The 72,089-nt window shown below is 40.3% G+C and overlaps 1 protein-coding gene across 1 annotated transcript; it reads left to right on the plus strand.

The window, feature by feature from the left end:
- The first annotated feature begins 15,547 nt into the window (after nucleotides 1–15,547).
- Nucleotides 15,548–57,939, plus strand: pde6a (phosphodiesterase 6A, cGMP-specific, rod, alpha). The gene is made up of 22 exons (XM_055643021.1): nucleotides 15,548–16,321; nucleotides 19,702–19,854; nucleotides 23,931–24,020; nucleotides 25,369–25,509; nucleotides 25,622–25,696; nucleotides 25,936–26,000; nucleotides 31,643–31,709; nucleotides 31,850–31,897; nucleotides 32,037–32,186; nucleotides 32,267–32,410; nucleotides 32,530–32,595; nucleotides 32,990–33,136; nucleotides 35,229–35,336; nucleotides 37,999–38,108; nucleotides 38,197–38,284; nucleotides 46,125–46,225; nucleotides 46,365–46,472; nucleotides 47,487–47,550; nucleotides 47,731–47,805; nucleotides 48,056–48,139; nucleotides 56,251–56,407; nucleotides 57,644–57,939. Exons 1-22 carry the CDS (start codon nucleotides 15,854–15,856, stop codon nucleotides 57,700–57,702), a joined length of 2,568 nt encoding a protein of 855 aa, XP_055498996.1. The 5' UTR covers nucleotides 15,548–15,853; the 3' UTR covers nucleotides 57,703–57,939.
- The last annotated feature ends 14,150 nt before the right edge of the window (nucleotides 57,940–72,089 follow it).

Raw genomic sequence — 72,089 nt, forward strand, 5'->3', positions numbered from 1 at the left:
TTCTTAAACACTGCTTACTTGGGCTCTTTAGATGGATTCTGAACTTAACGTTAATCTTGGTTCACTAGTGTCTGTAGTCTCTGTGTCACAGCATATATGAATAATCAGGCCTCTATAAACTATTGTCACGGGTGCTGTTATAAGCATGCACTAGCTGGCTTATGTGTTGGCTCCATTTGGGCTTTAGAGCTGGATCAAGGGTGCCAAGCATGGACAGGAGAGTACGATTGAATCTCTCAGGTTGGGGGTCTCCCTGAGGGTGGTACGGAGAGGTTCTCGACTTGCGAATGCCCAGCATGGTCAGGAGCTCTTTGATAATTTTGCTCTCAAAGTCGTGACCCTGATCTGAGTGGATGCGGGCTGGCAGTCTGTAGTGAACAAAGAACTTTTCAAAGAGGACTTTAGCCACGGTGAGGGCCTTTTGATCTTTTGTCGGGAATGCCTGAGCATACCTTGTGTAATGACCTGTGATGACCAGCACATTGGCAATGCCTTTGGAGTCGGGCTCAATAGAAAGGAAATCCATGCAGACCAAGTCCAACGGTCCATTACTCGTGATCTGTTGCATAGGGGCAGCTCTGTGTGGAAGGGACTTCCGGGCCACACATCTCCCACAGTTCTGGATGTAGGTTGCAATCTCAGAGGCCATTTTGGGCCAGTAAAATCGGTTTCTGACAAGCTCTGTGGTTCATTCAATGCCGAGGTGACCAATGTCGGCGTGCATGGACTTCAGAACCATTGGTTTGTACTGAGCAGGTAAGATAAGCTGACTCATCTCTCTTCCAGAGGGTCTCTTAATAACTCTGTACAGGAGGTCACACTTTATCCGAAGCTTGGAACTTTCTCGCTGCAGCAAGGCGCCATCGGCATTTGGATGTTTAGGAGCTGGGTCACATTTGCCTAGCTTCACTTGAGACATTACCACACTGATGACAAGGTCTAATCTCTGGGCCTCTATCAGTTCTTTACAGCTCAACTGCTCAAGCTCATTTCCCTCCACTTGAGTGAGGTAGGAATAAACAGCAGGAATAGCATCGGGGGAAGCACCTAGTTGGTCGACACATCTAGTGGTGCTTTCGCCGGGACCACATGCAGCGATTCTTCGGCAGAGAGCTTTCATCCCAGAAGTAGGAACATCCACCCATCCATCCTCTGTCTCCTGATGATTTCTGGAAAGCAAGTCCGCATCAATGTTTTCAGGACCAGGCTTAGACTGAACGTTGAAGTCATAGGTGGAGAGGGCAGCTAGCCACCTGTGGCCTGTGGCGTTAAGCCTGACAGTGGTTAAGACATACGTGAGCGGATTATTATCCGTTCTCACAGTGAATTTGGTGCCATACAAATAGTCATGGAACTTATCGACTAACGCCCACTTCAAAGCTAGAAATTCTAGCTGGTGGATGGGATAGTTCCGCTCTGACTGGCTGAGCTTGCGACTGGCGAAAGCAACTGGACGGAGTCCTTCAGGATGCTCTTGATTCAATACAGCTCCCAGGCCATTCAAGCTTGCGTCTACATGCAATATGCAGGGCCTTGTCGGGTCCGCGAAAGCCAACACAGGAGCATGCGTGAGCTTGTGGATGATGGTGTAAAAGGCGTCATCACAAGCTGAGGTCCAACGGTTGCTGAACGGCTCTGAGACTTTAAAGTAGTCTTTCTTGTCCTTGAAGGTGGCTTTGTTTTTGCGTTGAGCTGGAGGGTACCCTTTAGTTAGGTCTGTGAGAGGGCGGACAGTGGCAGAGTAGTTCTCAATGAACCGCCGATAGTACCCACAAAATCCTAGAAACGACCTCAGGGACTTTAGGTCAATGGGTTTCTTCCAATTGGTGACGGCACTAACTTTCTCCCGGTCGGTTGCGACGCCGGCGGCGGAGACAATGTGCCCCAGAAATTTCACTTTCGGTAGACAGAATTGGCATTTGTCAATGGAGATCTTGAGTCCACATTCCTCCAGCCGATCCAAAACTTTGAGGAGATGTTCTTCGTGTTCCTCTAGTGTTTTTCCAAACACTATGATATCATCAAGATACACAAGAACTTGGATCAGGTTCATGTCTCCTACAGCCTTCTCCATCAATCTTTGAAAGGTTGCAGGAGCACCTGTGATGCCTTGGGGCATCCGCTCAAACTGGAAAAAACCAAGAGGGCAAATAAAGGCTGTCTTTTCTTTGACTGCCTCAGACATTTCCACTTGGTAATATCCGCTTCTCAAATCCAGCACAGAGAACCATTTACTGCCAGTCAGACAATCAAGTGCATCATCTATGCGCGGCATGGTGTACTGGTCTGGGATGGTTCTGGAGTTTAGCAGACGATAGTCAATGCACATTCTCACTTTGCCATTCCTCTTCCTCACTATGACAATGGGAGAGGCATACGAACTTCGGGATTCTTTGATTATTCCGGCTGAATGTCTGTCTTCTACTTTTGGTTTTCTGTAGCTTTGGTATTGGCTTGGTCTGACTTGTACTTGTCTTACTGTTGTAGTTAATTTTCGTCGAGCTGTCTCATATTCCTCCTCTTCATGAATCTCATTTAGGAGCTTTAAGAAGGTAGGAGGTTTCTCTTTTCTTTCTCTCAATCTCAACTGTAACAGCATCATATCAGAGTCAGTAGCACCTCTAATGAGTTGGTGAATTTGAGCATGATCGGCTCTGTGGCTGAGAAGGCCTCCTTTCTGCACTACTTTGATCAACGAGCGTTCCAGCCTCCTTAAAAAGTCAGAGAGCTTTTCACCAGACTGTTGGTGAAGGCTCCTGAAGGCAAAATATAAATCTTCTCCTGACACAGGCGTGCCAAAGGCACTTTCCAAGGCCTTTACATAGCAGTCAGGGCCAGCATCTGGGTCGTTTAGTCGTACAGCCTGAATTATTTCCAGGGCCGGCCCCTTTAAGCTCTCGACTATTCTCTTTCGTTTCTCACATTCAGAGCAGTCACATTCTTCAATCATTAGATAGGCTTGTTCGAGCCAATGGTCAAGGCTCTCCTCTCCTGGCGGTGTGGGAAGGTTTCCAGAGAACATCCGCAGACGTCGAAATGCATTGTTCTCACTGGTAGGTCTCATCGTTTTTCCCAACAGGTCTCCCACTGCTCGGATGATGGACTCTGGGGAGCTTCCTTGTGGAGTCTCTGTAGTCAGCATGGCTTGAACATCATTTACTGATTTTCCTTCATCAGTCATTAGTTTGTTTAGCTTAGCTAAAAAATCTTCAGCTGGGCTCACAGGTTCATTGAAGAGGAAAATGTTCCATTCTGAGCCTCCCTTCACTGGCTGCAGTTGAGGGGGAATGTGATCTGGCTGTACAACTACACGGCATTCACAGAGTACCAGGTTGCTGCCAGTCTGAATGTCACTTTGGACGTCCTGTACCTTTACTCTCCCAAGTGCCTTTACTGTCTGAACAGTCTCTTGAATGTCTGCTTGGTCAGTATTAGTCGGCATGTCAATTAGGACAAAAGCATGGTTTGGGTCTAAGCTTGCTTCACTACACCAGCTATGAAGCTTAGCTGCTAACTGAGAGTCTGTTTGAGTAGCCATTATACTACAACTGCTATAGGCACTTTAATACAAAAGTCGGGAAACAAAAACACTTCTTAAAGGCAAAAACTAACAGTAAATGAAATGGGAATTAATCCCAGCGGTGCCTCCATTTTGTGTAGCGTTTCTTTGCCCTCTACACGTGCTGCGCCCCAGGTTCATAAACTTTAATTCCCTTATAGGTGTTTTACTGGTGTTTCTCACAAAGATATTCAAAAAAAACAACACTCAATAAATCAATCTTTTATAGTACCTTTAAGTATTAATTACTTTGTGGGCCCACACACTCACTCACACAAGCCGGCAACATTAAAAACAAAACAAGAATAATCCCACGTTGCAGGCCTGGTCGAAGCTGGAGAGCGTCACGACCAAATACAGTGGAAGCCGACAAGTGCACAGTGCAGAAGCTCACAAGATGGCAGGGAGTTGGCTGACCAGAGAGGACCCCATGTGGCAGAAATCTTCCTTCTCCCTCGTTGTCTCCAGGGCTCAGCTAACCGCTGCTCTCACTCTCCTCATAATCACAAAGTCCAAACAGCGACAGTCTTTAACCCACACCTCCGAGCTGAAGGGGTAGCAGTTAGCCTAGGCTTCTTCTGTCTTCTTCTGGACTTCTTCTCTCTCTCTCCTGGACTTCGATTACACACAATTCCCAGCTCCCACCCCCAAACCAATCACCGCACAGGAAAAATTATCTAACTCATTAACAACAAATCAAAATGCAGAACACATATTCACAGCAAAACTTATATAAATTCCTTAATAAGAAAAACTAATATGAAGTTACACAGGGCTACACTCACATCAGTTTGAAGAAGGGCTTCAACCTGAAACATTGCCTATTTCCTTCGCTCCCTAGATGCTGCCTCACCCGCTGAGTTTCTCCAGCATTTTTGTCTACCTTTGATTTTCCAGCATCTGCAGTTCCTTCTTAAACAAACTGTTTATAAAAATGCCTTGTTGTGTACAATCAGCAAAAGAGTATGTGGACCACATTTGCAAGGAGAATAGACTTCACTCTCCCTCTCCTCCTCGTGAAAGACAGATCGAAGGTATACGTTTCCATATGATCTCAGAACATACCAGTAAAAGTGATTATCCTGTTCAACTCTGCACGTTGGCAGTTGTTTTTCCTTCCTCGACTGATCGTGAAGTTTCATATTAGTGAACACCATGGGAGTATCTTCATCAGCAATTCATAAAATGATGGTTCTCAGTAGCTGTTGGACTTGCAATACACTTTGGCTAGTATGTCAGTGACAGCCCTATCCTTAAAATGAATCAAAGTGATGTATTTTGTGCTGGCTTGCTCCGTGCCAGTAAACTATAAATTAGATAGTTTGTGCAATGGTTCATTTTGGCCATAGGCACTCCATTTAAAGACATTTTGAAAAATGAAGCATTTGTTTTCCAGCTTATCATGAGTAAGAGGAAATGTATCATTTTGGCCCAGAACTGACTGAACAGGAAAAGTACTGTGATTCAAGAGTCTTACTTCAGCATGTGAATGTGTTGCCTTTTCACAGTTAGAACAGGAGATTATTCATCTAAATTACAATACACTTCATTCTTTTAAAAACTTGTGAGTTTGGTAAACACCTTAAACATAGTAGGTTCTCTGTAGAAGTTTAAATTTGGCTTGGAAAGTAAATTGGGTGATAGATGCATGCTTTATTCGTGTTTCACATGCTAGAACTGTAAATGAAGAATACTTACAGTACGTAACTCCAAGTAGAAGTGGACATTCATATAATATTGTTTTTGTAGCCAACACAAGATGAAGTTTAAAATGAATTAGAACAGACTGCAAATATATTGTACTCAGTGCTGTGAGATACACATGTAATGGCAGCATATTTTTCCTCACTGCAACTTGGCAGTGTTGGTAGTTTCTAAGTCATGTCTAACCAGTACTTCTTCTGTGACTGCATTGATTCAGCTGGTGGACTCTTGCTGAGAGTCATTTAGAAAAAAAGCACCATTAAAATAGAAAGTTAACTTTTAAGAAAACTTAAGGTTTTAAAAGTTGAAATCATTAAACCTTTAATGTTCATGTTCTTTTTTTACAATCGCAAGTCTGCTTCAACTCTCTGTTCGTACTTGTATAAGGAAATTATGTGGTTTAATTCCTGTCTTGAAGTCTGATGAGCCACAGATTGTAAGGGATGAATCCCAAGTAACATTAGTTTAACCAAAGATAGACACAAAATGCTGGAGTAACTCAACGGGACAGGCAGCATCTCTGGAGAGAAGGAATGAATCAACGTTTGAAAACGAACCTCACATTAAGCATGGATCTGCCTTACAAACAAATCATTATGGTTTTAACACAACAGTTTTTTTGTGCTGTTTTAAAATGATATATTTCAAGATTAGTTACTTTCCATTTCTAGATTTACATTAGAGCTCAGAAGCAATAATTTTTCTGACGAGTCCATAGCATGAGTAAGTGATGGCAGCTGTGAATAGCCTGTGTGATTCCTGCCAAAGCCTCATAGGATCTGTTCATGAAGGGAACGTTCTGTCTGAGCCAAACATTTTGCAAAAGTCACCCGTGTTTATCCAAAGTCTGGTAAGGAGTGGGCTGGAGTCCACCAGCTGAATCAACGCAGTCACAGAAGAAGTAGTGGTTAGTTATGACTTAAAGCTACTAGCATTGCCTAGCTGCAGTTATAATGGCAGCATATATAAAAATATGCTGTCATTACATGTGTATCCAAAGCAGGAAAATAATCTGGGCCTGAAAATTGTTAGTTTTCCTCAAGCGTGCAAAAATAGCACGAAGAGGCGAAAAAATGATTTGTGCTGGTTGAGCAGCGGTTGATTATGTTCACATCACAAGGCTTAGAGGAACCTTTACTGTTCACTGCCACTGCAAACACATGAAGTGAATCTTAACAGTAGAACTGATAGCTGTTTTCAATGGAATAAATTCACAACAGGGGAGGACAAGGCCTCACAAGACACCACTAAAGATCTCCAATTCTCCTTTAGACACAGACTTGTATTTTTCTGTATTTTGTTTGTCCATTCAGCACGGAGCCGCTAACAGATGAATGACAGAATATAAGCCTTCAAAAGCATCATGGCCCCTTCTGGATCGGAGGAGAATAATTATATATTTCTACAAAAGTTATATATGGTCCTACAATGACGTGAATGTTTGTTTACCCAGGAAATCACCCCAGGTTATCCAGAAAGTAACTGCAATTCAGGAATAATTTGCACTTTGCAGTGCTGTTCTGCAATGTGATATCATACATGCTCATACAAGCTCATACATGCATTTTTAGGATCACTCATGATAAAGGACACACACTGACCCGCACCCATCAACTCCTCCATGTTCTACTTCGGTCAGGATCTGACCCTGTGCACCATTGGCCTCTTCTCCAACACTTCAGTTGGCTCAGCTCTTGAATTCTTCCCGAGCCCACTGATCTCTCCAATTTCCCACCCCCCATCTTAGCCCTGCTGAAACCCTGGAACTCCCAACCAAACACAAGAAAAATATGAGCAGGAATAGGCAGCCACATTCAACATGACCCTGACTAACCAGGGCCTCAACTCTTCCTGAGTGCCGGATCCCCAAAGCTCTCAATCCCCCCCACCCTCTTTTAAAACTGCATCTATGTCCATTTTAAATGTAGCACTGAGTCAGCACCTTCATCAGAAGGGCAGCAGCAGTCTTAAAAGATGGCTCACAACAATAAGGTGGAACAGTGGAGCAACTATTAGAGTGGCTGTCTCTTAGCTCCAGTGACCATGGTTCAATTCTGATCTCATGTGGTGTCTGCCGGGTCTGTATGTTCTCCCAGAATGTAGGTTTCCTCTGGTTGAGACCACCAGGAGTAGAGCAGGAGTAGACTACCAGGCCTCTCAAGACTGACCCACCACACAACATGATCATGGATGATCTTTGCTGGCCTCAATTTCTGTGCTGGTTTCCCAATAGCCTTGAATTTAATATGTTTAAAATGGGTTGGGATAGGTGAACTACCCACGATAAATTCCTCAGCATGTAGACAAGTAATCAAACCTATGGGAATTATTGGGAATATGGGGAGAGAAAACATAGAATTAGTGTGACGTGGTGCAATATGGGTGTTTGATGCTTGGGGTTGACTTGGTGTTCCTCAAATATTTATCCTAAATTTTTGTTAGTTGCCATTCGAATCCTTGTTAGAAATCATTATCTCACACCCTAACCAATCACACGATTGTCAACCCAATTCAAGAGTTTTGAGAGACACTAAACGGAAACGGGTCCTTCGGCTCACCAAGTCCACCCCGACCATCGATCACCCATTCACACTGGTTCTATGTTATTCCCACTTTCGCATCCAATTCCTGACCTGAATTGGGTGTATATCTGCTAGCCCTCTCTCCTATGGGGCTTCTCCTGTATCAAGCCTTAATCTTGGGCAAAATGTTTTTGGCCTGAAAGAGTACCGCTTTGAAAATGCCTGGACCTTGTGCATCTGATATACAGGTATTTGCAATGATATGCCCATAACTGAAATGTGTGTTGTTGCAACAAATATCCAGCGTGTCTATTCGATCGTGTGAACGTTTAGATTCATGATGCCAATAGAAAGTGAGCCCTCCATGATTCGTGCACTTGCCTTGAAATTTGTCTCTTTCCCCACGTTCAATTCCAAACTAACCAGAAAAGATAATCACTATTTATTTGCCAAGTCATCACGCATGTGACTTAGACCAGTCCATGTTTTTGACTCTTAAACGCCCTCCGAAATTGCCTAACAAAACATTTGGGTGCATAATTACCACTTTCAGGGATGGGCAGTAAATACTGGTCTTGCTAGCGACATCCTGATCTCAAGAATGAATGCAATGGGTAAACAGTACAGTTGTCTTGCTGTACATGACAATTATAACAAATATACGAAGAGATAATAACTGAAATATTTCAAGAATTTTTAGCTCATGCCAACTAATTTAGGCATCTTTGTTGCCACAACACATCTAGCCATTCGACAACTCAATCCAGGCGGAATGGAGAAAGGAGCAGTGGCTCCAGGAGTTGGCAATGAGAAATGGATTGCATTCTTTACAATTTGTTTTAAAACTAGATTACGATGGATATTAGATAGGTATCATGGTTTTAGTACAAAGTATCGATTACAAGTGTGATCAATAATCAATTCTGTTCTCAGCTAATCTTAGTTTAGCTTAAAGCAAAGGTACACACAAAATGCTGGAGTAACTCAGTGGGACAGGCAGCATCTCTGAAGAGAAGGAATGGGTGACGTTTTGGGTCAAGACCATTCTTCAGACTGACACACTTCTTTCCTACACAGTTTAGTTTAGTTTAGAGATAACAGCGCGGACATAGGCCTATAGGTCCACTGACTCCACGCCGACCATTGATCGCCTGTTCGCTCTCTTCCCTTCCACCTACATTCCTTCTTCTGGCTTCACAATGCGCAACTCTTCAATCCTTTTGTCTCACACCTCTGGCCTTTGTCCGCCATCTGCCTAACACCCCCTCCCCCCCCCCCTCCCCACACCTATTACCTGCCAGGCTTTGCCCTGCCCTGCATCCCCGCCAGCTTTCCTCCCCCACACTCCACCACTACAATCAGTCTGAAAAAGTGTCCCAAACCAAAATGTGACCATTTACATGTTCTCTACAGATGCTGCCTGTTTAGTTACTCCAACACTTTGTGTCTTTTCTTGTAAACCAGCACCCGATGTTGGTGTCTGTGAGAGGCAGTGGCACTACCATCTGCGCCACTGTGGCAACCTAATCTGACTGACAGCAGTATAAAAGAAAAAGCAATTCAGGAGGTGCAGCCTGAATAAAAGCTTTTTGAGGTTGTAATTATAATGGATTTAGTCACATTTACAAATTGCGAGTCATCTAGGCTTAATGATTGTCAATTTGAAATTGATTCAGTCAACAGCGGCATTGAAAATGGTCTATCTATACCATGTGTGTGTGTGCACAAGTGCATCCTTATCATTGTCGTAAGACAGCTGCCATTAAAGAATATACAGTGAACCATCAAACATCACATTATTTTTTGGAAAACTGGATAATCATTTCAGAACACTTCAAACTGAGAGCAATTTATGTTGTTTCCCTGCAGAGGTTTGTACATGCAGATCACCGAAAAAGTTGTGGCGTGTTGTGGCATGATGTAGAGTGATGTGGAATGATGCGGTAGTTGCTGCTAGATTTTGAAATATTTTAAATTGTTCGGTGACCATGATACATCAGTCAATGACACGGCAGTCACCGAAAAAATCAGCAAGTGGGTCAGGCCCTTTAATTCTTAAACTGTGATCTCTGGTTCTGGATTCCCCTAACATCGGGAACAGTTTTCCTGCATCTAGCGTGTCCTATACTTTAAGAATTTTATATGTCTATAAGATCCCCTTTCACCCTCCTAAATTCCAGTGAATAAAAGCCCAGTCAACCCATTCTTTCATCATATGTCAGTCCCGCCAATCCGGGAATTAACCTGGGGAACCTACGCTGCACTCCATCAATAGCACTAATGTCCTTCCTCAAATTAGGAGATCAAAATTGCGCACAATACACCAGTTGTGGCCTCACCAGGACCCTGTACAACTGCAGTTGGGCCTCCTTGCTCTTTAACTCAAATCCTCTCGTAATGAAGGCCAACATGCCATTAGCTTTGTTCCTTGCCTGCTGAACCTGCCTGCTTACTTTCAGTGACTAATGTACAAGCACACCCAGGTCTCATTGCACCTCCCATTTTCCTAATCCCACACCATTAAGATAATAATCTGCCTTCCTTTTCTTGCATGCAAAGTGGATAACCTCACATTTATCCACTTTATCCTGCATCTGCCATGCATCTGCCCACTCACCAACCTATCAAAGTCATCCTGCAGCCTTATAGCATCTTCATCGCAGCTCTGCCATCCAGCTTTATGTCATCTACAAACTTGGAGATGTCACGTTTAATTCCCTCGTTTAAATCGTTAATATATGTTGTAAATAACTGGATTCCCAGCACCAAGCCTTGCGGCACCCCACTAGTCACTGCCTGCCATTTTGAAAAGGACCCGTTAATTCCTACTCTTTGCTTCCTGTCTGCCAACTAGTTTTCTACCCTACCCCTAATACCATGTGCTCTAAGTTTGCACACTAATCTAATCTCTTGTGTGGGACCTTGTTTATGAAAGTCCAGATACACCAGATCCACTAACCCACCCTTATCCATTCTACTTGGTACATCCTCAAAAAATTCCAAAACATTAGTCATGCATGATTTCTCCTTCATAAATCCATGCTGACTGACCGATCCAAATGCACTGCTGTAACATCTTTATAACAATCAACTCATGCATCGTCCCCACTACTATGATTCCCCGTTTTCTCTTTCTTAAAAAGTGGGGTTACATTGGCTACCCTCCAGTCCACAGGAACTGATCCAGGATCACGAGAACATTGGAAAATGATCACCAATGCATCCACGATTTCTAGGGCCACTTCCTTGAATACTCTGGTTTGCAGATCATCAGGCCCTGGGAATTTATCTGCCTTCAGTCGCAAAGTGTACCTAACACTATTTCCTGACTAATGTGGATTCCCTTCAGTTCCTCCCTCACATTTGATCCTCGGTCCCCAAGTATTTCTGGGAGATTGTTTGTGTCTTCCTTGGTGAAGACAGAACCAAAGTCCTCGTTTAACTATTATGCCATTTCCTTGCTTCCCTTTACAAATTCACCTGTCTCTGATTGTAAAGGACCTACATTTGTCTTCACTAACCTTTTCCTTTTTACATATCTAAAGAAGCTTTTAGAGTCTGATTTTATGTTCCCCGCAAGCCAAACATAGACACAAAATGATGGAGTAACTAAATGGGGCAGGCAGCATCTCTGGAATGAAGGAATAGGTGACGTTTTGGGTCGAGATCCTTTTTCAGACTTGCATCAGGGGGGAGGGAGATACATAGATAAAGAAGTGTGAATGTGTGAAAAGAAGGCAAAGATCATGGAAAATGGAGTATGGAGTATGGAAAATGTAGAAAATGTAGCTTTCTCTCTGACAAGAGATTAAAGCCATTGAATTTAATCAGTAAAGTTAGAGGACCAGTCTTAGTTATATCCATGATGTCCAGTTCTGTGCAAACATTGTGACAGTGCTCAACAATCAAGATAAATGTTGTTTTACTACAATAAATAGCCAGTAGATGAATATGCCATTGGCAGAAACACAATTATAATTATCATGTATTTTGTAACTTTATTGCAGTTTAATCCCTGCACCTTGGACCTAATCAAATCCAATTTAATCTCTGCTTTGAAGTTTGATGTCTTTATCCTTACATTACTTAATTTTAACACAGTATTGGAAGATTTTCTTTACTCAAGCAAAAAATGTCATTGGAAGCAAACTGCATTTCTCGTTATCTGGTAATGTCATGCATAACCCTCAATACAATAGTTACACTTTATTATTTTTGCAACAATGTAGGCCTTAGGATGAAGAGAGATATTAACCGTTATCTAAACTTGGGGAATTCAATGCTCATACCGTTCATTGTACATGCACATACTAATGGTATGAATATTGAATTTTAGGTAACTTCTAACAAACTCCCTCCCTTTTTCCTCCGCAATCCCTTTATTCCTCCTTCCCCCATGATCCACTTGGACTCACATCTTTTACTTCCCTCTCCTGCCCCCTCTACCACATTCCTTCCCCTGGCTTCACAATTCACAAGTCTTCAGTACTTTTGCCTCATGCCTTCTATTTTTACATCTCTAGCCTTTTTCCAGCCACCTTGCCGATCAACCCCACCTCCCCCCTCCCCCCACCCCCCGCTTCACCCGTAACCACTTATTATCTGCCATGTATTTGTCCTGCCCTCCTCTCCCAGCTTTCTTCCTACACCTTTCCCCACGAATAACAGTCTGAAGAATGGTCCCAACCTGAAACACCACCTATCCACATTCTCCAGTCTGACCTACTGTTATTCCAGCACTTTGTATCAGAGCACTGAGTATAGAAGTTGGGATGTAATGTTAAAATTGTACAAGGCATTGGTGAGGCCAATTCTGGAGTATGGTGTACAATTTTGGTCGCCTAATTATAGGAAGGATGTCAACAAAATAGAGAGAGTACAGAGGAGATTTACTAGAATGTTGCCTGGGTTTCAGCAACTAAGTTACAGAGAAAGGTTGAACAAGTTAGGGCTTTATTCTTTGGAGCGCAGAAGGTTAAGGGGGGACTTGATAGAGGTTTTTAAAATGATGAGAGGGATAGACATAGTTGACGTGGATAAGCTTTTCCCACTGAGAGTAGGGAAGATTCAAACAAGGGGACATGACTTGAGAATTAAGGGACTGAAGTTTAGGGGTAACATGAGGGGGAACTTCTTTACTCAGAGAGTGGTAGCTGTGTGGAATGAGCTTCCAGTGAAGGTGGTGGAGGCAGGTTCGTTTTTATCATTTAAAAATAAATTGGATCGTTATATGGATGGGAAGGGAATGGAGGGTTATGGTCTGAGCGCAGGTATATGGGACTAGGGGAGATTATGTGTTCGGCACGGACTAGAAGGGTCGAGATGGCCTGTTTCCATGCTGTAATTGTTATATGGTTATATGGTTATATGTTTTTTATGGAAACCACCATCAGCAGTTCCTTGTTTCTACAGGCTTTGATTAGTTGGACTCCTGTCTTACTTTCTGCTGTAAACTCACCCCAATTACAACCTTGGATTGACCCTGTAAATAATTAGAGGGTCATAGAACCATACTGCAGTAGAAAGTGATGGAAAATCAGAATTATATGGGATCTGAAAATTATTAAATTTGAACCTGCTATAACCATATATTCTGCTAATTCCATTCCTGGCTTAGCATTGTTTTCTGGTTTTCTGCTATATCTTTACTGTGTAGTTTCACACTTGGTATAGAAATGGCATCACAAATATTGGACAAGGGAAGTACCCACGACAGAGATAACTAATTTATTCTGTTTTGCCAGTAACCTCGACATCAGGGCCACCATTGGGCAGCTTGGCGATAAAGAGTATTGTGATTATTGCCATTGTTATTATCCTGTATCCCTTTATCACCCTTCATTCCTCTGGGACTTTATTCTTAGACACAGTTCCCTTTCTCTTGAAAACAGCTCAGAGGAGGATATTTTCATTTGAGTAATGGCTTAAATATGAAAGCCATATTTTTTGTCTGAAATTTATTTTATAACCTCATCCTTCTTATCTCTGAGACCTTCTTAAAACTTACAAAATTCTACACTGGAGAACCTACACTGCACTCCCTTAATAGCAATAATGTCCTTCCTTAAATTAGGAGACAAAAATTACACACAATACTCCAGGTGCAGTCTCTCACCAGCCTTGTACAATTGCAGTCGGACCTCCTTGCTCCCAAACTCAAATCCTCTCGCAATGAAGGCCAACATGCCATTAGCTTTATTCACTGCCTGCTGTACCTGCATGTTACTTTCAGTGATTGATGTACAAGCGCACCAAGGTCTCATTGCACCTCCCCTTTACCTAATCTAACACCATTCAGATAGCAATCTGCCTTTCTGTTCTTGCCACCAAAGTGGATAACCACACATTTATCCATATTATACTGCATCTGTCATGCATCTGCCCACCCAACCTATCCAAGTCACCCTGCAGCCTCATAGCATCCTCATCGCGGCTCACACTGCCACCCACTTTGTGTCATCTGCAAACATGGAGATGTCACATTTAGTTCCCTTGTCTAAATCGTTAATATATATTGTAAATAACTGGAGTCCCAGCACCGAGCCTTGCGGCACCCCACTAGTCACAGCTAAGTGTGGAGTTCCCACTGACATCATTACACACATCCAGTGGCTTCTATGTATTCTTACATTATTTACATAGACGCCCAGGAATTTATAGAGTGATCCAAAAGACACTTGGACAGATACATGGATAGGAAAGTTTAGATAGGGTGTACTGGTCTGCATGGGCAAATTGGGCTGAAGGGCCTGTTTCCGTATTCTATGACTCTATGGGATCTGTGCACAAAAGACAACTGCGTACAGTGGCAGAGTCATAGACCTATGCAGCATGGAAACAAGTCCTTCAGCCCACATTGCCTATGCCCACTAAATTGGCATTATGGGCTCGTCCCATTGCCTGCATTTGGCCCCATATCTATTTTAATCGTTGCTATCTGAATATCTGTTCCAATGACTTTTTAAAGTCATAATTGTATCCATTCTGTAGCTTTCACTGCCAGCTCACTTTAGATACATATTACCCTCGGAGTGAAAATGTTCTCCCAAGATCCCTCTCGCCTTGGAGAAAAGACTATGAGTGTTCACTTTATCCATGCCCCTCATAATTATGCACACTTCAGCGGTTAGTTCTCCAGATGCTGCCTCACCCGCTGAGTTTCTCCAGCATTTGTGTCCACCTTCGATTTTTCCAGCATCTGCAGTTCTTTCTTAAACAGTTCTCAGGTTAAATTACTTTGCCTTAAGCACAGACATCCTCCAGGCCATGGGACTTCAAGATTTTGTATTTGTGTCTCAAATTAGTCCTAGCTTTGTCAATTAGCTCAGGCACATTTATAAATGATATGTAAGTAAGCACAGACTGGAGTTTTACACCGTCACAATTACGAGAATAACCTTGTGTCTTTAAGGGCCATCCCTCACAAGTAATCCTCAGATAAAAACATCTTTATCCTACTTAAATCAACAAGGACGACAGGAGGATTAGCAATCCAAACCTATTTTAAAAATCCTGCTGGTCTTTGTTTGATAGATGATGGAACACATTTTAATTCAAATAGAGTACAAGCAGAACTTGAAAATATATCCAATCTGGAATTGCTGTATAAACTGCTAACCTGGCTCCAACTTAAATGGAGATCATGACAATGTTATCACATGCTGGAGGAGCTTATTGTTTCTCCATGGAATAGGTTTTACAGTTTTTGTATTAGATATTTCAAATTTGTTTCAATAGTGTAGAATAACTTGTGGATAGCACTTACAATTTGATTTATGTAGTAACTCGTCTCTTGATTTGAAATATAACTCTGATACTTTCAATTAGTTCTTGGCTTAATCACTGTCATCATAATCCTACTTTCACCTTCAGCATCACTGAGCAGATGCAATTGAAGGTGGCACACAGAGTCTCAGTCCTGAGCAGGGTTATTAAGCCGAGTGTTTCCATGAAAACTTCTTCCTCCGCAATCTCTGAAATTGAAGGAACGATCATACAACGTTAAATTACTTCCAGAAGTTTCTTCGCGTCCGTGCATGGAACAGGTGAAGACTCACATTATTTTAAAATGAGCATGGCCAAGGAAGATGTGGAGAAGTTCCTGGATAGTAATCCAACCTTCGCCAAGGAATACTTCGACTCAAAACTACGCCCTTTACACATTGCTAACTTGCTAGGAGCTCAAGAAACAAATGCAGACTTTAGCACCTTCCGAGACCTGAACAATGTGGAGGAAAGTGAGATCATTTTTGAACTCATCCGTGACCTGCAGGACATTAATATGGAAAAGGTTGTGTTTAATACACTAAGGAGGATTGGCTTTCTCATCCGAGCAGATTGCCTGAGTTTGTTCATGTACAGATCCAGGAATGGCACTCCTGAACTTGCCACAAGACTGTTCAATGTTCATAACGATTCTATTTTTGAAGATTGTTTGGTTCCACCCGAATGTGAAATTGTTTTTCCTCTTGACACTGGGATCATTGGGCATGTGGCACAAACAAAGAAAACAATAAACATCCATGATAAAGCTAAGGTACTGTGAGTATTTGTTTTAATTTTATAAGACATAAGAGCAGAAATAGGCCATTCGGCTGCTCTGCCATTCAATTATGGCTGATTTACCTTTCCCTCTCAACCCCATTCTCCTACCTACTCCCCACAACCTTTGACACCCTTAATAATCAAGAATTTCGAGAATAGTCTAGCATAGTGGAGAGCATTTAAAAAAAGAGAAACCATGCATCATTGTGCATCATAGTTTAGGAATTTAAAATAAACCCTGCTGTCAATTGAAGGCCATGAAATTCCCTATACATTTATTTTTCAAAGTGTTCATTTCTTTGAGAACATCCACTGTCAATTACCTGCTGAAAATAAAGCATGTACATTAAGTCACAATAAGTGACAGGAAACATGATGAAGACTAGAAAAGCAGAGATTGATAAGAAAGAAAGAGGAAATATAAGGTATATACAAGAGAGTCCATGAAATTGTTGACACACAAATGCATGTGAGGTCGAGAAAATGAGTAAGTTGAAGTGGAAAGTGATAAGAAAAGCAGATAAAGCAGTGAGAAAGAATTATGGATTGGGAGTGAAATGCAGACAATCACAGGAAATATAAAATATGTCTAAACTATATCATAGGGATACTGAGAGATAATGGGAGATATTTGTAAAATAAGATTTTGAGATAACGATTAGATAAAATTCTATATCATTGCTTTTGTACAATTTTACTATCAGAAATTAGTAGGTATAGATTATGTATAATTCCAATCAATGGATATGATATGGCTGCAGTGATTATTTCTATAATTCCAACTGCAGATGCATGCACGAAAAATACAGTTGTTGTGTTAGCAATATAATTGGAAAAGGTACAAAGAAAATGTGACCAACATTTGTTAATTGAGATATTTTGGAATTATTTTTATCTATTCTCTTGTTCATGCTTTAGTGGGGAGAGATGTTTGGATTTATCATTACTTCAATGTTTTATCTTTCCTTTCTCATATTATAGTGCAGATGTTAAATGCAAGTGATAGATAAAATATTAGTTTGAACAATAATTGCAGAAATTAATTATATATTTCTACAACAAAAGCATACTATAGTTAAGGCACATCATAACAGTAACATAAGGGGATTTATTTTAGAAAATAGTTTGCACCATTAATTTGAATTTCACTTGGTGGTGATTTAAATTTCCACTATTGGGATGTAACAGGTTTTCATTAGAAAAAAAAAAGTGTCTGCAGAATCTGTGATTAATGGCAGCAGTGGTGAAGATTAAACTACTCAATTAGAAACAAACCGATTATCTATGGAATGAACATTGTTGGAAACACCCTCAGCAACTCTGAAAAGATATGGAAAATAAATGGAAATGCTTCCCTGGAGGAATTATATGTTAGGAGGCATACCCTTTTTTAATTAGATTACAATGCTATATCGTTTTGATAGTTGTTAACAGAAAGAATTTAAATACTAACAGGAAATTATCGTACAAACTAATCCAGTCACATGTGCAGCTACATGGATTGATTTTTAGATCATCCTCTTAGGCAGATGTAATTAAGTTACTTTGGCCATTATTGGTCATTGGCATGATTTGGGTTTTTTTTTTAAATCACATATGTAATTTAAGTATAAAGTCAATTGAAATTCTCATGCATTTTATCTTTAGGCCAAGATTCTTAGATTGAATTGATGTGAGAATTAAAACAAAAACAATCATTATGCATTTTCAGACCGAGTAAATTGGAAGTGTCACATATATATTGGAAACAGGCTTTATTTGGTATACTGAATATCAGTTGTTGAAAGCAAACATGTGTTTTTATTAAAAATCGCAAGTGGCTTAGCCAGATCTCAAGTTGCACCTGAACAGCACCAGCCAGTCATGATATTTCTGTGCTTTGGTGAATGCAATTAGAGGGTAGTTTTCAATGTATTCATTTCAATAGAAACCATCAGAAGTAAGAAAACAATAGTCAATACCCACTTCAGATTTTGCTTTCAAATGGATGTAGTGCAGACAGCCTCTAAATGTAAACCTTTCTTCTTAAATGTTTTTTATCATTATCATTAACACTTAGGTTTGTTAATTAAGAGATCAGAATTGTTTATTGAACCATTGTTCATTACTGGAAAGCATAGAACAATTTATTTGTTTAACAAGTGTGATGAACTAGTTCATCAAACAAAGCAATTTCCTGCAATTTAAAGCGCTGTGATCAGTCCCATTTTCTGCACGCCTCTAATTTTATTCTCTTTCACATGCCTAAACATTCCCCTTAACTCTTTTACCACTTACTACAGCAGAAGCCATTTACAGGAGACAACTTAATTACCAACATATCTTTGGAAGTGAAAGGAAATAGAAAAAGCACACAGTGAGAATATGCAATCTCCAGACATACAGTACTCGAGGTCAGAATCAATCCTGGTCCCTGGTGCTTTGAATCAGCAACGATAACTGCTGAGCCATTGTACCATGCTAAATATGGAAATACTTGTCTAACGATTATATAATATTTTGTTTGGCCATGCTTAAAGTTGCAGTGACATCTTGCTTGAGACTGTAGGTGACATCTTGCACTGTAGGTGACAATGATGCTCTCCTCTGAGGAGGAAAGTTTACCCTGTGACCACCTTGGTTTTCGCCTTGTGTTCCGGTTTCCCCCCACATTCCAAAGATGTGCATGTTTGTAGGTTTATTGACCTGAAAATCGTCCGTAGTGTGTAGGATAAAACTAGTGTACAGATGATCACTGGTTGGTGGAGACTCAGTGTGCTGATTGGCCTGTTTCCACTCTGTATCTCTAAACTTAAAGTAAACCAAAGGAAAGGAATTATTTGAAAATTTTTAAAAATCCAATAAATGCTTGGAACTTAAGGATTTTCTTCATCTATTTTTCTGATTTCTGATTTTCAAATAAAGTGTATTCACGCCCCTCAAAACGATGGAGATTATTAAATTCAAGGAAAACAATTTCTAGGCTGGGAGTATGATTAATTTCTGGCGCATTTCCTTTGGCCTGACATAGAGTAATACAGTGTATTGTGATGGCCTTGCATTGGCCCAGTGTGTGGCAAATAAGAATGCACAAGTGGTGATATATATATTCACACTAGAATTGTGTGTAACTTGCAGAACTTTGGAGGTGTTCCCATGGTCTTGTTGACCTTGTTCTTAGTGGGAATGGTATTTTAATCTGTTGGCATGGGAGATTCTGTTAGGATCTGACACACCAACTGAATTTTCTGGCAGTTCAGTTACAAACAAGATAAGAGTTTCCAAATCAGCACGTCTTCATTGTTTGCCATGATTAGATTTAAGATTTATTGGTACTGTGGATTATCATCCTTGAAATGTTATATTGACTACTTACTGCTTCTATTTTTTCAGGATGATCATTTCAGTAGTTTTGTGGACGCTGTTGCACAGTATGAAACCAAGAATGTTCTGGCAACTCCAGTAATGAATGGCAAGGATGTTGTTGCTGTTGTAATGGCTGTAAACAAAATAGATGGGCCACATTTCACCACGAAAGATGAAGAAGTAAGAGTTTACCAATTTCTATTTAAACACAATGTCTATTTTAGATTTTAAAGCCTTGAAATTCTTCATCTCTTGCAGTGGTATTGTTAGCACTACAATGACAGTTATTATCTAGATTGCCGAAAAAATAGGGTGATTAAAAATCCTTCTCACATTCCGCCGCCATAATGACTTAAATCCAGTTTATGTTGCTCTTGGAGCCTCCAGTGGTGCATGCACCAATCCTGCTGGAAGATTTTTATGATGTATCTCGTTGAGGAAAGTACTGGATCTGTTTTCCCCGACTCTGGCAATGTTTCACAATACAATCATAGGGTTACTTCTCTGTTTGGGATGAAATATCTTTCTGTTATGCACACTTGGTTGCAGAAGGATGATACAACTGAATACATCGTTGAAGGATTAGGTCTTGCAGCACTAATGCATGAATTGTACGGTGCTCTTGAGGATCAGAGTCAATTGCTGAGACACAGCAGTTTTATAATGGTGTATATAATACTCTGATCTAGCTTTAACTACAGAACCTGAAAGCCCAATGATGTTATCTACATCTGGGCCTCAATATAGGAATGGCAGCATGCATGTTGCTGTTTAATCCACACCCTCACAACTGGCACTAGAACAGCAGTACGTGCTTCCTCAGAGATGCAGGAACAGGCCCGTTCTTGAAAGCTTTGCAGGTGAAGATATAGTGGAAGTCATTGCTGCTGCTGCTACATTGTGTCATTGGTTCCTACAATGAGGAGAGAGTTTTTAGAGTGTCTCCATATGCGATGGACACTGCCATGGTTAACCAATCATGTGGTAAACTATTTATAGAGAGGAGGGAGTTACCCCTAAACCCATAATTCCAACAGCCTACCACTGTGCATTCCCGGGGAAGTCTGTACTTCATCACGTCCCTACTCCCTAAGCTCCCTTACGTTCTGTGAATCATATGACATCACATTCTTGATTACTCACAAGTTCTCAAGTTATAGGAGTACAATTAGGCCATTTGGCCCCTCAAGTCTACTCTGCCATTTAATCATGGCTGATCTCTGCCTCCTAATCCCATTTCCCTGCCTTTTCCCCATAACCCTTGATACCCGTCAAAATCAAGAATTTGTTTATCTCTGCCCTAAAAATATCCTCTGACTTGGCCTACACAGCCCTCTGTGGCAATGGATTCTACAGATTAACTACCCTCTGATTAAAGAAGTTCCTCCTCATCTCCTTTCTAAAAGAGTGCCCTTTAATTCTGAGACTATGACTCATTTTAATTCTGTCCCAGGAGAAGGGCTCAGAATCAATGCATGGAAATACAAAAGGAAATAAAGGAATAGCTAAAGGAAAGATATTGAGGCCTCTAGACTATAAGATGTATTTGTACTCTCATTCTAATTGCCACCTTGGTCTACCAGAGAGAGTTGCTGTCCCCATTTGATCTGCTCCTCTGGGGGATGAAGCTTCTTAGGGCTGAATTTCCATTTTGGGATTTTTACCTTTTCATTTTGTGCATATTGCATTTGTCACACGTTTAAAAGGTTTAAGTGAAAATCAAAGGATAAATTCCAGGCATAATCATTTAACCAACGTAAGAGCAGCATTGGTTTCACCCTGTTCAAGTGTTGTAAGGAGTAATGACTTCCCTTAACCACACTGTAATGTGAAAGTCAATTGTACAGCCTTTCATTTTAGAGGAAGAATAGCATCTTGGTGCTCATTGTGCCCAAAGAAGGAAAATAAAATAAACCAATCTGTACAATGATTTTCCTCCATGAGATCAAATTTCAGCAATGATGTACTCTAAGAGAAATTGAAATGGCATTCAACGCACCATCCCTCTCCATGTTTCTCCAGAAGGTTTCTTCAAATGAGCACTGTACGTGCCCTTTTTTGTGGCACCTAGTGAGATAAAACAAGATCATTCTGTTCATTAACCTCAATCGGGATATTCACTTTGATGATAACTGAGCTGTATTGCCACTTAGACACAGGAACTGCAGATGCTGGTTTACAGAAAAAAATACAAAGTGTTGTAATAACATACTGGGTCAGCCAGCATCTTTGGAAGACCTGGATAGGTTGGGGCCCTTCTTCAGATGTTCTTACACTAAAAGTAACCATAAACCATGTAGATTAGTGTCACTCATACTGTGTGCCCAGCATTTATTGTTAAAGACAGACCCGAGTCACAGTGCCTGTAGCGGATCAGGCATTAGTCCCTCACATGATCCCACTTCTGAAACCATGTTGAATGACAAAATGAGCAGACCGCTGTCACCACTAACCGAGGGGCAGGTGGTTTGTTTGCAAACCGACAAAGATCATGACCGTATTGGTGTGATTTCTGGAACTGCCTCTGAGCCACGATCACATTTGGTCAATGCTGAAGGCGGCACCTACAGACATAATAGGCAACATATTCTGCCTGTGAATGAGCCAGCTCCACCTTCGTATTATCCTGATCGCACAAGTGTACTTCCATCCACGTCCAGTGGCTTCAGTCCACCTGCACCAGCACAACAACCTGTTTCTGAAACGGTTACTTTGCCAATGGCGATGCCACCTCTGCCTGTACCAAAGTCTCCTGTTTCGTCACCGGGAATGCTGTTTCAATCTCCGACACCAATGATACCACCGATTGTGTCTCCGGTGGTGAAGAATGGAAACGGTCTATATTGCACACGTGCTGGTCGTGTTTGTAAGCACCCTTAAAGTGCCTGGGCTAAGTTTGACTTTCCTCCAGCATTATCATTTACTATGTATGCTTTATTTAGTCAGTAGTTTTGTATTTACATTTAACTCTTTAAGAGGGAGGATGGAGATTAGTGTTACTCATACTATGAGTCATACTGTGGTTCCTCCCACAGGTTTTATAGAAATCTCTTTTCCCTTTCTCTCTTAGTCTTGAGCTGCATGTTGAAACAAAGTTACCTATGCTTAATTTGCTAATAAAATACTTTGGATCCTATTAACTTTGTGTGAGATTTCAATTCAACAAACCTCAGTCTCAAAAATATCAATTGATCAAGTAGGTCAACTTTTTAGGAAAGAGACAATGATTTCCATCATGCATCATTTCCCCACAACCTCAATATACCCAATTCCCTTAATAATCTGAAATATATCACTCAGTTTTAAATAAAGTCCATCATTGAGCCTCCGCAGTTCACTTGGATAGAGACATCCAAATATTCATCACCCTGTTGATGAAGACATATCTGCTCCTCTTTCTCCTAGACCCATGGGAATTGTGGATGTAAATTTATGTAGCCTGGACTCAAATTTTAACCTGCTGAGCCTTGCTATCATTCTGGTGTATCAGAATATTGTCTGGAAATATCTGATGGTCAAAGTCAAACATATTAGATTATTTTTATCTTCTTCAAATTTCTACTCACTTCTTTTGTTGATGTTAATCTGCAGGGATTTGAATCATAAAATTAGCAGTAAAGCAAGTAATTGTGTGAAATATTTCACATCTTAATTCCCAGCTCTTGTTGGTTATTAAACAAATACAAACCTAATTCCACAATGTTTAAGCCAGCTTTCCCAAACACTTCTAGCAATCCCCCATGTTTACATTTTACCCTTGTGTTGAGCAGCTTCAATTGTGCGATTAACCTGATCGAACATGTTACAAAATCTCTAGCTTTTAGTGTCTATCTTCGGTTTAAACCAGCATCTGCAGTTCCTTCCTATACGAACATGTTACAACCTGGAGAAACTCAGCGGGTGAGGCAGCATCTATGGAGAGAAGGAATTGGCGAGGTTTCAGACTCAAGTGCGAAGGAGTGCCTCCGAAACATCGGAGGCCCTAAACATCGCCAAACATCTCAAAACATCGCCAATTCCTTCTCTCTATAGATGCTGCCTCACTCGCTGGGTTTCTCCAGCATTATGTATCTACCTGTGATTTTACCAGCATCTGCAGTTCTTTCTTATACATGTTTCAACTGGCTCAGTCCCAGTTTACATTAGTGGATGGAAAATTAGACTCAGCAGCTCAACATATAGCCAAACTGCTATTTTGGTAAGTAATTTTCTGATTTGTCTGCTATATTAATACTCATTTGTTTTTTTAATTACAGATTTTGTTAAAGTATCTCAATTTTATTAACTTAACACTCAAGATCTATCATCTGAATTATCTCCATAACTGTGAAACCAGGAAAGGGCAGGTAAAGTTAAACAATGCTCCCTTAATAAAGAATGCCTCTTAGAGAATTCAAGTTTTAATGTTATCTAACTATATTTTATCAATTCATCTGCTGTAACTGTGTTGTAGCATAATAGTCCAGCAACCAGAGTTCTGGACCACTGATCTAACATACATGTCAACTCTCAGAGCATTCTCATTCTCCCACTTCTTTCCCTGTGGCCAATTCTGGCACAAATGTCCATTGACATCTTCCTGATTTTCCAATCACCTACCTACATTGAGTGCAATTAACCCAACACACAATACATTTGGGAATATAGAAGGTAACTGGAAGCATCTGGGGGAGAATGTGCAAACTCCATGCCAAAGGTCAAAGCAAGAATTTCATTGTCCCATCTGGGACACATGACAATAAAACTCTCTTGACTCTTGACTTGACTTGAATCGAACCAAGGTCTTTGGAGTTGTGAGACAAATACACTACCTGCTGTATCAATATACTGCTCTTTAGTGATCTGGAGGAAGATTTTAAGCTTATTTAGCAGGTGCTTGGACTGAAAAAGGTTACAGTGAATGCAAAGGAAAGGTTTGTAAAGTGATTTGGCAAAGCTAGTTGCAAATGAACAAGAAGTATTTTGAGTTTAAATTCTTTGACCCAGAGTAGAGGAATCAAAAATCATAACGTAGATTTAAGATAGACAAAAAATGCTGGAGAAACTCAGTGGGTGAGGCAGCATCTATGGAGAGGATGAATTGGCAATTGGCGAAGTTTTATAGGGACCTGAGGGACAACCTTTTTTTTTACACAAAGGGTGGTAGGTAAAGTACTATCACAACTTTTTAAAAACATTTGGACAGGTACATGGATAGGATAGGTTTAGAGGGACATGGGCCAAATGCAGGCATGTTGGTCAGCATGGGAAAGTTTGGCCGATGGGCCTGTTTGCATGCTGTATGACTCTTTTTGACATGGATTTCAAAAAAGTGTGTTATAATGTGCCACCATAATAGGCGTCATCAAATTTGAAGGCCATGGGATGAAAGGTGCAAGATGGATAGACAATTGTCTAATCACCAGGATACAGAGGGAAGTGGGAGAAAGGTTGTTCATCAGACCAGAAGGAAGAGAACAACGGGATCCCCAGGGACTGCTGCAGGGAACATCATACACAGTAATAATAAAAGCACAGCGATGTTATTGTTAAGGAGGCCAAGAAATATAATTTGATTGGAAAACTTGGCAGCGGACAGGTGTTTAATGGTAGTATCTGACATATCATTGGGGCTTCAATGGTTCTTCAGTCATCAATGACTGGATATACATGACAGCAACCTTACCATGACATCTATTTGTTTTTATTTTACAGGTACTTTTGTGGTCTGCAAGCAAAGTATTTGAAGAACTTACTGATATTGAACGACAGTTTCACAAAGCCCTTTACACTGTGCGAGGCTTTTTGAACTGTGACAGATACTCAGTGGCGCTCCTAGACATGACGAAAGAAAAGGTTTTGTGTTCTCTACATCAAACTCTATATTGTGTACTGCAAATATTATTATTCACATTAAGATTACATGTACAAATATTTGGCTTTAAAATGTGGCTTTATTTAACTGCAGGAATTTTTTGATCTCTGGCCAATACAAATGGGTGAAGTACCAGAGTATGATGGACCAAAAACACCCGATGGAAGGGTATGCATTACTACCAGTTACATTCAAATGTTATAGCTTGCACAAAATGTTGTATCTTTAACCTTTATGTGCGCACTGTGGAAAGCCTGATTGTAATTATGTATAGTCTTTACTTTGACTGGAATGCGCACAAACAAAAGTTTTTCACTGTATCTCAGTATAGGTGACAATAATAAACTAAACTAAACTAAAACAAAACTTCGACAATTTTGACTGTTTCATTTTGTTTTTTCCCATAGGAAATAATTTTTTACAAAATAATCGATTACATCCTTCATGGAAAAGAAGAAATTAAAGTCATCCCGTAAGTCTGTGAGAGAAATAGGTTTAGAGAAAGTTATGCTGCCCTACAATTATGCAATCACTTCACAGTGATCGAAAAAGAAAGGAAGAAATTAATTGGGAAATTAAAGTAATTTGGTTGATGAGATATTTAGAACAGAATCTTTTTTTTTAATTTTCTTCCATCGGGGTGCATAGAGTATTGGAAAACCCGCAAGGAAGCATGTGTCCAATGTGTAGGAGCATCCAGCAAAGAGCTCCATGTAGGATGGGAAGACATTCCTTCCAGCAGCGAAGTGGCAGCTACTTCCACTTCAATGCTTGTGGAACACCATCTGCCATTCAGGATCCAGCTACTCAACATCCATGGCATGGACTGAAGCCATTCAATGTCTCAATGCAGCAGTGAAAGCTGAACTTCCAGCATGCCATGTTAGTGTGCAATCATGCCAGCAATATGTGTGTGTGCATGTGTATATATATCTATATTACTAAAAGTCTGTTCTTGACCGGTTTTGGCCATCTGTGCTGCGATTTCCGAGAGAGCACCGCCACCTACGGCCATCATTTTTGGCCACCTTGCTCAGAGCCCCCCTCTGCCACATGTGTGCTGAGGATTTTCCCCGTCGATTAAAAATGACAGAGATATTAATGTTTTTACAAAATTCCCCATTTTCTCTGCTGCCCCCACTGGCGACAGGGGGGAGGGACTATAAAACCAGGAAGTGGTGTGCCACACAGTCTCTTCAAGATGGAGGAAGGCAGAGGGTCACATTTCTCTGAGCTGTGAATAACACTGACACATGTCTACTCAAATGTAAGTGCCCTTAGTGGTTCTAAAATGCTTGCAGAATGTGTCTATTGGTTCTAAAGCTTGCAAAAAGTGTCTCTATTGGTTCTAAAGCTTGCAAAAAATGTCTATTGGTTCTAAAGCTTGCAAAAAATGTCTATTGGTTCTAAAGCTTGCAAAAAAATGTCTCTATTGGTTCTAAAGCTTGCAAAAAAATGTCTATTGGTTCTAAAGCTTGCAAAAAAAATGTCTATTGGTTCTAAAGCATTGCAAAACATGTCTATTGGTTCTAAAGCTTGCAAAAAAATCTCTATTGGTTCTAAAGCTTGCAAAAAGTTTCTCTATTGGTTCTAAAGCTTGCAAAAAAAATGTCTATTGGTTCTAAAGCTTGCAAAAAAATGTCTATTGGTTCTAAAGCTTGCAAAAATGTCTATTGGTTCTAAAGCTTGCAAAAAATGTCTATTGGTTCTAAAGCTTGCAAAAAGTGTCTCTATTGGTTCTAAAGCTTGCAAAAAATGTCTATTGGTTCTAAAGCTTGCAAAAAATGTCTATTGGTTCTAAAGCTTGCAAAAGCTTGCAAAAAAAATCTCTATTGGTTCTAATGCTTGCAAAAAATGTCTCCATTGGTTCTAAAGCTTGCAAAAAGTGTCTATTGTCTATTGGTTCTAAAGCTTGCAAAACAATGTATATTGGTTCTAAAGCTTGCAAAACAATGTCTATTGGTTCTAAAGCTTGCAAAACAATGTCTATTGGTTCTAAAGCTTGCAAAAAAATGTCTATTGGTTCTAAAGCTTGCAAAAAAAAATCTATTGGTTCTAAAGCTTGCAAAAAAATGTCTATTGGTTCTAAAGCTTGCAAAAAATGTCTATTGGTTCTAAAGCTTGCAAAAAGTGTCTCTATTAACCATATAACCATATAACAATTACAGCACGGAAACAGGCCATCTCGGCCCTACAAGTCCGTGCCGAACAACTTTTTTTCCCCACTAGTCCCACAAATGCCTGCACTTGGTAACCCTCCATTGGCTTGAATCCATATGCCTATCCAATTATTTTAAATGATACCAATGGGTGCCTGGCTCCACTGGAAGCTGTTCCACACCGACCACTTGAAAGGTTCCCCCAATATATTACCCCTAAATCTCTGCCCTTAATGAAGTCATGTCCTCTTGTTTGAATCTTCCCTTTCTCAAAGGAAAGCTTGTCCACATCAACTCTGTCTATCCCTCTCATCATTTTAAAGACTCTATCAAGTCCCCCCTTGCGCTCCAGAGAATAAAGACCTAACTTATTCAACCTATCTCTGTAACTTAGTTGTTGAAACCCAGGCAACATTCTAGTAAATCTCCTCTGTACGCTCTCTATTTTGTTGACATCCTTCCTATAATTGGGCAACCAAAATTGTACACCATACTCCAGGTTTGGTCTCACCAATGCCTTGTACAATTTTAACATTACATCCCAGCTTCTATACTCAATGCTCTGATTTATAAAGGCTAGCATACCAAAAGCTTTCCTTACCACCCTATCTATATGAGATTCCACCTTCAAGGAACTATGCACGGTTATACCCAGATCCCTCTGTTCAACTGTACTCTTCAATTCCCTACCATTTACCATGTACGTCCTATTTTGATTTGTCCTGCCAAGGTGTAGCACCTCACATTTATCAGCATTAAACTCCATCTGCCATCTTTCAGCCCATTTTTCCAAATGGCCTATATCACTCTGTAGACTTTGGAAATCCTCTTCATTATCCACAACACCTCCTATCTTGGTATCATCTGCATACTTACTAATCCAATTTACCACACCTTCATCCAGATCATTGATGTACATGACAAACAACAAAGGACCCAACACAGATCCCTGAGGCACCCCACTAGTCACCTGCCTCTAACCCGATAAACAGCCATCCACCATTACCCTCTGGCTTCTCCCATTCAGCCACTGTTGAATCCATCTTGCTATTCCTGCATTTATACCCAACAGTTGAACCTTCTTAACCAACCTTCCATGAGGAACCTTGTCAAAGGCCTTACTAAAGTCCATATAGACAACATCCACTGCTTTACCCTCGGCAATTTCCCTAGTAACCTCTTCAAAAAATTCAAGAAGATTAGTCAAACATGACCTTCCAGGCACAAATCCATGTTGACTGTTCCTAATCAGACCCTGTTTATCTAGATGCTTATATATATTATCTCTAAGTATCTTTTCCATTAATGTGCCCACCACTGAAGTCAAACTAACAGGTCTATAATTGCTAGGTTTTATTATTGGTTTCCGGCTAATATTGGTTCTAAAGCTTGCAAAAAAAATGTCTATTGGTTCTAAAATGGTTCATACTAGAGCTCCATAAAGCGCCCCCCCCCCCCCCCCCCCCCCTTACGGCTGTGATTTTTGTCCATCTTACTCAGTCCCCCTCCGCTGAGCAGGTGCAGAGAATTCTTCCCATCGATGAAAAATAAAAGTGTTATTAGTTTTTTTTTAAATGTTGAGAATCTCTCTCCTGTCAATCACTCCATGAAAGCCACACCTTTTCCGGTGGGGGGGTTATAAAACCCGGAAATGTGGGTGTGGCTAAGTCTCTGCAAGCTGGAGGAGGGAGAGGTCACGATTCGCTGTCTATATGGTTTTGCGCCCTACTTCAAATGGTATGAAACTGCACTTGAAGTTGGTGGCCTTGCACCCTGCTAGAAGTGGTAAGAAACTGCACTGAATTTGGTGGCCTTATACCCTGCTTGAAATAGAATTTCAAGGATTAGCCGTGAGTCAACTACCAGCCCACCAGCCATGAGTGAGTGAGTGAGTTGCCAGCACAACAGGCTTGATTGACTGAGACGCCAGCCCAAGAATCCATTTGACGCACAATTTGCATACTAGCCCTCTGGAAACCAGTCCCTTCAGCCCACAACACCCATACTAGCGCTCCAGAAAGCCCCCCCAACTAGCCACCAATATTAGAATTGGTGGAGAGGTGGAATATTGCGTTGGATGACCAGCCCTCCTGTGTGATGCTGGGACCCAACGGGTCCCACTTAGTGCATCAAGTGATATGACTTTCATTGCATTGAAATACCAGTCACTGCTGTATTTGGGAACTGGCCGCCTTTACTAAAAGATACATGTTGGTAGTTTCTATCTATCAAAATGCTCATGCTATTTTTTTAAGGGTGCAGGAGCGTTTCTCCTTCACCTTTGACATCAGTGACCGTTCATTCCTCCAATCTAGGAAATCAAAGTGATGATCATTTTGACATACTACCTGTGATCCTGTTAATGACTGCAGCATGTAACAATACTCTGCCAGCTGGTAGAGTTACTGCCTCACAGCACCAGACAACCGGATTTGGGTGTTGTGTGTGGGGAGTTTGAATTATCCCCCTGTGATCATGTGGGTGTGTGCTCTAGGTGCCCCAGTTTTCTCCCACATCCCAAGGATGTGCGGGTTTGTAGGTTAATTTGTGTAGGGAGTGAATGAGAAAGTGGAATAACATAGAACTAGTGTGAACGGGTGATCGATGGTTGCCGTGAACTTGGTATTTAGGTTAGTTTCTGGTAGAGATACAGCGCAGAAACAGGACCTTCGGCCCACCGAGTCTGCGATCCCTGCACATTAACACTACTCTACACATACTCGGAACAATTTTACTTTTACACCAAGTCAATTAGGCTACAAACCTGCACATGTTTGGATTGTGGGAGGAAACTGAAGATCTCGGAGATGTCATACAAACTCCATACAGACAGCACCCGTAGTCAAGATTGAACCCAGTTTCTGGCGCTCTAAGGCAGTAGCTCTACCGCCTGGCATAGGTGGGCCAAAGGGCCTGTTTCCTCTGCTGTATCTCCAAAACTAAAATATGCGAATTGACGATCTCTTTGAAAAGTATAGATTGATGCCAATGGCTTTGTGCTTTGTGTGAGTGAGATCAACATATGGCAACAGCTACATCATTAAATTCAAGTCTAGCAATTGCAATGCTTAAATTTTGATATTGCAAGCCATTTGGGGTATTACATACTTAAAAGATCATAAAACTGCTGTGACACAGAGGGATGCCATTTGGCCCATCAAATCTTTGTCAGCCCCTGGTTGAATAATCACATCTATCCCATTCAGCGTTCTTTCCCAATAGTTCTATAAACTATATTTTACAATCCTCTCCAAAGGGTTAGGACATTTTCTCTGTATATGCAGTAACTTTGAGATAACCAAAAATACAATATGGATATAAAAAAGCAGAATACATCCTAGTTGTATCCTTTTTCTCTGATTTTAATTATTTGGCCCCTGGTCAAAATATGGCACTGGAGAGAGGTGACATTTTGCAAGCAGCATGCAGGTTTACAACTACATACATACAGTATGTCTTGACCTTTTAAAACGGAAATCCTCAGTCATAACTACAGCGATAAGTGGTGGGTTTGAGCTATTTAAATACATTAGTGATCTTATGATTACCTGATAGACCTGTTAGACTCAGTGAACCTGATTCTCTGGAACCCAGGTAAAGCTCCTAGGAGCATGGGGACCTTTTAGAGCTGAAACCAGCAGCCGTAACTACAGCAGTAAGTGACGGAATTGAGCATTAGAGTGCAGTAGTAAAACATTTTAACCATGATGCGCCAAATGATTTGCTATAATTCTATTATCCAAGGAAATGTGCACAGTTATGCTGAGCTCAGCATACAATATCTTACAAAATCCAAGTCAATGAATTACTACACACTATGATTTTGGATCTTTTTTTCAGATTTCCACATGTTATTTTCATTTCCTCGTTAAACAGTTTTGGGTTTAGTATTTTTAGGCAGTATCTTACAAATTGATCTATCCTCGAGCTAATTTGTAGTTTTCCTTTTCTTTAGGAGTCCTCCTGCAGATCACTGGGCTCTGGTCAGTGGACTGCCATCATATGTTGCGGAAACTAGTCTTGTAAGTACGATGACCTTTGTCTGCATATAACATTGCTTGATGCCATATATAAAAAAAAACAATTTGTTATTGCAAAACAAGTTATTTACCAATGAAATTAGATTATGGGAAAAACTTTCCACATTTCTTACATCTTCCAGATATGCAATGTTTTGAATGCAGGTGCAGATGAATTCTTTCATTTTCAGGTAGGGAACTGCAAAATATAATGTTTCTTTTCAATGCTTTTCTGAGTGAAAATAGCTGGTTGAAATAGTTAAACATGTTTCATTAACTGCAAAGAACGGCCAAAGAATCTATTAATCAAATTCCATATGATGCTTACAGAAAGAACCACTCGATGCCTTGGGATGGACTATAAAGAATGTGCTCTCAATGCCAATAGTAAACAAGAAAGAGGAAATTGTGGGTGTTGCTACATTTTATAACAGAAAGGACGGAAAGCCCTTTGATGACATGGATGAAACTCTGATGGAAGTAAGGTTCAAGGAGGTACATTTTTGTAGCGTGATTAAGCAGTGTAAAGCTACTGATTAACAGTTCTTGATCTTTTTCAGGCCTTGACACAGTTCCTCGGGTGGTCTGTTTTGAACACTGATACATATGACAGAATGAACAAATTAGAAAACCGAAAAGACATTGCCCAAGACATGGTTAACTACCACATTAAATGCTCTAAAGATGAAATACAAGACATATTGGTATGTCAAATCAATTAATGACAACCTTTTTTTAGAAATGTGTCTAATATTGAAATTATCTTTCCTTTGGGTTGTGATTTTGAAAGTAAGTTACTAACAACATATTCCCACCTTATTAGAAAACTAGAGAATTATATGAGAGGGAACCAAATGAATGTGATGAAGAAGAACTTCAAGAATTACTGGTGAGTAGATGGTTGCAAGTAAGATTGCTCAGTCTTTTGTATTATTGTTTATTTTTTATGAATATTTACATAGCATGTAAAATCAGCTGAACGAAAATGTATTTTTAAGAGCCATTTTTAGGATTATTCAAAATAAAGGGCTACATTAATTATCCATTGGCCATCTATTTTACATGAAAATACATTTCTGCCATCCCTGTGAGAATTCACCCAGTTTCCACCTATCATTAAACTTGGCCTCATACTGTAATGTTGTGAGAAAATCAACAGTCACTGTAAGAAAAATCCAAATTGTTTCTGCAATTTCTCCAAGCCTTCAGCAAAAGTAGATTGAGGTGAGTTCTCTGGAAATTTCCCCTGCAGTCTACAATTACTTACCTCTTCATTTTTTAAGTATGAAGAACTTCCAGATGCCGATCAAGCAGAAATCTACGAATTTCACTTCTGTGATTTTGAATGGTCTCCACTGGATCTTGTGAAGTGTGGAATACAGATGTATTATGAGCTTGGTGTGGTTGATAAGTTCCACGTACCTCAAGAGGTAAGCCCATTCATTGTCCTATACCAACTAAAGTGTCAGCCTTACTATAATTTATTCAATAAGTTACAGTAACCATTATTTAATTAACCATTACAAAATTACCGTATTGGAAAATTTCATCACTTTCCTGGTTGTTCTTTAAATTCCAAATTCACTTGAAAAATTATTTGACGAACTTGATTAAACTTTTAACCGTTCCACCAGGAAGTTGTGAAAATGTTAAAAGAAGAATAGATTTACTTGGATTTATAATTAGAATGAAATATAAAAGTAAATAGGAGGAAATTTTAAAGAAAGGAGATTGTGCCAGAATATAATGTCACCGAGTATTGCAGACAACTGTGTACTACACTTAAGACAAACCATAAGACAATTAGAAACACATGGAGCAACTGACAGAGTTAGAAATGGCCTAACTGTGGTTTTCAGCACAATGAGAAGTTTGGATAGGGTCATCAAGAAAAAATATTCTCCTTAACTGTGTGCCCATACAATACTTCTACGAATGGAGGCCAAGTCATTAAGCATTTTTAAGGTGGAGATTGACAGATTCTTGATTAGTTAGGGTGTTGAGGGTTATGGGGAGGAGGCAGGAGAATGAGGTTGAGAGGGAAAGATAGTTCAGCCATGATTGAACGGCAGAGTGGACTCGATGGGCCAAATGGTCTACCTCTGCTCCTATGACCAAAACAAATCTGAAAGTAGTGTGTGGATATTTTGTTTTCATCGAAGAGTTGCAGGGCCCTGGAATGTTCTACTCATCAGGTTGGGTTAAAAAATATTCAATAAATAAGTTTAAAGTGACAGACAATGAGTATGAGGAACTTTTGAGGTTCTGAATATTAAACATGGCAATGCTAATGATTCAATAAGGTCAGTTATAAAAGTAGCATAAGTACGATAGGCCACATAGCATGATATGCTCTTCTATACCGTTAGTTTGAATGTTAATAATAATAGATCTTAAAATTCACCCATGAAGTATATGTTGTTTTGATACTGCTGGTGCTAATTTTGTTATAATAGGGTGTCCGTTGCCTATGGATTGATTGTGATAGCACAAGAGCTGTCACCATATTGGCAACCAGCAACGGGGGAAGTTTTTGTCTGCAAGGTAGACATTGTATAGTGTAAATTTCATCTAACCCTAGGATCCTTTCAAGGGCTGAGGTACAGTTAGGCAGCAAGTCATTCCAAGATCCTATAATTAATACTTAAAGATATTTCAAAATATCAGTACATCTGAAATTATTTAGCAATCAATGAAATCCTTTTAACTCCCAATCAATGTTTAATGGAATCTCGTGCTTAGTCCCCACCATCAATGTTCTGCAGATGCCACTGACCAGAAGCTCAATCTGACAAGCCGCTGAAATACTGGGTTAAATTAGTAGTTCAGAGCCTGGATATACCCCAGTGACTCACTTCCTGACATCCCAAAGTGTTTCCCCCATTTACAAGGCACGAGTCAGAAATGTGACTTATCTGGCTAAGTGTAGCTCTAGCAACATTCAAGAAACCCCGACCCATGCGGGACAAAGCAAACTGTTTATAGGTATCCCATCCACCACTCAAAGCATTCATTGCTCCCATCACTTGGAGCACAGTGTACCATCTACAAAATGCATTCTTAAACCTTAACTAGGCTGCTGAAAGAACACCTCCCATACTCACAGCCTCAACCACCAAGGACAAATGCAGCAAGCACACCGGAATACTACCAGACGGATGTTCCTCCCCAAGCCGAATGTTATATTCACATGAGAATATATCACCAATTTTTAATCATCGCTGGATCTCAAACCTGGGAGTCCATGCCCAACAGCAGTAGTGAAGTGCCTTCATCAGGATGACTGTAATAGTACAAGAAGATGGGTCTAGACCATCTACTCAAGCTCAATTAAGGATGGACAGTAAATATTGGTTTCATCAGCAAAGTCCAGATCCCCAAAAAATGAGTGGATTACAAAAAAATGTAGTCTGGCGAGTTAGAAAATAATCATAAATAATGACAAGCATAAACAGCTGTGATGAGTTTGAATGTTAACCGATAACAAAATTGTTGTATATTATGAATCTTGCCATACTGCAGGTATTAGTTCGTTTCATGTATTCACTGAGTAAAGGATACAGAAAGATCACCTATCACAACTGGCGGCATGGGTTCAATGTTGGACACACCATGTTTACACTGCTCACTGTAAGTATTTACCTTGTTGGTTTCCCATTCAAAAATCTTTTTTTTTTAATAATTCATCCAACATGAATTACACCAGTGAGTAGAAATGGGCACTCTTGTGGTGCTATGAATTATATACTGTTCTATTGAACCTGATGGAGCTCTTTTCAGTAGATGAGTATAACCTTCCAGATACTGATGACAAATCACACCCTGAGAAATGAAAGATAAAACCCTTTTTCAGGGGATGGGAGCCTTGACGTGCATAGCAAATCTTTTTCACCAGGTTTGTGAGCGGGGCTTGTTCTAACCCACTCACATGACTGGGTTACAGCATGCAAAATCCTTTCATCATAACAGAATGGACCCTGGATGTCTTTATGCAGTAGGTTTATCTTTTTGGACAAGTATCATGTAAGTGCATGCATTTTGTGGTGCGTGTGCAGGATGGTAAGGTGCTATCAGCAAGCTTTAGATCATTAAGTGAGGCAAAAATCTGCTTTGACTATATCCAACCTTTTAATAACATTGATGGTTTGGCCAACATCTTCTTGAAACAGTCTGAATCTTTATTTGATTAATTGGATTGGACTGCAGAAATCTTTAATAGTTTTGTGCATGTGTGCAGACATGCATAAAGCTTATGTCACATTTAGATGCACGATTGACAGTTTTAGCAGAAGGAACGGGTAAAAGATAAAGCAATGATTTGGGGGCTATTCAGAACTAGTTGTTATTTGTTTCCTTATTTTTAACCCAGATCAACAATTCTACCATCACATCAGCATTTGACTGCTCAAGTCAAGTCAAGAGAGTTTATTGTCATGTGTCCCAGATAGGACAATCAAATTCTTGCTTGCTGCAGCACAACAGAATATTGTAAGCGAAAATACAGAACAGTTCAGTTCAATATACACATAAATAAGCAGATAAAGTGCAATAGGCTGTTACAGTTCAGAGTCTGTTTGTTGGCGAGTTTAATAGCCTGATGGCTGTGGGGAAGTAGCTGTTCCTGAACCTGGATGTAATAGATCTCAGGCACCTGTACCATCTGCCTGATGGTAGTGGACAGATGAGTGCATGGCCAGGATGGTGTGGGTCCTTAATGATGTTGGCTGCCTTTTTGAGGCAGCGACATCGATAGATCCCTTCGATGGTGGGAGGTCAGAGCCGATGATGGACTGGGCAGTGGTCACAATATGCTCCACATATTGGCTCTTCTGCTGCTGAAATCATTATCTCCATGCTTGTTCCTGTTTATCTCTCTGATCTAGTTAAACACATTTACCAAGGCTTTGCACCACTTGTGGGCCAGTTCATATCAGGGATTTATCTTTGTAGAAACATAGAAACAAAGAAAATAGGTGCAGGAGTAAACCATTCAGCCCTTCAAGCCAGCACCGCCATTCAATATGATCACGGCTGAACATCCAGTACCCCATTCCTGCTTTCTCCCCATACCCCTTGATTCCGTTAGCCCTAAGAGCTATATCCAACTCTCTTGAATACATCAATAAATCTGTATCACAAAACAGATGTGTATATATATATATTTAAATACAGGTGACCCTCTGTAATATGGCTGCTTGGATAATAAATAATTCCATCAGCAATGCAATAACCAATGAATTCAGAAGAGCATTAAATAAAGCATTATTAACGTTGTTATTATTTCTGCTGTTTCAATGTGATGTAAAAAAAATTTTCACCATTATTTGATTGGTAAAGAATCAAAATATATATTTTGTTGTATTGACCAATTTTGCTGGGAAAATAAGGTTTAATGAGCACACAAGGTGCTGTGTAGATCATTAAGTAATCTATGGTGTGGAACAGGTGCCCTGGGAATATTGAATCATCACACATTTAATTAACAATTTCTTCCACTTTGCTATTAGTTGGAAAATAAAACATCCTCAATGTCCCCTTAAATTCCACAATATTGCTAGATGTGCACATTAGATTGCAATAGATTTGCAATAGAAAGGTAGAGTCGCAGCTTTACTCAAGTAGAACTCTTTTCACATTAAAGTTAACATTCCTATAGTTCCTCAACTTCTCTGTAACGGAATCAAAGCTATTAAACCTGGACAATAATTTATCAATGTAATAAGTTATTCATATTTTATATTTTTAACTATGACATGTTAAATCTTTTCTTTCTTTTTCCTTGTTTCTGTCTTTGGCCCATCTTTCACTTTATGTTTTTCTACACTTAAATTGTGACTCCCATCATCATACCAATAGGTTTTCGTCTCTTCTTCATCAAAGTTTCAACTACCCATAATTTATTTCTGTGCTGTTTTCAGTTAGCATTTCCACAGTTGCAATGTCTACAATTTCAGGATGATTTAATTTATTATTTATCGTCCCATGTACCGAGGTACAGTGAAAAGCTTTTGTTGCATGCTATGCAGTCAGTGGAAAGACTATATATGATTACAATCGAGCCATCCACAGTGTACAGATACATGACAAAAGGAATAACGCTTAATGCAAGATAAAGTCCAGTAAAGTCTGATTAAAGGTAGTCATGAGTCTCCAATGATATAGATAGTAGCTCAGGACGCTCTCTAGTTGATGATCGAATGGTTCAATTGCCTGATAGGGTCTGATGAGGGACTTGAAGAGATTCCCTACTGCACAAATTCTGCACTGTTGACTTTGCTCTTGATCTTTTTAGACTGGAAATCTAAAAAGCTACTATACAGATCTGGAGGCATTTGCCATGGTGACAGCTGCATTTTGTCATGATATTGATCACAGAGGAACAAACAACCTCTATCAATTGAAGTGAGTAACCACTACCAAAGGCATATCATGAGGTATTGGCTTATTTTTTTAAGGAGCACCCATTAATTCCATTCCATTAATGCAATAGGTCGCAGGATCCATTGGCAAGACTTCATGGTACATCGATTATGGAGCGCCATCACTTGGAGTTAAGTAAGACCCTGCTCCAAGATGAGGTATGTCTTAAGTGGTGTAGTTCACACCCTCCGAGGAAACTCAGTAAGCAGTTGAAGGAGGAGTAGTTTCGTAGAAGTGGTAGCAAGTGAATTGAACAAGTTGATTTACCAATTTAAAGCATTTCATTTATATTAACTTTTATTAAATAGAAAATATTAAAAAAATCAAAGTAATTAAATTAATTAATAATAATTAAACTTTTTCTGTTTAATAATTCCTGTTGTATGACATCATCACATTTGTTTCCCTTTTTAAGCTCAGGTAGTACATTCCACACCCTGATTTCTCACAGTGATCCTTATGTCACATTTAGCTTATTTTGTCAATCACCTTCATTCTTTGATTCCTGCATCGTGACCCATCAGAATCTCTATCTGAGCTGTGTATATCCTTCATAATTTCACTTAATTCTGAGAGTCCTTACATCCATTTCTGATCCAAAGAAAACCACTCTTGCTTCTGCAAACTATGCACATAACTAAAGACCTTCACTCTCGAAACTATAATAATAATAATAATAATAAATTTTATTTGTTGGGCGCCTTTCAGACATCTCAAGGACACCTTACATAGATTAACAGGAATATAAACATATAATCAGAGTAAAATAAATAATAAAGACATCACAGAGACACAAACTAAAAACAGAATTCAGTCCAAAAACAGAGAATCAAAAACACAATGTGAAGAGAAAGCAGCAGCAGCCAAAGCGCGCCAGCGTTCACTCTCCCCTCGCGGCAGCCATCTTGGACAAAGACTAACAGGATTATGTAGAGACAGAAAATCATCCCCCCACAATTTTTACCACTGTGGGGGAAGGCACAATGTCAAGTCCCCAGCCCCAAGTTCACCCAAAGTCAGGCCTGCCACCGCAGTTGCCTCTATGGAGGCCCGATGTTCCTGGCCGTTCTCACCGGTTGGTCTTGCCCCAGCATCGGGAGAGTCCTCTCAGCGGCTGGGCCACCTGGAATGGCCGCTTCCAAGCTGTAGACCGCGGCTTCCGGAGCCGACAAGGCTGCGCCGGTTTGGAGCTCCCAGGCTCCCGATGTTGAAATCGGCGCCGCCCGCTCCGCTCCACAGACCCGCAGCCCGGAGGTGTTGCTCTCAGCGGTCCAGCTCACCGGAGCTCCAGCGCGTCGATCCAGCGCGGCGACCCAGGCAAGGCATTGCCCGCTCCGCTCCACGATAGTGCTCCAGCGCTGTGCCGCCACCGAGGCCGAGGTGCTGGGCGGTCCCCGCCAGGAAACGGTGCTCCACGCCCGCTGGTAGGCCGCGAGGATGGGTCAACGGGCAGCCCGGAGAAAAAGCTGCCTCACTGACCAGGTAGGGATCTAGAAATAAAATTGCCCCCTACCCCCCACATTAAAAAGTCAATTTCTCCAAACGGACGAGACAGGACTAACTAAAAAACGTTTTAAAAAAGCTAGTTTAACAGACGGCTGCTGGTTAGCAGCCGTTCCTCCAAGATAGCTCCTCCTCTGTAATTATATTCCATATATTTCCTGAAGTAAGGTATCTAGAACTTCAGAACCAGATGCAATATTCCAGTTGTGGTTGAAGGACTGCTTTATAAAGGTTCATCATGACTTCCTTAATCTCATTCCCTAGACCTCAGTTTTTGATTGTATTTCAGATTCAGATTCAGATTCAACTTTAATTGTCATTGTCAGTGTACAGTACCGAGGCAACGAAATGCAAATGTATTTGCTTTCTCAACCACGTTTGTAAGTCAATGAAATGACTGCTCTGTAAGTCAACAAATTCTGCACTAGACCTCGCCCATATCTGTCAGTTCTTGTACTATTTTTAGATTGTGCCCTATTGTTCATATGTACTCTTCCAATTCTTGCTGCCAAAATGTGACATTTCAGGTTTCCCAGAATTAGATTTAATTTGCCACCAATTCATACATTCCTGTAGCCTGTCATTGGGATCTGTTATTATCCTTCTCACCATTCACCAAACCTCCAAGGTTTATATTATCTGCCAGTTTTGGAAATTTGTCTTGTCCGGGTTATTAATATTTAATAAAATAGATGTGGAAGCAAGAGTAGGCCAACTGGCTGCTTTGGAAGTTTTGAAACTTTGATATTGAACTCTGAAAATTGAAATTATTCAGTGCATTTTATTTTTCATTGAGATTGAATTGCAGACAAAAAGATCATATTATGCAGGCTAATTTCTAGATTTATGACTTTTGCTAGGCTAAGGTTGCTATTCTGGATAGTAAAATAGCCTGAGAGAAAGTAATAGAATGATTCATGCCAGAAATGAAAATAGCAAATAACTACAGATGCCCAATAGGTGACCGCCTAATTGATTTGCTGCCTATTTTACATCTTCCCACTTTTACTTTCCTCAATAGAAAATTACCTACTGCATATTGTAAGAGGGTCTGCTACCTAAATCCTGAGCAGTAGATACATTTGTGTGTAGTGTGTGATAGAATTTTACCTGGAATCCAAATTCTAACTGCAATGCGCAGTGCTGTGTATGCAGGGAGTGCTTTGGTAAATGACATGGGTTCCTTGGCGCTTATAACACTCTTTGCCAATGGTGAGGGTCATAGCTGCAGGAACAGCTCCTCAGCTGGATGCTTCTTGTGAAATTCGCTGTAAATTGGCAGCTTGGTTCACCCTGTACTGAATTAGTTGCACCTGTGTTAGGCGCCCCTCTGTATGTAATATTCTATCTGCCATCAGAGGCATTTGGTCCCCATCCCTGTTACTGAGCCACTGCTGCGAGTCATAAGGTCATATAGCATGGAAACATAAAAATACACAAAATGCTGGAGTACTCAGCAGATCAGGCTGTGGCTGTGGAGAACATGGATGGATGATGTTTTTCAGGTTGGATCCCTTCAGACTGAAGACGGGTCCTGACCTGAATGTCACCTATCCTTTCTCTCGATAAATATTGCCTGACCCGCTGAATTACTCCAGCACTTTGTATCTTTTTTGAAAACTAGCATCTGCATTTCCTTGTGTCTACGTCACGGAAACAACTTCGGTCTAGCTCATCCATGTCAACCAAAGTACCCATTGAGGGCAAATTTGTGGTGGATACCAATTCTGTAAGGGCTCATGCATGGTTCATCTAATAATATTCTTCTTGCTAGATGTTGATGTTAATGCTTATGTTATTCGCGATTATATACATAAATTCTATGATTCATCATTCTAACATGAATGGTTGTTGCATATCTTATGCATTATAATAGACTGACACAAAGAATGATGACATTATACGTCAAGTGTTGCATAACTTCATTTAACTAATGTTGGGAGAGGAAGCCTTATTTCACCAACCCAACACTCTGGTTTATTACATTCCACAGATAACATTGGTTTTATTACATGCCCACTGCCTATATACAATACAATACAATTTATTTGTCATTTGAACCCCATTGAGGTTCATATGCACATCGTCCACACCAGAATCATGAGTCATGTGGTCAGCATGTAGCCCTGGTGTCCTCTCTTTGTCGAAGTGACTCTATGCAGATGCCCAATGGAGTGGCACAGAATGAAAGCATTTTGGCACACTGTCAGACAATCAACTTCATAGCAAAATGATTTGAGTGTAGGAGCAGGGAGGTTCTACTGCAGTTGTACAGGGTCTTGGTGAGAACACAACTGGAGTATTGCATACAGTTTTGGTCTCCTAATCTGAGGAAAGACATTCTTGCCATAGAGGGAGTACAGAGAAGGTTCACCAGACTGATTCCTGGGATGTCAGGACTTTCATATGAAGAAAGACTGGATAGACTCGGCTTGTACATATCCTTATACGCAGATGATGTACTACTTTATATCACAAAACCCCAAATCAGTATACCAAACATATTAAATCTAATTGAGGACTTTGGATCGTTCTCATGATACAGAATAAACTGGAACAAAAGTGAAATTATGTCGATAAAACCGAAAGACTCAACACATCTTTTGAAATTCCCCTTTAAAATAGCCACAGAAAAATTCAAATATTTAAGAATTGAAATCACTAGAAATTACCACGGTATGTTTAATGCCAATTATAGCCCCTTACTTAAGAAATTAAATAATCTAATTAAATTCTGGAAAACGCTTCCGATGTCTTTAATAGGTCAAATAAATGCTATAAAAATTATCTTTTTACCACAAATCCTATATTTATTTCAATCAATTCCAATATAACTTCCAAAAAAGTTTTTCAAAAAATTAGACTCAGACATTAGAAACTTTATATGGGATTATAAATCCTACAGAATACAAAGAGCACACCTTAGTAAACCAAAAGAGATGGGTGGTCTAGCGGTCCCTAACTTCATGTACTATAATTGGGCAGTAAATATTAAAAATATGATTCACCTGCTGGACAACTCTGCCCAGCGGGTGGATTGGATTGTAATGGAGAGAGAAGACTGCGCTCCGTGTAATACAGGAGCAACTCTCCTCTCACCAATGAATTTGATTAACAAAAATTATAATAAAAATCCAATGATACATAGTACAATTAGAACTTTGAAACAAATAAAACAGAACTTAAAACTAAGAAATCTATCTCTTTTAATGCCAATAGTCAATAACCCTTTGTTTAAACCCTCAATTATAGATAAATCATTTACACAATGGGAAAGAACGGGAATCAAAACGCTCGGAGACTTGTATGAATTAGGGAAATTATTATCATTTCAACAATTACAACTGAAATATAATTTGAAAAATAATCAATATTTCAAATATCTTCAAATCCGTGATTATCTGAAAAAATACACAAAAGACTATTATAATATGCCCCCAGATTTATTAGATGAAGCCATGAAGATAAAGGCTGAATCAGCAAATCTAATATCATACTTATATAATATTATTTTGAATATACAAATACCTACAACCGATAGTATTAGAAGAGACTGGGAACAAGAACTAGCTATAAAAATTTCAAAAGAGAGCTGGGATAAACACTTACTATATGTGCATAAATGTTCGATCAATGTACGACATACTCTAATCCAATATAAAACATTACATAGACTATATTATTCAAAAACTAAAATAAATAAACTTTTCCCCAATGATTCACCCATTTGTGATAAATGTCAGTCACAAGAAGCTAACATAGCGCACTCTTTTGTTTCTGGTATAAAAATTCAAAAATTCTGGAACAAAATATTTGAAATCTTCACAAAATTATTTAAAATAAAACTGGTACCAAAAGCAGAATGGATCATTTTTGGAATATCGGAAGGTAACCCCGAATTAAATATGTTTCAAAAGAACTTACTTAATTATGGGCTAATAATAGGAAAAAAGCTTATACTCAAATTTTGGAAAAATGCTCCAATACCAACAATAAAAATGTGGATTTCAAACATGTTCGAAACACTACACTTGGAAGAGATGAGACTCCTCCTAGCAGGCAAAGCAGATCACTTCCAAAAGACGTGGTCTGCATTTACAGAACTATTACAAGCATAAGGAGCAATAGTAAGTTAAAATATAAAGGGTACCAGGATCTGGTAACGGGGGGTATAAAATAAATTTTTAATAAAAACACGGTTGGTATATCCTTTTTTGCGGAGTTTTTTGTTACAATAGAGCGATTGTTTTTCCTTTCTTCTTTTTTTTTCTTTTCCTTCTAGGGTCTTATTTCCTTTCTTTACTTCCTTCTCTAATTCCTTCCCTAAGGGGCTTTCTTCTCCCAACACTTTCCTGCACCTTCACAATTTCTTGCTTACTTTCCTTACTTCTTTCATTTCTATCTCTTTTATAGCTCAAAAAATGAAGTGGTACAACATAATGTAATACGATATATGTGATGTGTATTAATGTAAGTTACTGTACTGCTAATAAAAATAAAATGAAAAACAATTAAAATAAAATAAAAAGACTCGGCTTGTACTCGCTAGAATTTACAAGATTGAGGGGGGATCTTATAGAAACTTACAAAATTATTAAGGGGTTGGACAGGCTAAATGCAGGAAGATTGTTCCCGATGTTGGGGAAGTCCATAAATAGAGGTCACAGTTTACGGATAAGGGGGAAATCTTTTAGGACCGAGATGAGGAAAACATTTTTCACACAATGGTGAATCTCTGGAATTCTCTGCCACAAAAGGTAGTTGAGGCCAGTTCATTGGCTATATTTAAGAGGGAGTTAGATGTGGCCCTTGTGGCTAAAGGGATCAGGGGGTATGGAGAGAAAGCAGGTACAGGATACTGAGTTGGGTGATCAGCCATGATCATATTGAATGGCGGTGCAGGCTCAAAGGGCTGAATGGCCTACTCCTGCACCTATTTTCTCTGTTTCTATGTTTATATGTTTCATGATGATCCATTTATAGATAAACATCAACTGGACCTTGTAGTCGGTGATTCCTTCTCAGTTTTAGTACATTTCAGAGTTGACAAGTGGTGCCTGCAAGTCAATGTGCCTGCAACCAGTGACACCCTGTATTGTGCATGAGACAGCGATCATCAAGAGGTTGTGCTCCCTTTATAACTACTGTTCTCAAGCAAGAGAAAATGAAATTCAACTCATCTTTTATTTAAATTCATGGTATTTGTCGTATTCCTCTGCAAATTGATATCAAACTTTGAAATGTTGAACATTTTGTCAGCTCCCAGAAAGGAGCTTAACATTTATACCTTGACATCTGCTTGCAATGCAATGATCATCTTGCTCTGATGATGAATAGGTTTTGAAGCAGATGGCATATATCGGAGAAAACTACTTCGTCAAGCACAAATGCATTACAATCTGTTCTTTGAATCTTCGGGGTTGACAGAATTTCCTGTCATAACCCAAGTGTCTCTCCTCATCCTTTTTTGAGCAAGCACATCCTCTGCATGCTGTCTACTCAATCCCTTAATCATGCTTTGTTCTGTGGGGAATTTTCTGAAGCCAAACATGTCTCGAAGCAATTGATTTGTGCAGAATCCTTAATACCAGAAAGTAGTCCTTCAGCATCCTCTTCCCAACAAAGTATTATAAATTTTATGTGTAAGGAGGAGCTACAGATGCTGGTTAAACCAAAGGCAGACACAAAAAGCTGGAGTAACTCAGTAGGTCAGGCCGCATCTCTGGAGAAAAGGAATAGGTAACTTTTCGGGTCGAGACCCTTCCTCAGACAGAAGGGTCTCGACTTGAAACATCACCCATTCCTTTTCTTCAGAGATGCTGCCCAACCCATTGAGTTACTACAGCTTTTTTTTTTGTCTAATTTTAGATTTTAGTCTGTTTGTAGAATTTTGGAAAGCACCAAACATTTGTTGTGCTATTGCAGTACATGTTTTAATAAATAATAATAAATATTAATGATTTTTCCTACTGAGAATGCATTCAATTATGTCAGGTTAAGAGAGGGCATTAATTGAGTTGTCAAATGTGGCCGACACTATTTACATACATTATGTACTTCTGGATATTATTCATACAGTGGACATATCCATACATGCATTAATATATTGACCTCTTTGTTATGATAGCCAGTGTCACTCATGTTTCAGACTTATGCATGTGCATACAATGTTTTTTAGTATATATTTGGCACCGGGAATCACCGTAAGATGTATAGTAAGTTCTAGATTTTTGGCCTTTGGTTTTAAGTGGACATCATTGTCAAAGTGGCACATGTTGCAGCACCAATGTACAGACTGTTTGATTAACAGAATTGAGGTTTATCATGTACATTGTTTAATCCCCCAAATAAATAGAGCAATGGCATTTTATCAACCTATTGTAACAAACATGTTGGTGGTTATTTCAAAAGGATGAATAATAAGTCAAAACTTTGAAGCAATGCTACGACTTTTTAAAAAGTTAATAGTGTTTCTGTTCTTTTGACTTTTAACAGGATTTGAATATCTTTCAAAATCTCAACAGAAGACAATATGAACATGCACTCCGTCTGATGGAGATTGCGATCATTGCTACAGACTTGGCACTTTATTTCAAGTACATTTTTCAAAATACCTTATGTGATTAGTTTGTAGTTTTGCCATTATTATGATAATAATAAATTAAATACAACTCAATTGGTTTAAAAATCAGTAGTCCATGAGTATGCCCTGTTAATATTTCTATTTCATGACAGAAAACGAACAATGTTTCAAAAGATAGTCGACCTATCTGAAACATATGAAAACCCTCAGGAGTGGGTCGACTTTATGATACTGCAAACAACAAGGAAGGAAATTATCATGTGAGCTCACATTTCATGTTTTTATTTGTGGAACCATGTTGAAATTCCAAGTTGGATGCTAAATGTTTGATGGATTAAAAAAAAAACACAGCTTCAATTAAACTTGCACATCTCCCAGTCGTTACACCTTTAGAGTTTTTGTTATGCATCTTTCCTATCCTTTGTGCATGCCGTGGTTGTGATATCATATTTCTTTGCAAGAATTGTAGGTTAGTTTGGTTTAGAGATACAGCACGGAAACAGGCCCTTCGTCCCACCAAGTCTGTGTTGACCAGCGATCCTGCACACTAACACTATGTTAATATTACACAGTAGGGCCAATTTTCAATTTTAACCAAGCCAATTAGCCTATAAACATGTACGAGGAAACCAGAGCTCCCAGAGAAACCCATGCTGGTCATGGGGATAATGTACAAACTTTGTACAGACAATGTTGCTTGGGTTTCAGCACCTAAGTTACAGAGAAAGGTTGAACAAGATAGGTCTTTATTCTTTGGAGCGCAGAAGGTTAAGGGGGGACTTGATAGAGGTCTTTAAAATTATGAGAGGGATCGACAGAGTTGACGTGGATAAGCTTTTTCCATTGAGAGTAGGGAAGATTCAAACAAGAGGACATGATTTGAGAATTAAGGGACAAAAGTTTAGGGGTAACATGAGGGGGAACTTCTTTACTCAGAGAGTGGTAGCTGTGTGGAATGAGCTTCCAGTGGAAGTGGTGGAGGCAGGTTCGATTTTATCATTTAAAAATAAATTGGATAGGTATATGGACGGGAAAGGAATGGAGGGTTATGGTCTGAGTGCAGGTGGATGGGACTAGGTGAGAGTAAGTGTTTGGCACGGACTAGAAGGGCCGAGATGGCCTGTTTCCATGCTGTAATTATTATATGGTTATATGGTTATAACTACCATAGTCAGGATCGAACAAGGGTCTCTGGCGCTGTAAGGCAGCATCTCTACCACTGCGCCACCATGCCACCCAATTGTTCTAATTACTATTATCTTCATTCTATTTAGGGCCATGATGATGACTGCATGTGACTTGTCTGCCATCACAAAACCATGGGAAGTACAGAGCAAGGTACCATGTACACATGTTTTATGGAATAATGTGCTGAGTTGATTAGTACCGTAAATTACATTGATCACAGTAAAACTATACTTAATTTATATAAACACTTTTAAGGACCCTTTACATTAAAATTAATGGGTCTGATGAACCATAATCTAATAGATCAAATATTTCTTGCTTCCACTCAAGGTAGCTCTTTCTGTAGCAGCTGAATTCTGGGAACAGGGAGATTTGGAGCGGACTGTTCTAGAACAACAACCCATTGTAAGTACTGATTTGATAGACTCGATAACTTAAAGTACATATGATTTAAACGCATTTTTTTTTCCAAAATAAAGATATTTTCACGTTTTTTTGTTAGCAGCACTTTGCAGGTTGCAAATCAACAAATCTTCTAAGAAAAATGTAATTCAAAAGACCAGCCTGAAAAAAATGATATAATCAGCATATTTTCAATTATACTTGCTTAGAATTATTTAAAATATTATCTTGGTATTTTTTCTGACTCTTTCAGCCCATGATGGACAGAAACAAAGCTGCTGAACTTCCAAAACTTCAAGTTGGTTTCATTGACTTTGTGTGCACATTTGTGTACAAGGTAAGAATCAGAGACTGTGACAATATTCAAAGATAATTTTACTATGACACATTTGTGTACAAATATACTGTAAATTAATGAATCTAATATACAAACCCAAATTTCACTTAACAAATGTAATTTTGGTAATATATTCCTCAAATTAAACAGATCTTAAAGATATTTCATGACAAAAAAAAAACCAAATTTAAGTTTAAAGTTAACACAATGTTAAATATATACCATCTACATCTAAAAGTGGTAATTAGCCAGTCGAGTAGAAGTTAAAAAAAGATACAAAGTGCTGGAATAACTCGGTGGGTCGAGCATTGCCACCTCTTTTCCTTCCCGCTTTCATCCCTGTGCCCCAACTGGATGTGCACCCATTTCTCTCTTTACCCTCCCACCATCACGTTCACATTTCTTCATCTTCTATCCTTATATCTTTATCTCACTCTTTTTGTCTTTTCATCGCTGGCCTTTGTCCAAGCAACAAAATCCCACCATCACCGGTATTCACCTATCACTTGCCAGACTTGTCCTGCCCACCTCTCTTCCAGCTTTCTACCTCCTACTACAATCAGTCTGAATAAGGGTCCCGATCCACAATGTCATCCATCCATGTTCTCCAGAGATGCTGCCACATCCGCTGATCCAGTACTTTGTGTCTTTTTGGGTAAACCAGCATCTGCAGTTCCTTGTGAATAGGTTAAACTTAGCATGAATTCCAGGATAATCTTGGAAACAGTTTGGAGTGGTGTTTTGCAGTCCTATTAACTGTAAAGGTGTTTACAAATTCTAGCAGGAAGGAAAGTTTAGGATGTATAGTGATATCCATGTTTCATGTGGTGCATTTAATTTCTTTAAGAAGTACAGGCATTGAAATTGCAAATAACTGCAGATACTGGAAATCTGAAACAAAATTTGAAAATTCTGGAAACACTCAGCAAGTCAGACCACACCTGTGGAAAGAAAAGCAAAGCAAAGCTAACATTTCAGGTTAAAGATCCTTCATAACAATTAACAGTATTTTCATCTGAAACATTAATTCTGTTATTATTCCCACAGAGGCTTCCTGACACAGAGAGAGAGAGAGAGTCACAAGGGTTTTATTATTGTCATGAAACTCTTTAACACAGAATGAAGCTAATTGATGTAGAGGTCTTTCTTGGCCTTTCATTTTGTTACGAGGCTATTTTGACCAATTTGACAAATTTAGAATTATTTAATCCGAGCACCAAAGTTGCAAAATCCGTACACTTTAAAGTGTTTCACCCTGCATTGTGCCACAGTGATTATTAAGGGATTGGACACGTTAGAGACAGGAAACATGTTCCCAATGTTGGGGGAGTCCAGAACCAGGGGTCATAGTTTAAGAATAAGCCATTTAGAACGGAGATGAGGAAAAACTTTTTCACACAGAGAGTTGTGAGTGTGTGGAATTCTCTGCCTCAGAGGGCAGTGGAGGCTGGATCTCTGGATGCTCAAGAGAGAGTTAGATAGAGCTCTTAGGGATAGCAGAGTTAAGGGCTATGGTGAGAAGGCAGGAATGGGGTACTGATTGTGGATGATCAGCCATTATCACATTGAATGGCGGTGCTGGCTCAAAGGGCCGAATGGCCTACTCCTGCACCTATTGTCTACTGTCTTTTGTGAATACCAGTGCTGCCCTGTAGCTCCTGCAACCCGAGTTCAATCCAGACCTCTGGTGTTGCCTATGTGGAAGTTGCATGTTCCCCCTATAATCTTGTGGGTTTCCTACAGATACTCTGGTCACCTTCCACATACCAAAGACATGCTGATCAGTAGATTAATTAGCCACTGTAAATTCCCCTTGATGTAGGCGAGTGGTGAGAGGATGAGAGGAGATTTTTATTGGCATCAGAGAGACACTAGGCTACAGGAAAATAAATGTGAGAATGGGTCTTGTGATAGCCTGGGGACCTTTCTTTGACTCAATTGACTAAACGGCCTCTCTTTATGTTGCAAGGAAATATGACTACTTCTTCTGTAATACATTGGAAAGCAGGTAACACTTGACACTATTGTTCTTGGTAGAATACTTTAATTGAGAATATTTCCCCTCCCAAGAATCAGTTAGTTATGACACAACACACAATTGAGTTTACTTACTTTGTTAAACCTAGTCGACCTATTTTGGCTCATATGAATGAGAAAATGTTCAGTAAATTGTAGGTATAACTTACAGAAGATAGGCACAAAAAGCTGGAGTAACGCAGCGGGCCAGGCAGCATCTCTGGAGAGAAGGAATGGGTGATGTTTCGGGTTGAGAGCCTTCTACAGACTTGTAATTCAGTACATGGCAGATAAGTTCTTACACAGAACTAAAACAAATTATATATTTGTATTTAACCCCTCATGGTTATTCAGTTTATCCTGGCTGCATGTATGTCTCAACTGATGGTGTAATAATTCACAACATTGGAGTTTAAATAATTGCCGTTAGTAAGAACTTATTGCACACCGTAATTACACAAAATCTATTGCCATCTGGACTTTTATAATTTTGAAATAATAATGAATAAGTGACATTGGAAGAAAACTACTAATTTGGCTAATAAACCCACCAAATGGTAGCATGGTGGCACCGAGGTAGAGTTACAGCACCAGAGACTCGGGTTTGATCCTGACAATGGATGCCGTCTGTACAGAGTTTGTACATTCTCCCTGTGACCGTATGGATTTTTTCCGGATGCTCCGGTTTCCTCACACACACCAAAGATCTACAGGTTTGTTGGGTTAATTGGACCTGTGTAAATCGTCCCTAGCATGTGGGATAGAACTAGTCTATGGGTGATCGCTGGTTAGTGTGGACTCACTGGGTTTAGTACAAATAGGTCCCATTAATAAGAATGGGAGATGACAACTAACCGGGGAAAGATGAGTAGAGAATTTTTCTTTGATATAGTTAAATTAGTTTATATATTTAAATTATTTTAAAATATGTTTTCCAAATTTTAAACTAATTTTCAATAATCACATTAAGGTATTTAATTTTTTTTTTAATTTCCTTGACTGAATCTGGGTGTTTGTAAGTGCCAAATACATCCACAAATATTCATGGTGAGCTTGTGGACAGGGATATGGCGGCTGTAAAAGCCATCCTGTGAGTGCAGCTGCTCCCTAAGACGAGGGAAGCTCTGTGTTGCTGTGGGCCTTGCCGATGAGCTGGGATACTGGCCACTTAAGAAAACGTGCACCTTCGACCACGCTGAGAGATATGGCATCATCTAAGCATAGGTGACCAGAATCTTAGCCTAATTTTATCAGAGATCCAAAATTGACCAGAGAAAATCAGCTAAATAATCTTTGTATAATCTATCACAATATTAATTTAAACTGGTTTTCATATAAGCTGGAAGAATGTAACACCAATATGTTGTTTAAAAGTAACAGGGATAACAGCAGCTTTTTCAGCAACAGCCATTTAGTTTTAGTTTTAGTTTTATTAATACAGCAGGGAATCAGTCCCTTCGGCCCTCTCCCCACGTTGACCAGCGATCACCTCACACCAGCACTATCCTACACACTAGGGACAATTTACAATGACACCAAAGCCAATTAACTGACAAACCCGTACATCTTCGGAGTGTGGGTAGAAACCAGAACACCCGGAGAAAACACACCCGGTCACAGGCAGAACGCACTGTACAGACAGCACCCGTAGTCAGGATTGAACCTGGGTCCTTGGCACTGTATCTAGCCCCTATCTAGCAAGTAATTTGATTCATGAGAGTTTCTATCCAGTTGGGGAAAGTATATAGTTTATGGCAAAACCTTTAACAACATTGATGTCCAGAAGGTTATTATATGGTTATAAGGTTCTTGGAGACCAAGTCCACAGCTCCTGAAGGTGGCAACACAAGTAATGGCTAAGAAGGCATATGGTATGCTTATCTCATTGGTCTTGGCACTGAGCATAACAGCCAGGAAGTCATGATGCAGCTTTGTAGGACATTGTTTAGCCTACATTTGTAATATTGCATGCAGTCCTGGTCACCCTATTTCAGGAAGGATATGGAGGCTTTGGAGAGGGACCAAAGAGGTTTAACAGAATGCTGCCTGGATTATGCAATTACAAAGAAAGTTTTGATCAGACTTGGATTATTTTCTCTGGAGTGTTGGGGGTTGAAAAGAGACTTAAAATTATGAGAAGCATAGAAAGGGTAGTCAGTCAGAAGCTATTTCCTAGGGTGGATATGTCAAAGACCAGAGGGTATATCTTGAAGGTGAGAGGTTCAAAGTTTAATGGAGATGTGTGAGGCAGCTTTTTACACAGGCAGTGGTGTGTTTTTGGAACATACTGCAAGGGTAGTAGTGGAGCAGATACATAGTGGTATTTAAGAGACTTTTAGATATGCAGAGAATGGGAGGATATATACGTGCAGGCATATTAGATTAATTTCTCTTAGCATCATGTCGGTACAAACATGTGGGCCAAAAGGTCGTTCCTGCGCTGTACTGTTCTATGTTGGCATAATGCCAACAGGAGGATCTGTAAATCCTTCCAAGCGTACAATCACCAACCAGATAAACCTGTTCTCATATGGGGTGAGTCCCAGCATCAACATCGACAGGCAGGTTGGCAGAAGGTTGCTCAGCAGGGACCTACATACCACAGCATCTTGATGGTATTAACAACTTATCAAGCCAGAATGATCGACTGTCAAAATGGCTGAAGAGATTGAATATCTGTCAACGTTTCTGATGTCAGCAGATATTTAACAGCATTCAAGAAAGATTTTTAAAAATCTGCATTCAATCAAAAATGTTAAATACGTTTGAATACGTTTGAATACGTTTGAATATGTTTTGAATACGTCAGAATAAACATAAAACACAAGATGATTATCATGATATAAAAATAATTAACTATATTTAAATTACCTCAATTAAATAAAAATAGAAATTTATAGGGGAGGTGCTCCAAACTGTACAGGAATTCATGCTTTATTGCCAGACTATATCGAGAGAAATTATATGCTGGAAGAGATCATCAAAGAGAAATTGAGGAATTTTGGCGATTCTGATGAAAGCTTATCTACCTGAACTGTTACTTCTGTTTAACCTTCTCCAGGCATAGCCTGACCTGCTGAGTGTCCCCAGCATTTGCTGTATTTATTTTCACTTCACCACAACTGCCAAGTGCCACTCTAAAACTGTTGTCAGATAACACAAATTTCTCATAAATTCCAGATTGTATTGATTAGTTTCTATCTTTAATTTATGTTATTTAATGTTGGCCATTCCAACAAATGGAAACATTTGTCTCCCGCTTCAATACCTTATGTTTTATTTCCCAAAATGAACTTTATTCAGAAATAAAGAAAATATATACAACAGTGCAAAAACTCTTCTGACATTCTCAATGTTCGTACATTATGTCATATACTGTGGTGTCCTTATGCCAAGCTTCCTTGCAATTGATGTGTCCCCCCTGGGTTGAGATCCCTTCCCCTATTTGAGGGGGGTCTCCACCGGTCCTTGCCCCCCAATGTCCTGCCACGGAAGGGCCCTAGACTGTGGTCCTCCCCCTCAGAGCCTTAGTTTAGTTTAGTTTAGTTTAGTTTAGTTTAGAGATACAGCAGTGCGGAAACAGGCTCTTCGGCCCACCAGGTCCACGCCAACCAGCGATCCCCACATATTAACACCATCCTACACACACTAGGGACAATTTACATTTACACCAAGCCAATTAACCTACAAACCTGTACATCTTTGGAGTGTGGGAAGAATCCAAAAACCCACGCAGGTCATGGGGAAAATGTACATATTCTGTACAGACAGCACCCATAGTCGATATCAAACCCGGGTCTCTGGCGCTGCAACTCTACCACTGCATCAGGGCACTCACTCAGCTTCAGCGAGTCCCTCAGCACTCCTGCAGTCTGGAATGGGCCATACGACAACATTCCTAGATGGACATCTCGCTTTCCAGGGAGATCAACAAGTTTCGCACAGAACAAAGAGCGTCTAAACCTTACCTATTCTTGACAAGCTTAATCAAGTCATGTTTTTTTTTATCTTTCCTGGTGAAAAACGTTTATCTGACGAATGCCACCTTTCAGTTCAGTTGCCATTCTAATAATTCTCATTCCCGTCCCTTCTCCAGATATTGTATACTTTGAATATAATGAACAGGGTGGAGGGTGGGAAGCGACTAAATAATAAAAGTGGTAAAGGATCACTGAGAAAGAGTGTTAACAGCATTTAATGAATATCAATGCCAGGTCTGGAGGAGGAGACAAATAATAGAAGCCAAATAATGTGACATTTCCAGAAGGTAAGAAAACCATAAAAGGAAAAAAAAAATCATGATTGTTTGAAATGCGAATGTGGAACCCACAATTATCCAAAATTGTTGCACACCGTGTTCATTTGAGAAGGATATAATGTACCCAGTGGGAATGTGAGAAATAGTTTCTTGTTTGTTTGACTTTGTTGGAACAGTGTAGGAGGATGTCATAGAACATGAAGAATGGGAGTAGGTTTGAAAATTAATGTGACAAGCAATTGAATGGAGGTGTTTAGCTAGACAGCCACTCGACCTGTGTTTGATTTTTATATTAGTTCCTTCTTATTTCATATTTATTTGTGACATAGAAGAAGGCCATTTGGCCTATTGTGGCAATGCTGGCTCTCAGAGCATCTTCATCAATCACCCTCATTTATTTCCTCTTTTGTCTATTCTTTTTCATATGCCCTTTGTTTGTCATTGTTTCTTCAAACTCCATCTGCACCAGGGGCAATTCCTGTTAACCAATGAACATGGACCCAACTCATCTTTTGAATGTGGCAAGAAAATGGAGTAGCAGGGAAAAATCCAGCAATCACAGGGAGAACATGCAAACTCCACACAGGCTGCATAAGAGATCAGATCCGGGTGGCTGGAGCTGTGCGGCAACTGCTCTAATGCGGCATTACTGTACCGCCTCAGTGTAGAGGTGGTGTCCTCAGTGTGAAGGGGGCTGTATTGTGACCAGTAAATACCGTATAATACATTGGAAGCAGTACATATAAATCATGGTGTCTGCATTAAATGGTGCTTGGATAGCAGTACAGTGAGAAAGCAGTATGTGGGTCCCTGCTGAATGCTGCAAGCAAACTGGACAGAACAATATGTACAGTCAATGGATAGGGTGGAGATTGATAGGTTCTTGATTAGTAGGGGTGTCAAGGATTATAGGGAGAAGGCAGGAGAATGGGGTTGAGAGGGAAAGAAAGATTAGCCATGATTGAATGGCAGAATAGACCTGAAGGGCCAAGTGGCCTAATTCTGCCCCTACAACTTACGAACTTGTGAACCTATGAAAGGATATAGTAGCATTGGATTAAAATGGTAGAGTGAGAAGGGGAATGTTCTGGAAGTAAAAGAGATGGAAACAAAATTGTGGGAAATGACAGAATCACAGTTGGTTGTCCTGTCTACTATACAATGGGACCCACACATATATGGTGTGGGTAGAGATGGGAAAGATGGGGAATCAACCACCCAGGGATCAGTTTCTGGCCTTTTAAACTACATCGCTTCTCCTCATGCTTGGCATATTGGTACTGCTCAAACCTTCTATGCTGTTTATCACTTATTTTTATTTTTATTTTATTTAATTATTTATTTCGAACAGAATAAAAGAATAAAAAGCAAGTGTGAAACAGCATACAAAAAACAAAACAAGAATATTTATAAAGTGTCATAAACAATATCTATAGATAAATGAAATCGTATGTGTCCGAAAAGGAGCAGGAAGAAGCCAAAGCTTATTAATTCCCACCCCTTATTCAACTGCTTGTAATTATCTTATACAAATTTAGCAGTTATATGTACACCATATGTACACCAGCAGCTATATGTACACCAAATTATTTAGAAGAAAAGAGAAAGGAAAGAAAAAAACCCTCATATACTATACATTATCTTAGTCATATATACAACCCATCACCCTATAATCACCCTTCCCAATACAATCAGTATAACAAATATCCCACTCACTTATGTTTAATGGAGGAATTTGCTGCCTAACTCTTCCCACCAATTTGTCCCACCCCTCATGTACTGATGCTGATGAATTTTACTTGTGGTCAAACTAACAACAACATTTCTGCTACATTAGGAATTCACCCGGTTTCACTCTGAAATTGAGCCGATGTACAAAGGCATACTTAACAACAGGAAGGAGTGGAAGGCATTGGCTGACGAACACGAGGCAAAAATGAAAGCGATCGAGGAAGAAAAAACACGGAAGGAAGAAGAACAAGCAGCAAAACAAGGTTAGATATCTTGACTTGAATGACTAAAGAGAAAGATGTGTGACAAACAAGTTAGAAAGTGAAGGACAAGAGTAAGTCATGGATGATGACACAGTCAATTAGGGCTGAAGAATCTGGTGTAGATGTAAATTATTTTTAGAATGCAGAAATGTAAATATAACAGAGCAATTTTTGAAATATCTTACATTGGACATGTAGAATGGGATTTCCATCATTCCAGCATCCAAAAGGCTGACTAGTAGCTTGCAACTGGTTGACGAGTAACGATGAGGACTGAGAGGGGAAGGGAGGAGGTAGTTTCTTGGAAAAGTAGGGTTGGGTTGGGTGGGTGTGAGTGGAGTGGGGGGGGGGGGGGGGGGGGGGGGGGGGGGGGGGGGGGGGGGGGGGGCTGGGGGGGGGGGCTGGGTGGCAGGGATAGATTGCGGAGCGGCAGCTCTCTCTAAATGAATTACTGGGTGCAGGAGACAAATTCTTAAAAAGTAATAAGGGGAATTGCATCCTTCGAATCCTTTATCCAGTCACTTGCACATGCAATGCAGTTGAAAGTGGCCGACAGGCTCTTTTGATTCGATAAGAACCCAGAATCCACATTAAGCAGGCCTACCATATGTCCCCTGCACTAGTTCAGCCATTCTGTGGTAAACTGACGGTGAATATTATTATGGCCGCAACAATTTTTGTTTAGTTTAGAGATACAGTGCGGAAACAGCCCTTCGACCCATTGAGTCATTGCAGACCAGCAATCCCCATGCACTAGCACTATCCTACACTCAAGGGACAATTTTACAATTTTCTCAAAGCCAATTAACGTACAAACCTGTACCTCTTTGGAGTGCGGTAAGAAACCAGAGTACCTGGAGAAATCCCACGTGATCACAGGGAGAACATCCAAGCTCTGTAACCCGGATATCTGGTGATGAAAGGCAGAAACTCTACCGTTGTGCCACCGTGCACCTTAACAGTGAACCAGGATGGAGGCAATTACTCTGCACTTCCAGGGTCTCAGTGTTGAATACCTCCAGTGAAAAAGCCGAACAGTAATTTAATTTTATGTTGAAAAGTTAAATAAAAAACTGAACATTTGAAACAGGGAACCAAATATTTTTGTGCTTCTGACTAGAGTTGATTAATCAATATTTTAAACAGTAGTTATTAGAGAAGTATAAATTATTATGTAAAACTTAGATAATGTTTTTCACCAATGTGCTTTTTTTTCCATTTATTTTCATCTTACAGCAGGCAACACATCACAAAAGGAACAAAGTTCTCAGTCAAAGACTTGTCATCTCTTGTGAAGTACCCTGAAATTAAAAGCATGTGCTTTGAAGTCATCACAGGCACTTTGACTTTGACATTTGGTGAAACAGTCATTTGTTTCAAAATGAATTGTATCCCGAAACATGTGAGTTAATGTGCAGCAAGTGTGTGGGTACAGTTAAAAACTAATTAGTGACAAGAGTCTCATGTTTCGTACTTTAAAAAAAAAATCAGTTTAATATTTGCTGCAAATAATTTATGAATGAATCATTGTATAAAATATAGGACACAAAAATACATAAGAGAGAGACTGTAAATGGCTTTAGACCTTTTACTGAGGTAGTACATGATTATGTATCAATTTGTGAGAATTTAGAGCAAAGATACTAGAGGAGCTCCTCTAGTATCTTTGATTTAGAGCCTCTAGCTGAGGTGAAAGTTCGATACAGATTTTGACAGAGATTTTAAGTTTATGTTCTTGTCTGGACTCTCCCCACTGGAGGTTTGTCTCTTTCTACCTCACCAATTCCTATAATCATCATAACCATCTCAATCTGAGCACTTTGTAATCAAGACAATTATAAGCATAGAATACAAAGTGCTGGAGGACATGGATAGATGGTGTTTTGGCTCGGGCCACTTCTTCAGACTGATTGTAGTAGAGGGGAGAAAGCTGGAAAAGTGGTGGGAGTGGGATAACGCTTGGCAAATGGTATGTGGATACATCAGATGGGTGGACGGAAGCTGCAGATGAAAAGGGGACAAAAGGGTGATAAACGAGGACAGAAGGAGACAAGGAGACAACAAGGTGTTAGACAAGGAGAGGAGGGGTGAAATATAAAGCAAAAGCAAGTAATGTAGGGGGAAGGGGGTCATAGGGGGAAGGGGGGTGGGATTGTAAGTAAAATGTATCCACATTGGGGTGGGGTTGCACAGGTAAGAGGGGCAGAAATGGGTGTGTTACCTAAAATAGGAGTATCCAATGTCCATACTGTTGAGTTGTCAGCTACCCAGGAGGAATATGAGGTGCATGTTCCTCTAGTTTGCGTGTGGCCTCATTTTGACAATTAAGGAGGCTCATGGCAGAAAGATTGGTATGGCAAAGGGAAGGGGAGATAAAGTAGTTAACAACCAGGACATTCACAAGCCCTCATACACCGAGTGTAAGTGTTCAGCAAAACAGTTTCCAGGTCTACCTTTGGTCTCACAGATGTAATGGAGGCCACAACGGGTGCGCCAAATGAAGTTAGTGCGGTTAGAGGAGGTGCATGTGAACGTTCTGTTTCACCCGAAAGGGCTCATGGGGTCCCTGCATGGAGGTGAGGGATGAGGTGTTGGGATAGTTGTTACCCTGCAGTTGCAGAGTAAAGTACCTGGAGTGAGGTGAGTTTGGGTGGGAAGGGATGAGTGAACTAAATAGTGGCAGAGGGAGTCATCTCTATAGAATGCATAAAGGTGTGGGGATGGGAAGATGCGACTGGTGGTGGGAATATGTTGCCAGTGGTGGAAATGTTGGATGTGGATGCGGATGTGGAGCCTGGTAAGGTGAAAGGTAAGGGCCAGGGGATATCTATCCTTATTCCATCTCAGGGAGGTGGAGCGAGAGTAGGATATGCAGGTTAAGGTCCATCCATACAGCAGGGGGGGAAACTGGTATATCTCAGATAGCCTAGAGTGGAAAGCCTAATATTGAGAGCAGATGAGGCAGAAACAGAGAAATAAGCCTAATTTATGGAGCTCTGTAGATGGCTTGATTGTAATCATATATAGTCTTTTCTTTGACTGGATAGCAGGCAAACAAAAGCTTTTCACTGTACATTGGTACAATAATAAACTAAATTAAACTAAACTAAACAAAGGGGCCTATTACAATACCAGAGACTATTGCAATGCCAGACTTACAGTATCATCATATTTTAAACGTTTCTTGGGCCCGGTCTTTGGATTTGTTCTGAGAGCGTATTAAAATGATAGAAGACTGTACATCGATCACTAACTACTTCATCAGTGGGACCATTCCAGCTGTAAACACGATGAACCTGTTGCTCTCCCAGAGGCATGAGGAAATTCTGCAACAAATTAACTCAGGAAGTGATCCAGAACGTAATGGTTCCCCTTTTACTCGCATGTCGTCGTATTAAATGTTACCAGAGCACAAAACAGTGGAAAAACTGGCTGTGCAATTTATTCAAGTCAAGTTTATTGTCCTATGGACAAGCCTGGTGAGGTACAGGTACAATGGTAATCTTGTTCACACAGCAACATCACAAGCACATGGATTCAGATGGCACACAAAAACATAAATGACACATCAATTACACATCATTCTACCTGGTTGTGACAAGAGAACAACAATGCAACAAACAAGTCATTGGTACAAAACACAATTGAAAATTGGTACTGCAAGTGGTGGTTCATGGTGTTTAATGACTGAAGTAGGATTAGGATTATGCAGGTAGACACACAATGCTGGAGTAACTTAATGGCTCAGGCAGCATCTCTGGAGAGATGGAATGGGATGCTGCCTGATCCGCTGAGTTACTCCAGCATTTTGTGTCTACCTTCGATTTAAACCAGCATCTGCAGATCTTTCCTACACATTAGGATTATGCAGTTCAGTTCAAGAACCTGCTTGCTGTAGGAAAATTAGCTGATCCTGAACCTAGTGGTGTAGGACTTCAGGCTTCTAACCGAAGGTAACAGCGAGAAGAGGACATGGCCCAAATGATGGAGATCATTGATGATAGACGCACCTTCTAGAGTCAGATGCTTTCATGTAGATACTTACAATAGTAAGGAATGCCGTGCTCATGATTTATTGTAAGTTTCTACTTGATATATATTCAGTCATCAGCTTTTAAGTCTCCAGTTACAGATTTGCTTTTATTTTGTATCTTTTGTAAAGTTTAGTTAACATATGAAATTGAAGAAATCCTATTGAAGTCGAAGGCAGTTTTTCAACCTCATTAACTTTAAATGATTTACAAAAAAAATCTTCCATTTAAAACAATTACAAATGTGTAAATAAATACTTTAAATTATTATCAGTAAACAGAAATCCTGAGTAATAAAAAGATGGATGTGAGAGGATTGTTTGTCCATTTCCCTCCACAGATGTTGCCTGATCCACTGAGTTCCTCCAGCAGTTTGTCTTTTACTCACAATATCAGCATTTCAGTCTCCAAATATTAAATAATATTCTAAATATTGTAATTTATAGCTTTGTACACGAATTGATGGAACAAACATACATTGAGATTTGGTGCTTAACTTTAGTTTCCATCTGTAATAATAAATAAATGTTAGACCTAATAAGATACGTTATCTGGGAATTTATTGGTGTTTATTATTTTACAATAGTTTTAGAGCTTGTTAATCTAAGCAAATGTTGCTCATTTAGAGTCATAGAGCCATAGAGTGATACAGTGTGGAAACAGGCCCTTTGGCCCAACTTGCCCACACCAGCCAAGATGTCCCAGCTACACTAGTCCCACCTTCCCGCGCCTGGTCCATATCCCTCCAAAAATGTCCTATCCATGTACCTGTCTAACTGATTCTTAAACTTTGGGATAGTCCCAACCTCAACTACCTCCTCTGGCAGCTTGTTCCATACACCCACCACCCTTTGTGTGAAAAAGTTACCCCTCAGATTCCTATTAAACCTTTTCCCCTTCACCATGAACCGATGTCCCCTGGTTGTCGATTCCCCTAGTCTAGGTGAGAGATTCTATGCATCTACCCGAACTATTCCTCTCATGATTTTATACACCTCCATAAGATCATCCCTCATCCTCCTGTGCTCCAAGGAATAGAGTCCCAGCCTACTCAACCTCTCCCTATAGCTCAGACCCTCTAGTCCTGGCAACATCCTCGTACATCTTCTCTGAACCCTTTCAAGCTTGACAATATCTTTCCTACAACATGGAGCCCAGAACTGAACACAATACTCAAAATGCGGTCTCACCAACGTCTATACAACTGCAACATGACCTCCCACTTTTTAACCATTTATAAACCTTTTGCTGTGCTATTTAGCAGCTTATGAACTTTCATTATAATAAAAAAATATAAATAGTGCTTAGTTGCTGCACCCAAACCAAGGTTACACTGACCTGCATTCAGCAGCTTTTTTTTAATTATCCAGTGGTATTTCGATAATGTTAACCTTACAAAATGGGGAATAATGTTCTGCGTGGCTTGGAACTTGATAGTGGTGCCTTTAAAAACCTAAATACTTTGAGATTTAGAGGAGAATACTGGGAGAGAACAGACAAATAGATAGGAAATACTACATTCAGAGATTACTGTGGTGCCATAACAAATGGCGTGTTTTTATTCAGGTGAATTTAATGACTGCACAATGTGGACTGGATTAATTTATTATCAGATTGAACTCTTTGTGTTGAGAAGAAAGACTACATGTGTATGTGGTCTGCTGTTGAGAAAGTCTGCATTTATTCAATGAAGGTGTGCTTGCATTCCGTGCTCATTTATTCAATCAGGTGGTTATGCTATGCATAGACACAAATACACTATTTAGTCTTATGTAATATGATAAAGGGGTGGAATTTCATTTAGACATTGAGTGTTAACTTTGCAGTTGGCATTCAGCCATCCATTATAAGTCAAATGTCACTGGTTTCAAATTCCAACTTGAAGAGCCTTCATGGAAATCATCTACCCAGTATTTGCGTCAATGTTAAATTTAAAACAATAAAACTCTGTGGTCCTATTGTAATGCTGCCTTATTGTTTCATCAATTTGATCAATCTCACAGCAGAAAAGTCTGCCAGCATTTCCTGAATACATATCTGATTGCACATGAGTTACTATAACATAGCTGCTTCAAATTTAACATTGGCACAAAGATGGGGAGGGGTTGTCATCCTTGCAGTCACAGCAATGTTTCCAGATAAATTATCAAAATCGTTTTTTTTTTTTTTGCATTAGCACCTGAATTGACTGCACTCTACTGCCCTCCACACTGTGCACACAAGAAGTTCCGCCTGAACTGCTAATACCTTGAGTTGACGATCAATATCTGGAAGTGGACATTCTTCACTTCCAGTACCATACTCACTTCCTTTAGTTAAGTTTAGTTCAGTTTAGTTTAGAGATAGAGTGCAGAAACAGGCTCTTTGGCCCACCGAGCCAAATCCCCGCACACCAACACTATCCTACACGCTGGAGACAATTTACATTTTTACCAAGCATATTAACCTAAAAACCTGTACCGCTTTGGAGTGTGGGAGGGAACTGGAGCTCCCAGAGAAAACCCACGCAGGTCAAGGGGAGAACGTACAAATTCCATACAGACAGCAGACACCCGTCGTTAGGATTGAACCTGGGTATCAGCTGCTGTAAGGCAGAAACTCTACTGCTGTACCACCGTGCTGCCTTTCCTGATGATGTTCTTTCTCCGCTGCATAGATTGTATTGGAAAGTTATGGAATAACCATTGGGAATTCAATACTTCGTTTGCAAATGCTCAGGTCAAGGACAAAATCTACCCTATAATCACTGACGCTCAAATGAGATTCCAGCTTTATATAGGTGATCAGCTCTACAACTTTCTCTTCAGCTCTGGTTACCTGTAGTCAGAGTTTCTTCAGGTTTTATTCAAGACCAGATCTTTTTAAGAGTTCTGGGGAAAGGTCATTGACCTGCAATATCGACATTGATGTCAGTTGCCCTGCTGTGTGTTTCCAGCACTTTCTAATATAATGCCCGCACTTTTGGACTGACTGACACGTCAATAGGTCAGAACTTATCTGTAAGTAATTTTCCTTCCACTTAGTAAATGCAGAGAATTATTATAATCATAATATTTCTTAGCCAAGTATGTTTTGCAACATAGTAGGATTTCCATTTACCATACCAATAAAAAGTACCAGAACATACAAAATAATTTGAATGCTTCTTTGCAAACAGCGTTTTAGCTATGCACCTTCCAGAGGATGTGGTCTGTGAGGTTGAGAGAGAATGCAGGAGAGACTGAAATATTTGAGAGAGGAGGAACAATATTTTAGAGGCATTTGGGTGAGGAGTAGAAATCGCACGGCTTAGAAAGCTACAAGTTGATAATCGGGAAATGGGGATAGTATTGATTTGTACCTGATCACCAGCATGGCTATAGTGGGGAGAAAATGTGTAGGTAAGAACTGCAGATGCTGGTTTAAATCGAAGGTAGGCACAAAATGCTGGAGTAACTCAACGGGACAGACAGCATCTCTGGGGAGAAGGAATGGATGACGTTTCGGGTCGAGACTCTTCCTCATGTTCAAGTTCAAGTGAGTTTATCAAGTTCAAGTTCAAGTGAGTTTATTGTCATGTATAGGACAATTAAATTCTTGGTTTGCTTAAGCACACAGAAAATAGTAGGCATTTACTACAAAACAGATAAATGTGTCCATATACCATGATATAAATATATACATGCATGAATAAATAAACTGATAAAGTGCAAATAGCAGAAAGTGTTTATTAATAATCAGAGTTTTGTCCGAGCCAGGATTAATAGCCTGATGGCTGTGGGGAAGTAGGTATTCCTGAGCCTGGTTGTTGCAGTCTTCAGGCTCCTGTACCTTCTACCTGAAGGTAGCAGGGAGATGAGTGTGTGGCCAGGATGGTGTGGGTCTTTGATGATACTGCCAGCCTTTTTGAGGCAGCAACTGCGATAAATCCCCTCGATGGAAGGAAGGTCAGAACTGATGATGGACTGGGCAGTGTTTACTACTTTTTGTAGTCTTTTCCTCTCCAGGGCGCTGAAATTGCCGAACCAAGCCACGATGCAACCGGTCAGCATGCTCTCTGCTGTGCACCTGTAGAAGTTAGAGAGAGTCTTCCTTGACAAATCGACTCTCCGTAATCTTCTCAGGAAGTAGAGGCGCTGATGAGCTTTTTTGATAATTGCGTTAGTGTTCTAGGACCAGGAAAGATCTTCAGAGATGTGCACGCCCAGGAATTTGAAGTTCTTGACCATTTCAATCATTGATATAAATGGGGCTGTGGGTCCCCCTCCTACTCCTTCCAAAGTCCACAATCAGACCCTTCTAATATACAATTGTTAATCCCAAAGTGTCCGAGGAAGGGTCTCGACCCGAAACGTCACCCATTCCTTCTCTCCAGAGATGCTGCCTGTCCCGCTGAGTTGCTCCAGCATTTTGTGTCTACCTAGTGGGGAGAAAAGACTGTTTCTGTGCTGTATGACTCAACCTCGAAATTGCTAATATGTGATAGATATACAAAACATCTCTGGCAGCTCGTTTCAGGAGCCCACCACCCTCTGAGTGAAAAAACATGCCCTTTAGAGTGACTGCACCTTTCTTATTTCTGACCTCTACCCATCTCTCTTCAGCGGATAAACCCTCCTGCATGTCTTCTCTGAGTGCCACCATGACATCCTCCATGATTGGTAGAGCATCCATTTTACCTCCCCCTCTATCACATTTGAAACATTAAAACCCTAGAATGTTAGGCTTCCAGTCTTGTCCCTCTTGCAACCATGTCTCTGTAATGCCCCCAACATTATAGTCACAAGAACTGATCCAGGCTCTGTGTTTATCTGCTTGACCCAGAATAGTTCTCGCGTTGAAATAAACAACATTCCACACATCAGCTTCACCATATTCCTTAACCTCTTCCTGTCTAAACCTTCTATTCTGCTTCCCACCTCACTGTCATTACAATTGAAACCCTCCTGAGTAGCACTAGTAAACCTCCCTGCAAGGATATTGGTAGCCCTCCAGCTCGGGTGCAACCTGTCCCTCTTGGGTGCCTTGGCTCCTCATTTAGATGCCTTGGTGCCTTCTGATTACATAAATTATCTGCCTCCAGTTTACGTATGTGCACTTGCTCTGCTGAACATAATCAATTGATTTATTTGCAACTGTGTTAGCTGTGCTTTCAGAAACAAAAGGACCTGTTCACGTGTCTGTTTCTAAATGTAGTGTATTGTTTGAGTGCAGTGATAGGAATCAAATTTTAAAAAGTCAGACCATTTTTCTTTAAAACAGCCCAGTTAAATTGATGGCATTTATTTAAGAAGAAGGAAAATTATTTATAGGCATATTTTGTACAATTGTTGATCCCAACGGGCAGACACAGAATACTGTAAGTAAATGCTCGAAACAATCAAAAGATCAGCTAACATCAGCGGAGGGAGAAATAGTCAATGTTTCAGGCAAGTGACCTTCTCATCGGCATGCGAGAAGATCAACCTGAAAGGTCAGCGAGTTTGTTTTAAGTTACGGAGAAAAGGAGGGGTTGACAGGAGTGCTGGTGATAAGGTGGATATCAAGATAATCACAGAAGTATAAATACTTTTGGTGTTGACAGTTCTCAGACAAAATGTAGAAAGGATAAATTCAGAGGAAATACAAAACAAACGAGAATTAGTCAGGGTTGATTAATACAGGTGTCAGGGGTTATGGGGAGAAGGCAGGAGAATGTGATAGGAGCAAGAGATAGATCAGTCATCGGCACATATCACTTGTGACCTCATGAGAATGCAGGAAATATCCAATGTAGCAGGCAGGATCTGGGGGAAAGTGAAAAAATGTAGTTATCTGCCACCACCACCAGTGCGGTGGTGGAGGCGGTTGTGGTAGTGATGTTTAGAAGGCTTTTATATTGGCACAAGAATATGCAGGAAATGGAGGGATTTGGATCATATGTAGGCAGATGAGATTAGTTTAGCTTGGCATCATGTTCATCACGGCCATTGTGGGCCATGTTCCTCTGTTCCTCTGCTTCACTTTTAATGTTCTATGTAAATACAATTTCAGATTTAAGTTCACTGTTCTATTTCTTGAAGGGCATTCATAACAGATTTATTTTGTATATCTATCATATATTTGCAATTTGGAGGTGGAGTTATACAGCACAGAAACAGTCTTTTCTCCCCACTAGGTAGACACAAAATGCTGGAGTAACTCAGCGGGACACGCAGCATCTCTGGAGAGAAGGAATGAGTGACGTTTCGGGTCGAGACCCTTCCTCGGACTCTTTGACCTGTATGCTACTAATTTTTTAAAACCCAACAGCAGGTTTAACTCTGCAATTTAGACTCGACGGCAGGTTTAAATCCCTGATATTTAGGCTAAAGACAAAGTTGTCTTTCTACTAATCGCCAAAGTTTGGACTGACCTTAGACTTGACGCAAAATTTAGACTCAGCAGGGGGTAGGTTTGAGGAAGGTTTAAGCTCGCTACGGAGAGAAAAAATGGGCGTTCATGTTGAATTCTATAGTGTATTGTGTCTTTTTTTCTTCTTTTCTTTTATATGGTAATCAACATTTTCTCAGAAAAAATTACTTTTAATGTCAGTTAAACAGAAGAAGGGATTAAGAAATTTTTAAAAGATAAATTATTTCAGTGTCTATGTAGGAACTTTCCAACTAATGCAAGGTGATGATGCAGGTTTATCACAGCCATCTATGTCACGTATAGTCCAGGAGGTGTCATCCCACATAGCCCAATCGAGAAGAACCATTATCTCCTTCTAATCAACTCCCCAGCAAGTTCATGACACACAAAATGCTTTCGACCAGTATTGCCGCTTTCCTGGCGTGATAGGGGCAATTGATTGCACAAATGTCCCAATCAGAAGTCCAGGTGGGGACCTCGCTCAGATGTTTGTCAATCGGAAGGGCAGATATTCTGTGAATGTACAGGTAAATGTAAATGTTAAAATCATTTTATTCCTGAGAAATATTGAATGAAATCCTTTCAAAGATTTCTGAATTCATAGTTTCACATGAGAAAATGTAGTTGTCCAAAACAAAATAAATGTGTCATAGCACCTTTTTTCTCGATAATTGTAATGTTATCGGCTAGTAACGTCAGGAGAAATTCTTTCTCGCTGGCATCCCAGTTTCCTTTCCGCCATGTTGAAGTTGTCCTCTGCTAGTGCTTCTGCTATTGCATTGCACATGTGCAGTACAAGCAGACATTGTCACCATGGCAACTAAAACGCGGTCTAACTTTAGACTCAGCTAAAAGTCTAAAGTTAGACTCACCTTAGACTTTTAGTCTAACTAAACCTCGCTACCAGAATACCAATTTTTTCTTAAACTGAGCGTCGGGTTTAGTTAGACCGTGCGGCAGGTTTCAGGTGAGTTTAAGGAATGTCTAACTTTGCAATTAGTAGGATACGGGTCTTTGGGATTAACAATTGTACATTAGGAAGGTCTGAGGAAGGGTCTCGACCCGAAACGTCATCCTTTCCTTCTCTCCAGTGATGCTGCCTGCCCCACTGAGTTACTCCAGCATTTTGTGTCTACCTTCAATTTAAACCAGCATCTGCAATTCTTTAAAATGTAGTTAATAACTGGATGATTTGATATCAGGACTGGCCAGATCTGGCATAAATAGAAGAGGTTGGTTGTCTGTAACGGTTCAATTCAATATCAAATCCTAAACAAAACAAGGTGCTTTGACATAAGATGATGTGTTGTTCCTTGCATTTGTTTTGCTCTGCTGGATTGACGTATGAGGCCAAAAATAAAGAGATCAGAGTGAATATGGTGGAGTGAATTAAGGTGACAGATAACTGGATGCTTAATATCACTCTTTTGGGCTCAATGGAGGTGTTCGGCAAAACAGTCACCTATGTTTCTTTGCTATTTGACGTTTATATATGACTTACGGTAACTCAAAGTGACAAGCAATTACAAGTGCCTTCTCCGTGGATTGTCACCTTGTCGTGGTGGAGAAGCTTGTGTGGTCATGAGATCCTAAGAACGATGCCGTCTGGAGCTATGCTCCTGGTGGGGCCACTCTTGGTGGTAAGGTCGAGGGGACAACTGACAAAGAGCAATCCAACCAAGACCTCAACGGTGGAACAGGCGGAGGATGATGGCTGACCTTACTGGAGCGTCACAACGGCTGGGAAGGCAGATAAAGGCTGCAGCAGAAAAGGGTCTCCGGTCGTTTTGGACTCCACGCCACTAGATTGTGAGCCAGATTTGTCAAGGACCATGTGGTGGCTGTCGCCAGTCTCCGGTGTCTGTGCACAAAGTCACGCACTGGTGTCCTCCAACCCTGGAGACACCCATGGTCAGCCATGACCGAAGGGGGCCTAAGAAGACTAAGAAGAATAATTTTGGCAAAAAAGTGGTCAAAGTGCCCCTCATACACTCAGAAACCATCTCAGGAACCTTGCAAGCTGACTCTGTTGATAGTTGTTATATTGTCTGCTTGCTGCTGCATTGCAGAACTCTAGAGGGCTCTACCAGCAAAGAAAGGAACCTATTTTTGAGAGGGTGAACTTGGCATTCCAGTGGACCAGCGTAGATGGGGAATCTTGGATGGCATGGATGAATTAGGCCAAACAGCCTGTTTCTATGTTGTATGACTCTATGACTCTAAATCTAAACAAAACATTTGGTTGCATTGTATAGCCATTCATAAAGGAATCGTGCCCTTAAATAAATCATCTGGTGACCTCCTGCGATTGGTACATTTTGCATAACAAAGCTACTTCTGCTTGCATTGCTACATCACTCATTTAAACAACACAAAAATAAGCCCTTTGATCCATCATGTTCATTTATGTAAACGCCGATTTACCTTAGTCATAGAGTGATACAGTGTGGAAAAAGACCTTTTGGCCCAATTTGCCCCCACCAATCAACATGTCCCAGCCACACTAGTCCCACCTGCCCATGCCTGGTCCATATCATTCCAAAACTGTCCGATCAATATACCTGTCTAACTGTTTCTTAAATGTTGGGAATATTCCTGCCTCAACTGCCTCCTCTGGCAGCTTGTTCCATGCACCCACCACCCTTTGTGTAAAAAATGTGCCCCTCAGATTCCAATTAAATATTTTCCCCTTCACCCATGTCCCCTGGTCCTCGATTCACTTACTCTGGGCACGAGACTCTGTGCATCTACCCGATCTATTCCTCTCATGATTTTATACACCTCTATAAGATCATCCCTCATCCTCCTGCGCTCCAAGGAATAGGGTCCCAGCCTACTCAACCTCTCCCTATAGCTCAGACCCTCGAGTCCTGGCAACATCCTCGTAAATCTTCTCTGTATCCTTTCCAGCTTGACAACATCTTTCCTATAACATGGTACAGTTCCTCGTCAGTCCCTATGTCTGCAGGGGCGCTGTCCTGTATGGGTATGGCTGCCCAGCCTGCAGCTGTCCGTGTTTTTCCTTTATTTATTTTTAGTTAGTTGAGTTTTTTGTTTTTCGGAGTTCTAGCCTTTTTTATGTGGGGGAGGGAGAAACTGTTTTCTAAGGACCCTACCTGGTCGGAGAGGCAGCTTTTCTCCGGGCTGCACCGTCGACCCGTCCTCGCGGCCTACCAGCGGGCCTGCAGCGGCGTTTCCTGTCGGGGACCGCCCAGAACTTCGGCTTCGGCAGCGGCACAGCGTGGGAGCGCTGTCGCGAAGCAAGCAATGCCTTGCCAGGGTTGCAATGCTGAGACCGCAGGTGAACATCGCGGAGCTGCGGGACTATGGAGCGGCCAGCAGCGGGTGACCCGAACTTTAACATCGGGAGCCTGGGATCTCTCGGCGAGATTACCAGTGGTGGAGCTCCATCGAGCGCGGCCTGTCGCACCATCACCCGGCGAGAACGGCCTGGAACATCGGGCCTCCATCAAGGCGACTGCGGAGGCCTCAATAGGCCCGACTATGGGTGGACATGGGATGGGGACTGGACTTTGTGCCTTCCCTCATAATGGGAACCATTGTGCAGGGATGTTTTTTACGTTTATTGTTCAATTCTTTAATGTTGTGTCTTATCTTTATCTGTGTGCTGCATGGCAAGACAAATTTCACTACACCAATTGGTGTACGTGACAAATAAATGTCCTTTGTCCTTTGTCCTTTGACATTGGTGATTATAGCGTTGTGGACAATTCTTAAATGTTGTGAGAACATCCATTACTCATGCTGTGGATTCCAGATTCCATCCATCCTCTATCTCAAATTCCTGTAACCTTCCTGCCCCTTATCCTGAACTTATGTGGTCTCTAGATTTATATACCTTTATAGCACCTTCGTGCCCACGTTGGTTTTGCATACAGACTGTCACCGCTTGCAACTCGCCAGCAGCATCACGTGAGGGTACAGCCACAAGAGCTCAATAACTACTCCAAGGTCAGACACACATGGGTTATGATTGGTGAGAATGTAGGTAAAAGGGGCTTCTGGAATAAATGTGACACAACGTGTCTGGCTCAGCTTAGTGTCGTTTGTTCTTTGCTTTCTGTCGTGGGATTCAGTAGATCCTACAACTGGGCTTGCTTCGAGGCTTGCTTTGTGTTCGCTCCAGTATTGCAGATTTAAGCATGTCGTATGGTGTCATTTCTTCAGGATTAAGGAGCATGTCCTCTACTTCCCATGCAATCTTCTCTGGAAGATGAGCTGCTAGGAACCCAAATTTTGTCCGATGGCCCGTGACATTGAGGGAGTGAAATCGAGCTTCTAGTATGGAAAACCACACTCTCACATTGGTTGTAAAAAGAGTTGAGGGGGGAGCTGTGGCTGGACCTTCTTATGAGGCTGCTGGTGAGTCGCCAGTGTTGACAGGCAAAACCAACGTGGGTGTGAAGATGCCACACTTTTACTGTGGGGAATGTTTTGTCAAGGTCCCTCATAATTCTGTACACCTCTGTTAGTTTCCCCCTTAACATCCTCCATTCTAAAGATATCAATAGCCAGCCAATCCAATCTTTAGTCGTAACTGAAACACTCTATACCAGGCAACACCTTGGTCAAGATAGGCACAAACTGCTGGAGTAACTCAGCGGGACAGGCAGCATCTCTGGAGAGAAGGAATGGGTGAAGCTTTAGGTTGAGACCCTTCTTCACACGGAAGAAGGTCAACATCTTGGTCAACCTCTTCTGCACGCTCCCCATCACTTCCTTCCTATATTGTAGGTATGTTACAAAACGTACCTGAATCGTCGTTGAGAATCTGCCCCCAGGCCGTGTGTGTGATTTTGCCGCTGTTTAGAGGGGGCGGGTTTAAAACCCGATTTTTACTAGGGTGCTGCAATCGAAAATGTTCAGCCTAGTAAATCATTAACGAAAAATCGCTGAAAGACCCCGTCGCAAAAGGTATTATTAGTTTTTATGGCCTTGTATAATAGTTATAGTAGTTTAAAAATCACTCTCTCAACCCGCAACCTCTCGCAGCCCCAGGGTTTTATAAAGCAAACAATTAAATGTATGTACCTTATTTTTACATTAAAAGGGGCTTCTTAAGAACCCTGTGAATAAAGTTTTCTATAGCGAGTAGCTCATTTTGGGCTCTTTATATCCCACAGTATTTTTCTGGGCATTTTGAGGGCACAAATCCACTGCAATGTGAACATTCTAAACCAGCGCGTTCACAGGAACCCACTAGAAAACCGATTTAAAATGGACTTTAATTTACAGCAATTGAACACTAAATTCCTTCC

The sequence above is a fragment of the Leucoraja erinacea genome, chromosome 11 (assembly GCF_028641065.1).
Source record: "Leucoraja erinacea ecotype New England chromosome 11, Leri_hhj_1, whole genome shotgun sequence".
Classification (NCBI taxonomy): Eukaryota; Metazoa; Chordata; class Chondrichthyes; order Rajiformes; family Rajidae; genus Leucoraja; species Leucoraja erinaceus.

What these genes read in the sequence shown, in the direction of transcription:
- pde6a (XM_055643021.1), top strand. Translation starts at nt 15,854, where the DNA reads ATGAGCATGGCCAAGGAAGATGTGGAGAAGTTCCTGGATAGTAATCCA. An exon ending in GAAGAAATTAAAGTCATCCC is followed by an intron (nt 26,001 to 31,642) that starts GTAAGTCTGTGA and finishes CCTTTTCTTTAG; the next exon opens with GAGTCCTCCTGCAGATCACT. An exon ending in TGGATGAAACTCTGATGGAA is followed by an intron (nt 32,187 to 32,266) that starts GTAAGGTTCAAG and finishes GATCTTTTTCAG; the next exon opens with GCCTTGACACAGTTCCTCGG.